The sequence below is a fragment of the Dermacentor andersoni genome, chromosome 6, assembly GCF_023375885.2.
Source record: "Dermacentor andersoni chromosome 6, qqDerAnde1_hic_scaffold, whole genome shotgun sequence".
NCBI lineage: Eukaryota > Metazoa > Arthropoda > Arachnida > Ixodida > Ixodidae > Dermacentor > Dermacentor andersoni.
In genome coordinates this window covers 143,496,366-143,568,454 of record NC_092819.1, presented here as the reverse complement: position 1 = coordinate 143,568,454, position 72,089 = coordinate 143,496,366, and the positions used below count along the sequence as shown (strand labels likewise).

General features: G+C 46.8%; 1 long non-coding RNA gene across 1 annotated transcript; it reads left to right on the top strand.

Annotated features, from left to right (window-relative positions):
• The first annotated feature begins 32,303 nt into the window (after nucleotides 1–32,303).
• Nucleotides 32,304–40,927, top strand: LOC126523603 (uncharacterized). The gene is made up of 3 exons (XR_007597724.3): nucleotides 32,304–32,882; nucleotides 34,015–34,120; nucleotides 40,345–40,927. It is a non-coding gene; the product is annotated as an uncharacterized lncRNA (long non-coding RNA).
• The last annotated feature ends 31,162 nt before the right edge of the window (nucleotides 40,928–72,089 follow it).

Below are 72,089 nucleotides of genomic sequence, written 5' to 3'. Positions count from 1 at the left end.
TGATAGGTAATTTCGATCATTAGGAACATTTGTATAATATAATGCGCTGCATGGAAGCCAGGAAGTTTCGCCCAGGCAACCGCATTTACTCGACGGCGGCCCCAAGACAACCTCGCAGCTGGCCGAACGAACGCTGCACTAGCTTTTCACGAGCGCTGTTATCAAAGCATGCTTGAAAGTAAGAGAGAGGCTTCCCTCGCCCTCTTTATCCTCGGCGCAAGCGAGCAGCGGCGCGTACTGGCGGCGGCCGCGCCGCGATAGCCGAGGGCAGCCGCTCGCCCGTCGTTCACGGCGGGTTCAATTTTTTTACCAAGACTGTACATATATCTTCCTGCGTAACAATATCCACTTGAATAATTTACGCTATCCTTTTTCTTTCAGTTTCAGTATAAAAAGAACGTCGCAGCTCTGTCCAAAAGGCGAAACATCTATTGTGATAGCAAATTAGTGGACAGCATAAGAAGTAGTTTTATCAGCCGTATAAGCGCGGAAGCATTCGCTTACTAATTGACAAGCATGTTGCCACCGCGCAGAAGCAAACTTGAACAAATCACACTCGATGAGCGCGGACTCTTGCTGTCAAAACGCTGGTGTGATCAAGCGCGGAGGCAGTAGCCAGCGACGGGACCATGCGATCTATCGCTTCAACGCAAGCGCGACAAGAAAACAGCGCGCACTAAGAGCCGTCTGCTAATCCCTTTCAAGACACGGCCAGCGTGCGCCGCCGCACTTATTGGTGACGTCGAAGCCGCCCCTCTGCATTTCGCGCTGCCTTCCCGTTTATATATGGCGCGAGAGATTGAGCCGCGATCGTCAGTTGCCCTTGCCCTCTCTACACGGCGCCGACACAGGGCGGGGCGCGCAGCCCCGAGTTGAACGCCCTCCCCCCTTTCCTACTGACGGCGGACATTGTACTCGTCGCAGATGGCTTCCCGCGCCGGCGCACGGGCCAGCCGGAAAAGAGGCGCCCCCCCTCCCCCCCCCCCCTGAGCCTCGCGCGTTGCGGAAGACGGCGCGCTCGCTCTGTTTCGTGCGCGAGACGGCAATCTAATCGCCCTTGGACTTTACATGGAACCTCACGGCGACGGCAGAAAGGCGCTTGGAGTGTCCATATAATTGCTATCGCCATGAAAACATGTTTTGCGAGCTTCCTTGCGTCTCCTTGACTCGTATTTCAAACGCAGAATATTGTGTGGGGACAGTTCTATATCCGCACTATCAGGATCGGAGGCTTTCTATTTCGTTGCAGTCGGCCTTTACAGATATCGCTATGAAAAGCAGATAATACAACGGAACGATATGCGAGTCATTCCTCAGCGAAGGAAAGCAAAGCACGCTGGACAAAATTACTCACCAGGCTGTAATTTCGTACAAACCTCTCGAAGTTGGCCATTTTAGAGTCATCGTCTGGTACTAGCTGGAAGGCTGCATCCTTCAACGTCTTGCCACCCATGCTCAGTATCTCGTAGGCGAACCGTTCTTCAATGGGAGCGCTTAGCTGAAATTGCGGGGAAAAAAAGAAAGCCAGACAAGGTTTTGCCAAAGCACATTTGTTTTCATGCGTTATGAGACACTGAACGACTATTTACGGAACCTGCTCTGTTAGTTTAGTCGCTGCGGCCTTACGCTGCTAAGCACGAAATCGCGGTATCAATCCTCGGCCTCAGCGGCTGCATTTCCATGGGGAGCGAAATGCGACACGCCCGTGTACCGTCCATTTAGTGCACGTTAACGAATCTCCGATGGACAAATTTGATTGTGCGGCCGAAACGTCAGTTCGGTGCACCATTGAATAATTTTGCTGGTTGGCTATATGCATTTCTTAGGCGGTTATACAGGGTTTCCCACGTAACTTTAGCCCAAATTTAAACATAAGCACATGCCAGGTACCTGGACAGAACAAAGGTAATGTTGTTTGCCGTCGCTTGCAGATACTTAAATTATTTTTTATTCCACCTAATTCACCAGTCACCCTCTAGAGTCTGTGAAGGAGTACGTTTACCTAGGCGAATTACTCACAGGGGACCTCTGATCATGAGAAGAAAATTTACGGAAGAAGAAAAATGGGTTGAGGTGCATACGGCGTACATTGTCAGATGCTGACTGGAAGTTTACCAATATCATAGAAAATAAAGGTGTACAATGAATGCATTCCACCGGTGCTAATACATGGGGCATAAATTTAGAGACTTACAAAGAAGTTCGAAAACAAGTTAAAGACCGCTCAAAGAGCTATGGAACGAAGATTGCAAGGCATAAAGTTAAGAGACAGGAAGAGGGCGGTGTGGATGAGAGAGCAAGCGGGGTTAGCCGACATTCTAATTAATATTGCTACGAAACAGTATTTACGATGACGAAGAGGCGAGCAGTGTTAAGACGACGAGGATGATTAGAGGCTAGCGCGGGCTGTTGCCTCCTGGCCAAGTGCGGCGTATTTCTTTGTAAATATACTTGTATGTAGCTTTTCGTCTGCGTCTTCCTACGTAACATATCTGGTGGAGGTGGACGTTCCCTGTACCTCGTCACGGAGCATCACAGAGGACGGTACGTCGAGCCTTCCTTCATGGGTCCCGCCGACGACAACTCGAGTCCGCAGGCTCCGACAGCTGCTGCCACTTCGATGACCGACATCACTCTCCCCGCTCCCTGTGATCCTGGCGTATCCTCGGGCAAAGATGGGGAAGACGTCGAGGACTGGATCAGCCTGTACGAACACGTCAGCCGCAATAAACGATGGGACCCTTCTATCATGCTCGCCAACGTAGTCTTTTACGTCGGTGGCGCACCTAGAGTTTGGTTTCGGACGCACGAAGATGAGCTCACCAGTTGGGATTCGCTTAAGCAAAAGCTCCGAGACTTGTTCGGCAACCCCTACGGTCACCAACTTGCCGCGCAGAAGGTGCTTTCCGGCCGTGTGCAGACGTCAACAGGGCCCTATGTCACGTACATTCAGGACGTCTTGGCTCTGTGCCGCAAAGTTGACGCACACATGACTGAGTCAGAAAAGGTTTCCCACATCCTCAAAGGCATTGCCGATGAAGCCTTCGACTTGCTCGTTTTCAACAACGTGGCGACGGTGGATGCAGTTATAAAAGAGTGCCGCCGCCTGGAACTCGTTAAAAGCCGACGTATCGGCCAGCAGTTTGACCGTCTGAGCAGCACCCCAGCAACATCTTCCTGTGCCGATGCTCCTCGTCCCAACACTGGCGATGTTATCGGGATTGTCCGACGTGAAATCGAGGCTGCCTATCCGGCTGCCTTCAACTCCAACCCCTCCAATGCACCTACAGTCACGGTTTCCCTGATCCAGGAAGTTGTCTGCCAGGAGTTCGAAAACATGGGTCTTCACACCATCTGCTCGTCCCATCGCCCTGATACCCACCCGGCTTCTTCGATTCCGCCCCGTCCCGCATCTTCTTACTCACCACGTTTCCGCAACCCATCTGAATGGCGCGCTGCTGACGACAAGCCCATTTGTTTTCACTGCCATAGAATCTGGCTCACTTCTCGGCACTGTCGCAGTCGCTGGAGTTCCCTGACCCGGCCTACTTATACTGCCTACTTTCGCGCCCCCCCCCCCCCCCCCCAGGTGGCTCTTCTCGTCCCTATGCCGCAGGCTCCGATAATGCCGCCACTGATTCTTCTGCGCCGAACCGCCCCTATTCTCGTTCGCCTTCACCCCAAGGACGACACTTTCGCTCTACCCAGCCCCGTCGCTCCTATTCGCCGACTCCTTTCGCACGCTGCTCCCAGCCGGAAAACTAGACGATGCAGCGCCTCGAGGTGACGATGCATTGCTCCCTACGCCGCCAAATCATCTACTGACGTTGCTCACTCATCTGAACATTCTTGACGGGCAAGTCAGCGGTGTTTCTGTGTCTGCTCTTTAGACACTGGGGCGCATTTGTCGGTAATGAGCGCTGACCTTCGTAACCGGCTGAAGAAAATAATCACGCCCGCCACGACGCCTGTTGCCCGTGTCACCGATGGCGGAACAGCCCCCGTATTTGGTATGTGTGCCGCCGGCATCTCCTTTGCCGATCGCTCCACTATCGTGTTATTCACAGTCATCGCCCACTGTCCCCACGACATCATCCTCGGCTTAGACTTCCTCTCCGCACATTCTCCTCTCACCGATTGTTCCGCCAGTACTCTCCACCTTGACCTGCCTGATCTGGATTCCGCTGAACCACACCCCAGTCGCCTCAGTTCCGTCGACTTCGTTCGCTTGCCACCTTCGGCACTGACTTACGTTGACTTAGTGTAATCCCCACCAGTCCCCGACGGTCACTACATCAAGGCTCCTATGCAAGATGTCCTCCTTACACACGGGATCACAGTACCTGATACAGTTTTATCTATTACGGCGAATTGCGTCTGCCTGCCAGTGGTCAATTTTGGCTTCACGACACAAGTGCTGCCACGCTGGACGTCTCTGGTCCAATTTTGCTCATTCAAGGAACACTCAGTAGGATCTAATGCAGTAGACGACAATTCAGCCGATCCTCCTCTACCATCGCAGTCGGGAACTTGAACCATCGCCGACTTACAGAAAATTATTGTGCCCGACATGCCTCCCGAGCATGCTCGTGAGCTCTACCGCGTTTTGATTTCCTACCACAATATTCTTTTTACTTTAACGATCGTCCTTTGGCCCAAACTACAGCTATTAAACATCGCATTAATAGCGGCGATGCTCCTCCTATTCATCGCCGCCCCTATCGTGTGTCACCGGCTGAGCGTCAAGTTATTCACGCCGAAGTTCGCAAAATGCTTGCCAAGAACATTATTGAGCCGTCATGTAGGCCATGGGCGTCACCTGTAGTAGTGGTAAAAAAGAAGGATGACTCATGGCGCTTTTGCGTGGATTATCGGCACCTTAACAGGGTTACCAAAAAGGACGTGTATCCACTACCTAGGATTGATGACGCCCTTGACTGCCTTGACGCCGCTCGCTATTTCTCCTCTATTCACCTTCGCTCCGGCTACTGGCAGATTGCCCTGGACGATCTCGACCGCGAGAAGGGTGCTTTTGTAACACCCGACGGTCTTTATCTATTCAAAGTGATGCCGTTCGGTCTATGTAACGCTCCTGCCACTTTCGAAGGCATTTTTTTATGGAGTTGTACGTGCCAAACCCACTATCTGATTATGAGGCACGCCGCAGTGGAGGGCTCCGGAAATTTCGACCACCTGGGGTTCTTTAACGTGCACCTAAATCTAAGTACACGGGTGCTTCCGCATTTCGCCCCCATCGAAATGCGGCCGCCGTAGCCGGGATTCGATCCCGCGACCTCGTGCTCAGCAGCCCAACAGAATAGCCACTGAGCAACCACGGCGGGTTTTTGAAGGCATGATGGACTCCCTTCTTCACGGTTTCAAATGGTTCACGTGCCTGTGCTACTTTGGAGGACGTTATAGCATTCTCCCCAACATTCGCTACGCACCTCGAGCGCCTCTCAGCAGTCCTGGTCGTTTTTCGCCGAGCCGGTCTGCAACACAATGCATCGAAGTGCCAATTCGGCCGTCTCCAGATTACCGTCCTTGTAAATCTCGTTGACACGAACGGAGTGCAACCGGACGCAGACAAGATCCACACTGTTACGCACTTCCCTGTTCCGAAGTGTGTCAAGGATGTGCGCAGCTTCATCGGCCTTTGTTCGTACTTCCGCCGTTTCGTGAAAAATTTCGCGGCCATATCACGACCACCAATCGAGCTTTTGAAAAAAGACGCCCCTTTCCAGTGGAGCGATAACGAGGCTTCTGCATTCTCGCATCTAATCGGCCTTCTCACAACGACTCCCGTTCTGGCCCATTTCGATCCTTCTGCGCCTACCGAAGTCCGTACTGATGCCAGCGGTTACGCAATTGGCGCAGTACTGGCACAACGCCAGCGCGGCCACGACCGCGTTACCGCTTACGCCAGCAGGCTCCTCTCACCCGCGGACCGCAGCTATTCCGTCACTGAGCGTGAGTGACTGGCCCTAGTTTCGGCGGTTGCGAAGTTCCGCCCATACTTATATGGCCGACCCTATTCCGTTGTCGCAGACCATCACGCGCTTTGCTGGTTACGCTCACTGAAAGATCCTACGCGAAGACTTGGTCGCTGGGCTTTACGCCTCCTAGAATGTTCGTATTCTGTCACCTACAAATCTGGGAGACTACACAAGGACGCTGACTGCCTGTCTCGCTACCCGGTAGACGAACTTGATGACACCGACAGTAGTACCGCCAACGGCATTTTCTCTGTGTCTGCCTTCGCTAACATCACCGATCAGCAGTACCGAGACCTTTCGCTGCGAGCACTCATCGAGCGTCTGCGCTCTACACCTACCGACGCATCCGTTCGCCGATATGTCCTCCAGGGCGGCTTTCTGTACCGAAGGAACTTCCTCCCTGACGGATCTGATCTTCTTCTTGTCGTGCCAAAACATCTACGACAGACTGTGCTATTTGAAATGCATGACACACCCACTGCAAGACATCTTGGGGTAACCCGCCCGTAAACCGCGTCCGCAGCCGCTTATTTGGCCTGGTCTCGCTCGCTCCGACCGACGCTATGTTGCTGCCTGTGATACCTGCCAGCGTCGGAAAACACCTCAGGTGCTACCTGCCGGTCATCTCCAGCCGATCACCATCCCTGTGGAACCGCTCTTTCGTGTTGGATTTGACCTCCTCGGTCTCTTTCCCACGTCATGGCGCCCCGCGACAGATGCTTACTGACCATGGTCGTAACTTCCGCTCGAAAGTTATCGCCGACATTGTGCGTTCCTGCTCCATTCAACACAAGCTGACTACCTCACACCATCCTCAAACGAATGGCCTGACAGAGCGGTTAAACGGTACTCTTACCGACATGCTGTCCAAGTACGTTTCTAAGGACTACTATGACTGGGGCATTGCCCTTCCTTACGTCACATTTGCGCACAATTTTGTCCGGCATGACACCGCCGGATTTTCTCCATTTTATATACTGTACAGTCGCGAACCCACCTTGCCCCTAGACACGGCACTTCCTGCTGCTGCGCTCTCAACAAGCGTGTATGCGCGCGTCGCCAACACCTTTGCCAACCATGCACGCCAGCTTGCCTCTGCTCCACTGACGGCCTCGCAAACCACTCAGTAGCGTCAGTACAACGCCCGCCGCCGTGACGTACAGTTTTCGCCAGGTGCGCTCGTGCTCCTGTGGTCGCCCTCTCGCCACGTCGGACTTTCGGAGAAGCTCCTTTCGCGATACACAGGGTCCTACCGCGTGCTGCGCCAGATGACGCCTGTGACGTACGAAATTGCTCCTGTAAGTTCAACGTCGTCTTCTACTCTGGCATCTAGTGATGTCGTGCACGTCAGTAGGCTCAAGGCCTACTAAATGCTTCTGGGTCCTGCCTTTAGTCGCTCCGGGACGGCGCTTTTGCCGTCGGGGGTAGTGCTACGAAACAGTATTTGCGATGACGAAGAGGTGAGCAGTGTGAAGACGACGACGACGATTAGAGGCTAGCGCGGACTGTTGCCTCTTGGCCAAGTGCGGCGTATTTCTTTGTAAATATACTTGTCTATAGCTTTTCGTCTGCGTCTTCCTACGTAACAATACTAAGGGCATGAAATGGAGCTGGGCAGGCCACGTAATGCGTAAGTTAGGTAACCGATGGACCATTAGGTTTACAGGATGGCTGCCAAGATAAGGGAAGCACAGTCGAGGACGACAGAAGACTAGATGGGGGGATGAAATTACGGAATTCGCAGGTGCGAGTTGGAATCGGTTGACGCAGGACAGAGGTAATTGAATATCGCAGGAAGAGGCCTTCGTCCTGCAGTGCACATAAAATAGGCTGGTCACAAGACATGAAACGGCCGATAGCAATAAGGTGGAGTGTTGTGGGCACCGGTCCTCTCAACCGTAGCCTTCGCAGTGCAAGGCATTGAAGAAAAAGCGGGATCACCACGAAATGGATCAAAGGCGATCGTTGATTGCCAATAACTCCGCTTCGGCTGAACGCACTGAGGTACTTTCTGCTCCAAAGTTATTCTGAAATAGCTTTGTTTAACGTTGAGTGCATTTCTCGGCGTCGCTAAAACAGGTGGAGGGCACGTTTAACATATAAGGTGCTAAAGTTCTCTAAGTCTGTACATGAAAAAAGACATCATCATCATAATCATCAGCCTAGTTACGCCCACTGCAGGGCAAAGGCCTCTCCCATACTTCTCCAACTACCCCGGTCATGTACTAATTGTGGCCATGTTGTCCCTGCAAACGTCTTAATATCATCCGCCCACCTAACTTTCTGCCGCCCCCTACTACGCTTCCCTTCCCTTGGAATCCAGTCCGTAAGCCTCAATGACCATCGGTTATCTTCCCTCCTCATTACATGTCCGGCCCATGCCCATTTCTTTTTCTTGATTTCAACTAAGATGTCATTTACCCGCGTTTGTTGCCTCACCCGATCTGCTCTTTTCTTATCCCTTAACGTTACACCTATCATTCTTCTTTCCATAGCTCGTTGCGTCGTCCTCAATTTCAGCAGAACCCTTTTCGTAAGCCTCCAGGTTTCTGCGCCGTAGGTGAGTACTAGTAAGACACAGCTGTTATACACTTTCCTCTTGAGGGATAGTGGCAACCTGCTGTTCATGATCTGACAATGCCTGCCAAACGCACCCCAGCCCATTCTTATTCTTCTGGTTATTTCAGTCTCATGATCCGGATCCGTGGTCACTACCTGCCCTAAGTAGATGTATTCCCTTACCACTTCCAGTGCCTCGCTACCTATCGTAAACTGCTGTTCTCTCCCGAGACTGTTAAACATTACTTTAGTTTTTTGTAGATTAATTTTCAGACCCACCCTTCTACTTTGCCTCTCCAGGTCAGTGAGCATGCATTGCAATTGGTCTCCTGAGTTACTAAGCAAGGCAATATCATCAGCGAATCGCAAGTTGCTAAGGTATTCTCCATCAACTTTTATCCCCAATTCTTCCCACTCTAGGTCTCTGAATACCTCCTGTAAACATGCTGTGAATAGCATTGGAGATATCGTATCTCCCTGTCTAACGCCTTTCTTTATTGGGATTTTGTTGCTTTCTTTGTGGAGGATTACGGTGGCTGTGGAACCGCTATAGATAGCTTCCAGTATCTTTACGTATGGCTCATCTACTCCCTGATTCCGTAGTGCCTTCATGACTGCTGAGGTTTCGACTGAATCAAATGCTTTTTCGTAATCAATGAAGGCTATATATAAGGATTGGTTATATTCCGCACATTTCTCTATCACCTGATTGATAGTGTGAATATGGTCTATTGTTGAGTAGCCTTTACGGAATCCTGCCTGGTCCTTTGGTTGACAGAAGCCTAAGGTATTCCTGATTCTATTTGCGATTACCTTAGTAAATACTTTGTAGGCAACGGACAGTAAGCTGATCGGTCTATAATTTTTCAAGTCCTTGGCGTCCCCTTTCTTATGGATTAGGATTATGTTAGCGTTCTTCCAAGATTCCGGTGCGTTCGAGGTCATGAGGCATTGCGTATATAGGGCGGCCAACCTTTCTACGACAGTGTTCCCACCGTCCTTCAACAAATCTGCTGTTACCTGATCCTCCCCAGCTGCCTTCCCCCTTTGCATAGCTCCCAAGGCGTTCCTTACCTCTTCCGGTTTTACTTGTGGAATTTCAAGTTCCTCAAGACTATTCTCTCTCACCTTATCGTCGTGGGTGTTACTGGTACTGTATAAATCTCTATTAAACTCTTCAGCCACTTGAACTATCTCATCCATATTAGTAACGATATTGCCGGCTTTGTCTCTTAACGCACACATCTGATTCTTGCCTATTCCTAGTTTCTTCTTTAGTGCTTTTAGGCTTCCTCCGTTCCTGAGAGCCTGTTCAATTCTATCCATATTATAGTTCCTTATGTCCGCTGTCTTACGCTTGTTGATTAACTTAGAAAGTTCTGCCAGTTCTATTCTAGCTGTAGGGTTAGAGGCTTTCATACATTGGCGTTTCTTGATCAGGTCTTTCGTCTCCTGCGATAGCTTACTGGTTTCCTGTTTAACGGCGTAACCACCGACTTCTATTGCGCACTCCTTAATGATGCCCATAAGATTGTCGTTCATTGCTTCAACACTATGGTCGTCTTCCTGTGTTAAAGCCGAATACCTGTTCTGTAGCTTGATCCGTAATTCCTCTAGTTTCCCTCTTACCGCTAACTCATTGATTGGTTTCTTATGTACCAGTTTCTTCCGTTCCCTCCTCAAGTCAAGGCTAATTCGAGTTCTTACCATCCTATGGTCACTGCAGCGCACCTTGCCGAGCACGTCTACATCTTGTATGATGCCAGGGTTCGCGCAGAGTATAAAGTCGATTTCATTTCTAGTCTCACCATTCGGGCTCCTCCACGTCCACTTACGGCTACCCCGCTTGCGGAAAAAGGTATTCATTATCCGCATATTATTCTGTTCTGCAAACTCTACTAATAACTCTCCTCTGCTATTCCTAGAGCCTATGCCATATTGCCCCACTGCCTTGTCTCCGGCCTGCTTCTTGCCTACCCTGGCATTGAAATCGCCCATCAGTATACTGTATTTTGTTTTGACTTTACCCATCGCCGATTCCACGTCTTTGTAGAAGCTTTCGACTTCCTGGTCATCATGACTAGATGTAGGGGCGTAGACCTGTACAACCTTCATTTTGTACCTCTTATTAAGTTTCACAACAAGACATGGCACCCTCTAGTTAATGCTATAGAATTCCTGTATGTTACCAGCTATGTTCTTATTAATCAGGAATACGACTCCTAGTTCTCGTCTCTCTGCTAAGCCCCGGTAGCACAGGACGTGCCCGCTTTTTAGCACTGTATATGCTTCTTTTGGCCTCCTAACTTCACTGAGCCCTATTATATCCCATTTACTGCCCTCTAATTCCTCCAATAGCACTGCTAGACTCGCCTCACTAGATAACGTTCTAGCGTTAAACGTTGCCAGGTTCATATTCCAATGGCGGCCTGTCCGGAGCCAGGGATTCTTAGCACCCTCTGCAGCGTCGCAGGTCTGACCGCCGCCGTGGTCAGTTGCTTCGCAGCTGCTGGGGACTGAGGGCCGGGGTTTGATTGTTGTGTTCATATAGGAGGTTGTGGCCAAGTACTGCACCAGGGTGGCCAATCCTGCTCTGGTGAGAGAGTGCTTTACCGGTTCTGGTCACCGGGATCAGGCCGCACTCCAGGCCTGTTTGAAGACCTAGCTAGTTAAATAATACGTAGCTAGTTAAAAAAGGCGTAGCTAGTTAAATAATACATTCTAATGAGATGTTTACACTCTTTGGCGATTACATTGCATCAAAATAATCACCATCTGTCGTACTTTCGTTCCTTTTCTTTGAAACACCATCCTGGCTGCTTTCCAGTCAAGGATGGCATATCACGCTGATAACACGCATACCATTCATTATATGGAAGCACCCGGCGCGCAACGTTAGAGAAAGGAAAGGCACGTCAGCTAAATTGCCTTTATAGACTAGACAAGCTCGAAAGGGTTCAAACTCTTCTTAGAGTCTACAAGAAACTAAGTGATAAGTATAACGCTAACGGCAGTGGACAGCAACACATGAGAGGGTGGTAAACAAAGTGATAGACGCAAAGTCTGGATGGGTACGGTGACGCGCAAGCCCGCTACAAACTTTTATGGACCAAGGAAAAATGAGATGAGATAAAAACTATTCACGATAAATAAAACGCCAGTGCTTTATGTACTGCTCGAAGCTGAAACTAGACGCCACAGGAAAGGTATTTTTAGGAGACATTTCTGTTTATGCATAACGCGTGCAAAGAGCAGAAGTCATTCAACATATGCTTCGTTAACATGGCGCAGTTTCTGTCCAAAGGCAATGTTGTTGCTCTTCCGGAAACCCTTGATATGTTAAGAATAGTTGAAGAAATGTAAATGTATCTTGGACGGTGGAAAATAGCAAAATACAGCTGTATTAGTGGCGGCACAAAAATTCCCAACGCGGAATGTCAAAAATATATGTACAACCTGAGAGGAAAACTGAATGTGAGTGGATTGATGGACGGCGAATCTCTCGCATCTACCACGATCCTACCCACTTCACCCAATAGCGTTCCATACGTAACCTTTTAATACTGCCCTAAGGTAGTAATATTCTTTTTATTATGTGTTTCCCACCGTTAATAATAAACCAACCCCCAACCGACTCGCTTGGCCTTTTCACTATTTTTAACGTTCAATACCTCGGAATGCCTAACGACGTCCTCAGTTACGACAGAGCGACACGTTAAGGAAAGCGGTTCCACAGTTTCGCCCCATACTTACATGGAGTAGTAAAGGACATATTTTTTCACCCGTGCGCCTACGTAATCGGCAATGGCAGATTCGGCGATGATTTGTAACTGATAAAAATTGTGTTGATCTCGCGCTATCTCTTTTGTAGCGTAAAGCCATAGAATAAAGTAACAACTTTAGAGAAGGGAACTGTACCTTCCGCAGTGATTCGAAAATAAGCAGCGGCAGCGCATGGAACTTACCTAGGTGGACGCCAGATGACGCTGCTGAAACCGGAAGCGGAAGCTTTTTTTTATAGCAAAATTTAATATTGCCGCTTTTTGCCGGTGGCGTAAGCTGGTACGCGCCGTGCTTGCCCTGCCGGCTATCCGGCATGCCTCAATGCCTTGGCTGCCGCGTAGCTGGTGCGTTCTAATTGCCAGGAGACCAAAGAGCCTCTACTGACGCCCATGCAAACAAGCCATAAGCGAGTGAACAGAACGTGCGACTTTATTGGCAGAAGACAAGCAGTGTACATTCTCGTGCAATAGCAGAAATAAAATTTGCATATCGAGATAACCTGGAATCACTGACGCGAGCTCGTAAACGGCTCACCATCGTCGTCGCACATGGCGGTCTGGTAACGAGCGACAACCAGCGGCGCAAGCAGATTGGACAGAGTGTCCCACCTGTTTGCAGCGGAAGTCGCCGTTAAAGATGAGCAACTCGCATTGCGAGCTATCGGGTGGCGCAGGCATCTGCTGCTGCAGCCAACACAGCGGCATGGACGGCATTTTAGCGTTGAGTCCTTTCCAACCTGCACGTTCCTTTTCTTTCGGGGGTCGCTAATGTGTGGCTCACACTTGGTGTCCCACATTGTCTCAATATGGACATGTCGCTTTCGTGGGCATCACCATCAGTCACTTTTGCGGGCCTTTCCACCCATGTGGCTATCAACTTCATACACGTCGGACCATGTAAGCACGCATGCTGGTCTCCGTTCGTGCTTAATCGCAGCAGAGAAAGGCCACAGGCACAATTTTACCATGGCTGCAGCAGGAAAGGGTGAACGGGGAGCACGAATCACGGCGTGTGTAAATTGGAAGTCTATGTCGCTGTGCAGACTGCAGGAGCAATTGCTTACTTCGAGAGACTGCTTCCCAATGCAACTGACCAGGCCGCCATATTCGAAAAACATAACACGGCAACCGTAACCAAGTAAGATAACCGCGAAATTAAACAGCAATCAATGATCGCATGAGGTTCAGACAATACATTATGCATTGGCGACGAACCATATGACAACAATGAGCATTCAAATACACGGGTCTCTTAGGATACATTCAACCGCCTACTTACATGCATATTGCTTGCCTTCGTCGCATGTGGTGGTCTGGTAACGAGCGACAACCAGCAGTACGAACAGATTGGACAGAGCGTCGCACCTGTTTGAACCGTCAGTTGCCGTTGAAGATGAGCAACTTCCATTGCGAAGCAATCAGGTGACGCAGGCATCTGCTGCCGCAACCAACACAGCGATATGGACTACCCGGCATTTTAGCATTAACTCCTTTCCAACCTGCACGTCTCTTTTCTTTCGAGGACCGCTAATGTGTGGCTCGCACTTGGTGTCCCACTTTGTCTCAATATGGACAAGTCGCTTTCGTGGGCATCACCTTCGGCAGCCATTTTTGCAGCCTTTTACACCCATATGGCTATCAACTTCATCCACTTCGAACCGTGTAAGCACATATGCTGGTCTCCGTTTTGAGCAAATCATGGCCGAGGTAGGCTGCAAGCACAATTTGCCCATGGCTGCAGCAGGAAAGAACAAACGGGAGCACCAGTTACGGTGTTTGTATACTGGGAGTCTGTGTCGCTGTGCAGAATGCAGGAGCAAATGCTTACCTCGAGAGACTGCTTACCAATGCAATTGACCCGGCCCCCACATCCGAGAAACATAACACGGCTACCACAACCAAATGGGGCAGCAAAACCAGATTCTGCAATCAATCACTTCAGTGTAGCTTGCACAAATACTCAGGCTATCGAGGAAGAAGAGCAATCATCAGCGAGACTAGGAATATGGAAAATGCGAAAGCTTGCATTCAAGAAAGAAGCCACTCTGCTCTGCAAACATTGAAGGCTAAAAACATCAAGAAAAGTAAAATGGTGCATAACACACGGTGCGTAGGTTAATACAAGACACATGCCGGTGCTGCATCAGCTATTTCAGGAGAGGAATTGTGCATGACAACATACACTAGAAGGTACTGCTACAGATATGTTATGCAACTAGACAGTGACTGGTATTATCAGCGAAGAATCGGTTGACCTTTATGTTTGGATGAGGATGAATTATCTCGAACGAGAATGGGCAATGAAAAAGCTTGCATTTATAGAAGAAAATAACACTTGGCACAAATGGAATTGACATGGCCAGGAAGCTGACTAAGGGCAAACTCACAGAACTCTTTTGGCCAGCGTCGTCCGTGCTTGATCAGAAGTTGCAGGTGCATCTGGAGACGAAGAAGTTCTAGAAAGTCGTTTTTGAGTTACCTGGATGACTCAGCCAATTTGTCCGTGCTGGTGGAATGGTGGGTGAAGCTATTTTCAGTCTTGACACAGTGCTCTGCAGACTTTATATCTCATCCAAATTCTTCTGCATGCGCTTCTTTGTTTGTGGTCTAAAAGCCTTGCAAATTCGGCTCCAGACCCTTCCTGTTGGTGTAGATAGGAGCTCCTGCGATGACCAAGATTTGCTTGGCATAGACTCTGTTAGGGTAGAACGGTGACACATTAGATACAGCACAGATTAGCCAAACTCATGTGTGTTTTATTTTATGTTCGAACCAATTACACGGAAATATAAATATGAACAAACATTCATATCTGCTGCAAGCAAATGACATGTATCTCAAGATTAGCAAGCCAATACAGCATATATCAAGCATATTTGTTTCTGAACCACGTGTTGTTTACCTTGTAGTAGCAGCCAACGTCCACACAATGGCCTTGTTGTAGCAGGCAGCAGCTTCTGTTTAGTGCGTGGAGTGTGTTGCTCTATACTGGTGCCATCCTGATTACTGCATGTCTGGAACAGAAATATTGACTGAATCAGAAATTGAAAAAGCAAGATTTTTCAATATGAAATGCAAAAAGGTGTGACATAAATATTTGTGACATATAAATATTGTAATGGTTTACGACTACAGAACACATGCAAATGTACACTGTCTGTTCTAGGGTGCTTAAGCAGCATGGTAAATAAATACTGCTATTGTCCATAAAATTGATGTCTGCCTAACTACAATGCATATCAACAGCATAAGTATTATTAAAATCAAATGAGAACAATTGTGCATTAATTTATACACTAGAAAAGATCACACCTGCTGGTTCCACAAGCGAATGCATGGAAGTGATGAAGCTATTAGAACTGATGCATTATTTTTCTGCACGAACGTGATGCACCGCTTCACTACTGCAAAAATAAATGCCCTACGGTAAACCAAACTGAACAGCAAGAACATTTGGAATCAACAAGTACGAAATATGGCTGAATTATGATGCTTGCAACTGTTTAATACATGAAATTCTGTACTTTCGCTTCATTTTACCAAAGGATTATTCGGTTTTGTGGACGAAAAAAGTTGCCGGCGGACTCGCAAAAAAAGTTTTATATGTATATTGATAAGGCTACTCAGCCACCTATGGCCACGACTACAATAAGATGAAAATGAGACGCGCGTTCCGATATCGCTCTTTTTTTCCTGATTGTATGTGTATAACGACAGCCTCGCAAGTAAAAGTTTATTTAGGAAACGGCAACTGAGGATTCTGACTGTCCATATGTAATGCAGGATCTAGTTCGTTAACTTGTCCCCGCCTGTAAGTTAATGAGATGGATATTATATAACGATTCAAGCAGCGGCGTTAAATGACTCACCGTTATTGCCGTTGTCAGCCGCAGCAGAATCCAGCTCCCGTTTCGATGCAGACGTGTCCACGACCGAAACCCAACTTTCGGGCTTACATGTCCGCCTGCAAACACGTCACTTCACCCCAAGTTAAATAACGCGAGACATCGAAGCGCAATAGACTAGCTTTAGCAACAAAGAAGCAACCAGTCTGAGTGCACGAACGAATGCATCCGTGCCGCCGTGCACCTGAAAATACCGGTAAAACATTTAAAACCAGGCCAGAGGTCACGTGAAAGATCGATGATGCTGAACGCTATTTGCGTTTATAATGACAAAGAAACAATAAACTTACTAGCAAAAAGTACAATATCTAATTAACAATGATAATTTTGCCCTCTCTTTTATGCAATAAGAATGCTTCTGTAATTGTAAGAGAAAGTTTGTAAAATAAAATTGCGCTTATTACGGCGCCTCTAGCGGGAAGTGTTGGAACTAACGTAAGCATCCCGAAGTGATTCTACTATGCTGATTTTGTTGGCAGCGGCGCGCGGTCGATTTTTTCGCCCTCTGTGGCCATTTGTTGAACTTGAGAGTGTGCGGGGCCAGGTAAAGCTACACTACGCGGGTTGGAGCCGGGCTTTGCGTGCTTCTGCGCCTGTCATACTGCGCATGCTCGAGAAGCGCGTGATGCCACGAGAGGCGCAGCTGCGTCGCCCTCGCCGCCGCTGACTGCGGTGCATTCCAGAGGTGTGACGTCGCAGTCTCCGCAGACGCGCCGGCGCCGTGTGCGCCCGCTGCTGCATTTAAGGCCTAAACATAGTCTGACGTAGCGTGAACGGGCGCACACGTTGCGTCACGTTGGCGAGAAAAACAGCGCGCATAGTTCGACCCATGGTTCGACGCACTGGCGCCGCCAACGTAACCAGACGCGGCCAACCAAGCCAACGCGCTCCGACGCCCGGCGTCTAACGACGCTCGCCCGCGCGCCGATAACGTCGGACAATGCGCCTTTGCGATTGCGGCGCCCCGCGGCACTGCGCATGCGCGAGGAGGGCGCACCGTGCCTATAAATGCCCAGGAGAGACGGTTGATGCAGCGCGCTCTACATGGAGGTTACGGAGAGTCGAGCCGCTTCCAGTCGGCGCAAAAGACTGGAAAATTTACCAAACATAACCGAACCTTTACGCTACGTATTTCCTAGCTAAGGCACTGCCATTTTTTTTTATTCTTGCTTTGCCTTCTTTCTCAGCCATAGCTGTCGATGGCTACCACTTTAGCGGTCGTAGTACCTAGAAGGAAACCGTGTCCTTGGTTCTCACCTCCAATATGGTCTTAACCTCTTGATTTCCGCTTGTGTTCCCCGTGATGGCAACGGCTCTCACAAGTCCATCTACGCCGTGCACAGACATTAGGCCGGAGAGTAGGGCCGGGTCTGTGTTGCCCGTGTAATCAAATGTTTTTCCGAAGTCAGGAAGCCCGGAATCTTCATCCCCCAAGCTAGTTTTGGATTCTGCGTGGAAAAGATGAGAGGCGTTTGCTCGTCGCTTGTCGACAGGGTCTTCCTCCGTGCAAATGTATTTCAACATGTTTGTTCTGCACATTAGCCCCCTTTGGACAGGAATTATGACGGATTGTCGACAAATGTGTCAAATTTGCGCAATACATGACACTCGACGAGACATTGCACGAAAGGCAACGCGGTAGAAAGGTGCGTTCCGCATTTTTAATCGGTCATCCTAATTAGAGAGTAGTTAAATAAGCCTTTAATGTGCTGTCAGCAATGTGTCGCTCTTGAAAATTGAGCTTGAAGATGTGCTCTATATGAGAAGAGATCAATGATGTGTTCTACGTTACTTCCGCAACACGGCACGTCGAAGGCGACGTCAAACATGGCAGAGCAAGATGTTCGTGGGGAACCATAAGGAGCGACTGAATCGAAGGCATACGGGGGGGGGTCCATTCGCCTGCAGTTTGGTGTCCGCTGCTTTTTCGTGGCCACCACTCCACATGACGGCTAAAAACGAGTTGCTTCCGCAGATATGGAGAGTGCGCCTTAAGGGGCGATAGACAGCAATTATATTGCCTGGAGATATCATTTTTTTAATTATAACGCCAATTTAAGCCAGCATGCATGGCAAATGTATGCCACCAGGTGGCATCCTAAGATACCCAGTTGAAAATTTTTAAAAATGGCGCCAAACATGCATTTTGGTGACACGCCGTGGTGTTTGCTTTACTATTTGTTGCTTTTTATTTTTATTTAGCATTTTCGATAGCTCAGTATGCACCCCCCCCAAGGTATCCTAATAATCTAGATAGTTCCCGCATCAACGCTTCATTTGGTGCAGGGGCCCGAAAACTACGCTTGAGGGTGCATTGAATATCGCCGTTTATGACGGACTCAATTCAGACAGTTATGTTAAGCACGCCAAAAAGATTTTTTTCGGCCTTTAGTGTTACACCATGGGTGGGTCTCGCGATGCTGTATTGAGCAGGACGCACTGCGCTTGTATATGATTAGCAGACTGCAAGACCTCTGCCAAAAGCAAGAAAGGGGAAATTTTGAGCGAAAGAAAGGGTAGTATAAGGCAATCCAAAGAAAATGATCGGTAAAACTACGCAACTGGACTGTTTTAGACAAACTTGTCGGAAATTGAAGTTTTAAATCACATTTTCTGAAGACTCCACTTTTGCTTACAAACGCGACGTTTTCTCTGCAGCTGCTGCACTTTCCAAATAGATCTTTCTTTGTTATTTCTGAACGCTTGTGACGGCTACAGCACCTAATGGATGTTTTTGTCACCAGAACTTTGTTTTTATTAACAGCAGTGTATAAGTAAATGACTTAAACTTTGAGTCTTTGGCATCTAAATTTCCTTTTTTTACTATACAATGGTGAAAGCTAGAAATATTATTTTGGTTCAGAACAAAGCCTAGTGCATATAAAGCTAGAAAAAGTTGGAGCTCTTAGCCTACATAAAAATTTTCAGATACGTTCCTTCGAGGAAAAAAAGGAATTAAGAAATTATATTTTAAAATCTATACTGTGGTTTGTGCCGTTTACCATGCTATTAGGATGCATGTATTACAAACAGTCGTTTTGAAATAGATTGCTTAAACATCTGCAAAGTTCGAGGCAATACCATTCTCAGCCGTTGTAGTGGTTTTCAAGAGCGTCGCTGGACATGCACTTTCGAAGGCTTTTTCTCTTTCTTCTTTTATTTTTTAATTTTTACTACGAGTCCAAGTATAAGCGCTACTGAGCATGACTGTTACTGATTCTGATTCTGAGTGAATCCGGCTAGGCCTCATTTCGATTACTGACTGAATTATACATATTTATGACATCTGCATGCAAGTGGCGATGTTTTCATTCCTAATATATGTTGCAAATTATTAAAAGCTTTTGTTTTTTCATGAGTCCTTAGCATTGCATTCTGGAAAGAGAAGCAATACTGAGACATATCATCCACGTGTAATTCACACGCCGTTGATGAATGACACTGCCGCAGGGGTCACTGAAGTCTGCAGGCTTTTTTTTCTGGGTCAACACAGCACGCAAAACAATTTGAAGCGAGGTGAACATAGAGCGACATATTCATTCTGTAGGCCTAGGCTATCCACATTATTAGGAAATAATTGTTAGTTGGCTAGCTCCTTCTCTTTAAAGAAAATATAAGATTTGCCCTGTGCACACGTATATTTACATATATTGCGTCTGTGCATGGTGTTCACACCGGAAATTAATAAAAAAAAATGTTGAACTGAAAAGATGTGATTGAGGTAGCCGCTGCTGGGGCTTTAATTCGCTTATTATCCTGCTCTCAGGACTTGCAGAATTAAAGCGAAAACATGAATTAACAGCCGTGCACGTCCACGCCAACAATGATGCAGTAATATTTTGGCGCAATAAAAGTTTTAGTGAAAAGGTAGAGACAACTCAAAGGAAAACTCGAATGATGTGGGTAACAGAACACTCTGGTAATGACACTTTAAGGAAGGGGGAGTGGAGGGGGGGGTAAGTTTCCGCATCGCCGGAAGGGCTCTACCCCCACTAGAAAACTCCATAGGGGACTCGGGCCCCAGAGCACAGGGGAGCCGACGCCTATGAGGCGGACAGACAGTCACCTAAAATTGCCTGAAGGACCAAACGAACACTAATCACATTAAGAACCACTGCATAAAAAATTGAAATGCGTTAAGCTTCATGGATGAGGTACTGAGCCCTGCACGAGTGTTTGAGTGATTTGGGCAGCTACGAGGGCAAAAATGTCCGCTAAATACCGTTCTTATTTCGGCTGAAAGTACACATGTTGCTGGGCTAGTCGGTTCATATCTGAGTAGACCATGATCTTCAACTGTCCATAATCTGTCAACCAAAGGACCAGGCAGGATTTGTAAAAGCTACTCAACAATAGACCGTATTTACACTATCAATCAGGTGATAGAGAAATGTGCGCAATATAACCAACCCTTATATATAGCTTTCACTGATTACGAGAAAGCGTTTGATTCAGTCGAACCCTCTGCAGTCATGCAGGCATTACGGAACCAGGGTGTAGACGAGCCGTATGTAAAAATACTGAAATATTTCTATAGTGGCTCCACAGCCACCGTAGTCCTCCATAAAGAAAGCAACAAAATCCCAATAAAGAAAGGCGTCAGGTAGCGAGATACGATCTCTCAAATGCTGTTCACAGCGTGTTTACAGTAGGTGTTTAGAGACCTGGATTGAGAAGAACTGAGAATAAGAGTTAATGGAGAATACCTTAGTAACTTGCGATTCGCTGATGATATTGTCTTGCGTAGTAGCTGAGGGGACCAATTGCAATGCATGCTCATTGACCTGGACAGGCAAATCAGAAGGGTGGGTCTAAAAATTAATCTACAGAAAACTAAATTAATGTTTAACAATCTTGGGGTAGAGAACAGCAGTTTACGATAGGCAGCGAGGCACTGGAAGTGATAACGGAATACATCTACTTAGGGCAGGTAGTGACCGCGGATCCGGATCATGAGACTGACGGCGGACCACACCATGAGACTGGGCAAGGCGGACATGAGAACATGAGACTGGGCACGCCGGACCACACGAAAAACTGGCTCTAAGCATGCCTCCCCTTCTGCTTATCCAGGTTCTGCTGCTTGGCTTCGCCGATGAAAACGACACGTGCTACAGCCACACCTGCTTGCCAGGATCAACTGATACAACTTTCACCGATCCCCCTGTCCATGACACAGCAAGGCTCATCCGTCCCCCTGCCGGCCACTTCGGTTGGTGAGTGACGTCATCCTCTACAACCGGTGTAAGAGCAGATCCCCAGCTCTTCGAATTCACTGGGCACGGCGGACCACACGGCAAACTGGCTCTAAGCATGCCTCCCCTTCTGCTTATTCAGGTTGGTTGCTACTCGTCAGGCAGAAGCGATAACCGTGTGTTGCTGGTCCTGCCGTGCCCACGGCGTTTGATGTGCTTTGCATATGAATGCTTAATTGTGTGCAAACTGCTCTTATTCGGTGATGTAGAAAGCAACCCTGGCCCCCCTGTTCAGGAAATGTTTGATAAAATCATGAAATCCCAAAGCATCATACAGTAGGAAATTTCGGAACTGAAAGCTTTCCAAAGTAAGCTACATATATCTCTCAGCTCCTTAGCAACTAGACTAGATCGCATAGAACATCTGTTTGGCGACTTCAACGCCGGTATTGAAGCACTTGCTCCAATCGAACAGCATATGAATTCGATAAAGCAGTCATTTTCCAAGCAACATCAAAAGCTCACTGACCTGGAGGATCGCAGTCGTCGCTCGAATTTGATTATACATGGCATAATGGAAGATACCTCTGAAACTGAAGAGGAACTGAATAATAAGGTGATTTCTGAAGTCTTTGAAAAACACCTTGGTCATCCATCGCCCGTATACATAGAATAGGAAAAGCAAATAACTCAAACTGACCTGTAATCGCATTCTTCCAAGATTTTAATGAAAAAAAGGCCCTGTATGCAAATGTTATTAACCTAAAGGTTCGGCTTTTTCCATACAAAATAATTATTCTAAGGAGACACCAAGAAAACGAAAATTGCTCTGGGAATCTTGCAAAACCGAAAAGAAGGATGGAAAGAAGGCTTATCTCGTTCATGACAAGCTCAAAATCGGCAACAGCATGTACGCTAGGAACGATTCAACTGAACAACGGATTAGCCTTTCTCCTCTCTCTTCTAGTAACTCTGACTGACAGACCACCTTAGATAACCCAGCTCTTCGTGTCCTTGTTATATTAAACATAAATGCCTAAAACATAGTGAACAAGGCAACTGCCCTTGAGATCGCTCTGTTTACTCACAGCCCTGATATAGTTGTTATAACCGTGACTTGGCTTCACTGTAATATCACTAATGACTGCATCTTTCCTCCACCATTCATTGTATTTAGGCGTGATAGGGGGACACGAGGAGGTGGCGTAGCCATTTTACTAAAACTGAATGTTTCCGCTATAGTTCTAAGTTCACCAGAAAACCATGAAAGCCATGCTCTGAAAATCACGTATCTTGGCTACATTTTCATCTTAGGTGCACTGTATAGGCCCCCTAATTCAGATCTGGACTATCTGCATAAGCTGCAGGATTTCTTGTTCAACTACGGAAATAAAAAATTCATACTTGCACGGGATTTCAATCTGCCAACCATAAACTGGTCTGACGAAAACCTTGGATGTTCTGAAAATGCTGACGCTATCTATGATATAATGTTGTCCCACAACCTTCAGCAAATAGTCACCGAACCAACTAGAATACATGGTTCTACTGAGTCAATCTTAGATTTAGTATTCATAAAACGCTCTTTTTGTGATTACACAGTATCTGTACAAGACGGGATATCTGATCACAAGTTAGTAGTCGTATCTTTACCTGTAGTCCACGGACGTAAAGAAAAAGCAAAGCATAAGAACGTAAAAGATTATTCAAAAGCACTGGATGAATCCACCATTGAATACTTGGAATTGGCTTATGGAAGCTGTGAGGAAACCCGTGTCACACAGTAATGGAACACGTTCAAGGAACACTGTAAATATTGTATCAATAGCTTCATACCCTATAAGAAGAAGCACTTAAAGAAAGCAAATCCCTGGATAAATCGGCACATTATTCACCAATAACGAAGGCTTAAACGGCTGAAAAAAGCTAAGAACGCCAGTTCTAGTCAGCTATTTTAGCAGAAGAGCTTTCTTCTAGCATTAAATCAGAAAAAAAAGCATTACTTTACAGAGAGTCTTCCACAATTTATACGAAATGATCCCCATAAATTTTGGGATCACCTTCGAACTTCCCACAAGCAAATAAATCAAATCACTGTGCATAACAACGTGATTACGTGTCCTCAATCAATTGCTACGCATTTCAATGCCTAGTTTCATTCTGTATTTTCTGAAGAAAGCGCCAATGAACATGTGTTTGACCTTCCACCTGAAGAATCAATCACTGTATCCTACGAAGGCGTTGTTGAATCCCTACTCCGGTTAGATACCAAAAGTTCGCATGGTCAAGATGACATACCAAACGCCTTCTAACGCCGTTATGCTGAATCATTAGCTCATTTCTTAACAAAAAATTTCTGTTTATTCTTATCGTCTTTTTCATTGCCCCCCGACTGGCTAACAGACAGAGTTGTGTCTGTGCATAAAAAATGGGACCGCGCGTGTTCAAGCAATCACTGTCCGATTTCTTTGACGAGTACCTGTTGCAAACTAATCGAACACATTATCGCTAACCACATACTTGAAATATTAAACTCTAAAGGATGCTTGTCTCCATTTCAACACGGCTTCAGAAAAGGTTTTTCAACTATCATGCAGTTGGTTACTGCTATCCATAACTTTAGTTCCGTATTAGACAAATCTGGACAACTGGACATAACTTTTTTAGACTTCAGCAAAGCGTTTGATAAAGTTCCCCATAATAAACTTCTTGAAAAACTGAAATTAATAGGCCTGGCCTGGACCTTAGTAAACTAGATTGCTTCCTACCTACAAAATTGCACACAGTTTTGCATATTGGTGGCATCTCTTCCACGTTACTTCCAGTGACATCTGGCGTGCCCCAAGGAAGTGTACTAGGTCAACTGTTATGTTTGGTTTATATAAACGACATTGTGTGTTCCATTGATAGAAATGATAGAAATGTTAAAATTGGTTTATTTGCCGATGACTGCATGCTGTACACCCCAATAAGTTCTGTGGCTGACCAAATATTACTGAATGATCCTTTCCGCGAAATTGTGGCCTGGTGCGAAAGATCATGGATGGTCTTCAATTCTGGTAAGACTGTGCTTTGGCGCATGACAAGAAAGAAACGTCCTATCCACTTTAGTTACTCTGCTTACGGCACTACAATCTCGGAAGTCGAAAAATACAAATATTTAGGCGTTTTAATAAGTTCACAGCTTAACTGGAGAGACCATGTTGATTGCATCTGTTCATGTGCGTTAAAAAAAATTGGATTTTTGAAACACAAGCTCAAAGGAGCACCCAGTCACGTTAAGCTATTAGCCTATAACTCTCTTATTCGGCCCAAACTTGAGTATGTGGCTATAGTGTGGGACCCGTACACCAAAAAAGATATAGCAAAAATAGAAAACGTGCAAGGACGGGCTGTGCGCTTCATTTACAATAAATTCAAGAGAACTGATTCCCCATCTGCTTTAATGGCCCCCAACGAAATTAAACATCTTCATAAAAGACGGAAAATTGCTCGATTGACGTTTCTTCATTCACTCATCCAGGGAAAGTTTGGAATTTCTTCACCTTATGTTACACCTTCAAGTACACGAAAAACCCGTCACCAACATACGCATGCCCTAACGCCATATTTTGCGAAAACAAACTTGTTTAAATACTCATACTTTCCGCGCACAATAAACGATTGGAATGCACTGCCTGAATAGATTGTCTCAAGTGACAGTTTTGAAAGAAATCTTAGCAATGAATTTTGATGTGCAGATTGATGTGCAATCTATTTCCTTTGACTTGTTTCGCTCATTTTTGTCATCTGTCAAACCTTTTGTCTATGTAATAACTTTATGGCGTTTGTAAATATACTTTGTTATCTGCCCTCCCTGCTTGGACCACATGAGGTCTGCAGTATTATGTAAATAAAAAAAATAATCAAATGAATAAGAATGGGCTGAGGTGCGTTTGACAGGCGTTCTCAGATCATAAATACCAGGTTGTCATTAACCCTCAAGGGAAAAGTGTATAACAGCTGTGTCTTACCAGTACTCACCTACCGGGCAGAAACCTGGAGGCTTACGAAAGGGCTCTACTTAAATTGAGGAAGACGCAACGAGCTATGGAAAGAAGAATGATGGGTGTAACGTTAAGGGGGTAAGAAGATAGCAGATTGGGTGAGGGAGCAAACGCGAGTTAATGACATCTTAGTTGAAATCAAGAAAAAGAAATGGGCATGGATAGGACATGTAATGAGGAGGGAAGATAACCGATGGTCATTGAGAGTTACGGATTGGATTCCAATAGAAGGGAAGCGTAGCAGGGGGCGGCAGATAGTTAATTGATTGGATGAGATTAAGAAGTTTACATGACCACAATTAGCACATGGCCGGGGTAGTTGGAGAAGTATGGGAGAGGCCTTTGCCCTGCAGTGGGCATAGCCAGGCTGCTGCTGCTTATGATGATGATGATGAAATATGATCGCTTGGCGCAAACAAGGACGGAAGCGAACAAGGGGTGCACCCCCCTTGTTCCCTTCAGTCCTTGTTTGCACGAAGCCATCATACTTATATATGGTCTACTCAGCGGTATTTCGGCCGGCCTTCAACCAGTATAGTTCTTACGTACTACTTACGAGATTATCAGAATAACGAAGTAAAAAAATCAAGGATAGCTGTTGCTCCACAGCTGAGAATATTTCAAAAGCTGCTGGTATGAGTTCAAGCTCTTGAGAGTATATTTTCAATTTTGAGTGTCGAAATAGGCATGAGACGCGTAACCACGATGTTTGTTTCCCGCCTACTTCACCAAGGAAAAAAAAAAAAACAAAGCAAACTTGTTTGATTTTGCGCCATGATATGAAAAATGAGATCGAAAGTCACTCGAAGGCGATTGGCCGGCTTTTTCCACGCACCCTATTTATCGTACCAAGCCCTGTCCGACTATTCTCTTTTGTTTATTTTCAAAAGAATAAAAATACATTTAAAAATAGATTAGAATAGCATAGCTGAAAATGACTTCGGAATGAAGTCAGAGGAGCCCCGGCGTGCGTTGCTTCGACCACTAGGAGAAAAAGTTCAAGTATATTGACACCGTTGGAAAATAGTTTGAAGGGAACGAAGTCCATATGCTCCTGAGTTTTTTTTTTTTTCTCTTTGAAGATAGTCCAAGTTCTTTCTCTAGGGGGAGGGGTCTGCCATATACGCTCCCAACGTGTATTTGAGACTGCGGAGTGACTGCCTATGCATTGTACTCCCATGTAAGCACGCCTAACAAGTGTCATAGGTTATCAGCTCTTTTCTGTGCGCATTTGAACTTGGGCTTATTATCCAAGACGTCACTCTGACATGCCGACTGCCAAGCTTTGTAGCGATGTTCGAACAATTTTTTTTTCTTTGCCTTCATGTATTCCTCTAATAATCAACCTCTTACTGCAAAAGTGAACAAAATAGGTTCTTGAAAGAATACCTAAGCAATCTAAATTCCTTTAGTCGTTTGAATTAGTGTCCTTTTAAAGAAACATTTCCACTGACAGAACGCCTTTTGGTTGCCATCTTTTAAATTATTTCAACTGTTCTCAACGCTACTGCATGTATTCGTTCCGAAGCGCATACTCACCTATGCAAGAGGTCACGAACTGCTTCGCAAAATTGGCCGTTCCCAAGCCCGGAGTGTCTGGACTGACTGCACGAGAGTATAAGTGAGAAAAAAAAAACAAATTATGCAGCTTCAAGGCACATGTTGAAATATTCGTGAAGTTTTCGTGAAGCGCTTAATCAAATGCCAAGAAAGAAAATGCAACGCGTGCTAGTATGTTTATACGTAGTCCGTTGGCGTGCAGCGTTCAATATATCACGCTACGTTCTTGTTTGCGCCGAGCACAGGTCACAACTGTGGAATGTCGTGCACCGCTCACGCACAAAACTGCGCCGTTTCACAAGCCAGGGCGAAACGCCGACAGCTGTTCACGAGACTGTGCACACTCCGAGACGTCGACGCACTCACGAGGTTTCACGCCTGTCGAAGGAACGACGTGAGGCACGAAAGACAGCGGCGCGACTGTTCTCAATCAGCCCGTTTCGTCCTTGCGCGTTCCAAGAAATGTAAACCGCCGAGCGAGCGCGACGTTCCACGAGACGGACGCGCCGATCCCGTTAAAACATGTTAATGAGCGCTGGACGGCGACACGCGAGAAGCCTGAGTTGGCCTAACGGTCGAGGCGTCAGGCTGTTGTCGCGAGCGATTCGGCAGGACAGAAGCAGCACCCGGAAGCAAATTCCCATAAAATCCGCTAAGACGGCTCCGCTCATAGGTATAATATTAATGATCGATGAAGAGAAATTGCGGCCGAAGGGCGATGCATTTGCAGCAATAGTAAGGCTTACGTCGCGCTCGCGGTCCTCTGACAGCGCCCAAGCGGGCGCGGTGGCGAGGCGTGGCCGAAATGCGGCTTTTACCCTATACCGCTGTATGCCGTATTGCTGGTTTAAAGCAGTGGTAGCGGCCCAATCGGAGACGCACAGTGCTTTCACACACATACGCACACGCACGCGCACGCGCACACACGCACACACGCACACACACACACACACACACACACACACACACACACTGTTATGATTGGGGGTTCAATCCCATCGCTCGTGATCCGTTGTCTAGATTGGAGTTGGGCAAGAATTAGAAGGTAGCTGGCCCATGCCGTCGTCCAACTTATCCACGCTGAGGACGTTGATGAAGGGAAGGACAGCTTCTCATCGAAAACGAGGAATATGGGTTTATTTACAGTATTTATATCAGTCTAACATGACTGTATGAGAAAGTACATCAGTCTAACCTGACTGTTTGAGAAAGTACATCAGTCTAACATGACTGCTTGAGAGAGAGTGTCCTGAGCAGCCGCACAACATCGGTTTTAAACACTCGGTCCTCCCCCGATACCCAGGTGACGGAAGCGGCCGTCCAAGCACCGTAGGCGAGTTGACCAGGCACCGTAGGGGAGACGAAGCACCGTAGGGGCATTTATTCCCCGAACTGCAGCGCGCCCGCCGGCCGTCCATTGTCTGGCGTCTTGGTCGGCGCGTGGGAAGGGGTGTCAGTAGACATTCCCGCGGCTCAGTAACAATAGTTGGTCCGCCGAGCCCGTTTAGTTACAATGGCGACTTCGTCAAACTCGGCTCCAGCGACGGAGAGTCAAGGACGCACGTATTGTTGTTCACACACAGTCGACGACGCTCCCGGAATGTTGCCGCCACAGTCGCAACTGGGCGGCAAAACTTGCACTGCAGCTGGCCGTTCTTAACACACACACACACACACGCACACACACAAACACGCATGCACGCACACACGCAGGATTGAAATGCATTGTAGCAGCACACAAGCGCTGCAAGAGGTCGCCACGACCCCCGACTGCGGTCACTCAGTTAACCCGTAAACGGCAAGACGTTTGCGAACAAGCTGGAACATCTCTTGGGAAATGCAAATCCTCTCTGGTTACAGGTCACGTACTTTCGACCCCTTCGATGTCCTTGGCCATCTTGCTGAGTGCTTCGAAGGCGTAGTTGGCCTTGGCCTTGCATACGTGAGCGCTGAAACTCTTGCAGGCGTCCTTCGCGTCGCCCATCTTTGAGATCGTGTCGGCTGAAACGAGAAAGCCGTCTGTCAGTCGGGGTGACCCCGCGAATGCGGATGCTGCACTGTTCGAAAAAATATAGTAACGACACTTTTCTTCGCAGTTCAACCGACTTGGATCGAGATGCACGAGTCCCAAGAAATGCCACTATGCACGCGTGCGCGCAGGTCGCCAGAATGCTCAGTCGCGTTGTGTTCGTAGACGTGCTTCAAATACAAGTGTCCTTAACTTTCTCTTGTATGCATACTTGCTCCTCCGTTTTGTTTTCTTCTAATTTCGCACTTCGAGTCGTTGAGTGATTCGCCAACAGGCGATCTCGCTTTTCTAAAACGATAGCTTCCCGACTGTAGTATACCCTTGTTGCTGCAGCAGCAAAAAGAAAAAAGAAAAAAAAAGGTATTCATCGCTTTAAGTTACACAGAATTTCTAAAGAAAGTAAATGAAACACACGTATTTCACCAGAACACTGGTCCTTTTTGAAGTATCAAGGAGGAGCCTAACTAAACATATAATTTCTGTAAATTTCCCCATTCTTCTTAACTATGACCGCGATAGGCAGGTGCTGTACTCTTTCCTTTTGCTTTTCTTGCTTTGTACTTTTGCTTCGTCACTTATTTACTATCACCCGCCGTGGTAGCTGGGGCGCTGTGGTGTTTAGTTCGAGGTCGCAAGCTCGGTATACCAGGCGCGCGATTCAGCTCCGACTTTGTGCGTTATCGCGCGAGGCCTAGTAGACCATTATTTCACTGCGTGCCGTTTTACCTCCAGAGCAATGCCTTCTGAACCTCATCGTTCGAAAGTAGGCGACTCGAGTAGACAAGCGCGTGTGTCTATTGCTGATCATCGCAAGTTGCACATCTCAATAAGACAAGTCTTATTGGTCTTCTCTGGTTGTTCCTAGCTCTCTAGCTGAAATTTATGAACGGTTTTGATTGCAAATGCATAGTCCTCAGTAATATTATGCAATAATTATTGTCTACACTGTAAACAAAAGTTAGCCGACATTGGGGTTTTTGCGGCTCATGAGCTTTGAAGACTACCTTGCACCAGAAAATTACTCTGGCATGAGGCAGTAAAATGCGTTACATTACATCGTTTTACTACCATCTCTGAGAAACGTAGTAAAAGGATGTCATGAGCCGGCTTTACGACGTACGGAGTTTTAGATCACGTGACCAAAAACCATCTATTGAGAGTTTAAAACCACGTGATCTGGAACCAACCTGAAGATCACGTGATTAAATACTACCACTTTACTCCCTAAGGTCTCGATCATTGCAAGCTCCGCCCAATCCAGTTAAGCCTATGCTCGGCGACAGGCACGGCCGCGGCAGAAATAGCAAAGATCGATGCCGTGGCGGTGCATCCACCAGCGGAACGGCAGAACGTTGGAAACTTGGAACGTATGTACGTCGCGTAAGAGGTGCCTCAAGTGGACGCGGCTTCCTGCCGGCGCGCCGCCCGTTGCACGACCGACGAGCCAATCGACTGCATTGCGTCAGTGCGAACTCATCGAAAAATAATGTTCCGATTCCGCTCTGCACGGCGAACCGGCGTGGCCATGCTCGCATTCAGCGACAAAAATCGCCTCAAGAATCGTTCCTCGACCGATCCTCTCTACGGCAGGTAAATATCTTGCCGTTCGCGAGGGATACCGCCATCGGCCGGCAGCCTACAAACGGCGAGTTGTCGCGTCTGCTGCTCCGGCCGGAAGCAAGCGTGTCGGTCAAAGTTCATTGCCAAGCACAAGCCCACTTTTTCATGCTTCTACGAGCTAGAAAACGACTGTCTCTTGTCCACTTTGAAGCTGTGAACGGAATCGTCACGACCCACTGTAGCACAAAATAAACAAAACGTTGGTAAGTTGTAGTGACAGTCAATGGAAAGCCTCACGCACTAGAAATAGATGCGATCATGTCGAGCGGTCTCACCAATTCAAGATGAGGGCATATAATCTCGTAAACACGACAGCTAACGCTGTAGGAAGCGTGTATACGAGCGGTGATCATGAATTTGTGCTCAGTAGGCGTCAAAGAAGCCCGTAGGCCATCCACTATTGCAAGCAGACGGAGCTGCACGGACGGCGCGCTGATGGGCTCGTGTTCGCCAGCTAAAGCGGGAGACACACGGCCCGATTCGGTGTCCGATCCGGCGTCCGACGCGCCTGAACGGCAGCCGGAATCGAGGTGTTTTGCCGTGCCGAACCGCCGGATCGGACGTCCGGCGTGCGACAAACCGGGCAAATTTTCATCGTCTGATGTGTCCGACAACCGCACTGACCGCACCGTCGTTTGGCCGCAGCTAAATGTGACGTTCTCTGACGTTCCCTCCACGGAGGCGGCGCTGGCAGGCCGGTTTCTCGCCGTCTTTTTTTTTCCTTGCCTGCTGCAGTTTGTTGCCGACACGAAATAGTTACCAGTTCAATAAAGTTATCTCGAATGTGTGCTTATTATGCAAAACAGCGCCTAGTACACTAGCACTAAGCTACCGTCGAAATCGGGAGCCGCGACGCGAGGGCCTTTCCGTGGGCAAACAGCACACACCGACCGTCTGAGCGAGGCTGCTCGCTTCGCTTGCACGTTTGCCCTTCGCAACGACTGCGTCGAGTAAACCAATTGTATTTAATTACGGGCTACCTAAGTGCACAGCGTTAATTGTTTTGGCAAAAATAAGCCCTCTTCATCGAGCTCGGGCTGAATCAAGCGCCGTCGGCCGCAGCGTCCGCCTAGCTATGCCTGCCGGCCGTATCGCTGGCTGTCACCGGAGCCGTCAGTGGACAACGCGCCGTCGTGAAGTGTTCTGTCATTTGCAGGGGCATAATTTTATTGACAGTGTTCACGTAAAGCGAAGCAGTGTTGTGCAGAGTTGTTTATATTGCGTTTCTCGCCGTGAATATGTACTCAAGCGGGGGGGGGGGGGGGGGAGGGGGCTGGACCTGGGCGGAGCTTACGCGCCGCTCGACCGTTCGGATACACGCACGTTGGATCGGACGCCAAATCGTACCGTGTGTCCCCTGCTTAAAGCTCGCTCATGGTTCGGCGTAAGTCCCTGTATATTCTTTATAAATAAGGAAGCCTACCTAGGCACTGTAAACCCAACAATTGGGGCCTAAATGCCTGCCCTCCTCCCAGCTGCGGCTTCGTTTGAGCGACAAAGTCCGATTTCGAAGGCCGTGCTTTTGTAAACTGCATGCCACTGAAGCGGTTGCGAATCTTGAAGGCGACATCCGCTTCATTTTTTTTTAAATATATACAGTACATTTTCTTAAACTTCGTATAAAAAAGTGCATATTTATACAAAGTTAACACTTTTTGACCCAAGAAATTTGTTAAAGTGTCCCTACCGATTGTTGTTAGGAAAAAACACGTAATTTTCTCATTTACGATACATTTTTCTAAAAACCGTAGAGTGGCGCCACTGCAGTATTTGTTTGGTCGATATACCACGTTGGTTGTAGTGAATGCACCTTGCAGTAAGGCGGTATTTGAGTTATATTTTAGAAGTGCCTAGACAAAATCTGCTCCTTGTCGTGTGCAGTAACCATCGCAAACCCTCCGGACTTGTGTAACGCCGTTAGTTCGCCGTGTGTTTCGTGCGATCTACCAGTGTCGACAGTGTCTTACTACAGCGCCCGTCCGAGCTGCCTTTGTTCTGCCGAGCTGCCTGCCCGCGCTCTCGTGAAAAGTCTGGTACTGGAGCTTCGAATCGTAGTGTATGGAAGACTGTTGAAGGTTGTGCTTTTGTGGAGCTGAAGTTCATCGGAAGTTCTACAGTGCTTGCGCCAGAAAAACGTCGGTGCCTCGGTACCTTTGAGACGAAGGAGCGTTGGCCAAGTCTTTTTGAAAGGTAAGCAAGTTTGGCCCTTGCGCGCATTCTTGAACTTATGATTTACGTAATGAACGTTGTGTAACTAGCTAGAGCAACGCGCTTTCTGATCGTAGGTTGGCCGTCTTGCTGTGCACATTTAGCAAACAATTTCACGAAGCCTTCCTCTGATGTTACAGCGTACTTGCATTCTGCTGTAAAATATATGCTACCCGCCTTGATTGCTATGCCTGAATGGGCACACAATTATGAAAACACTGAAAGTTGCTGTTCGTTCGGTAGTTTTCTGGCAAGAAGTTATTCGTTATATATTCATTCCCGCAAGTACAGTACATGTGTAATGTATCCGTCGATGTATCATGGGCTTCGCGCGTTGGCACACGATTCCTATGTTTGACGCTTAAGCAGATAGAAGCTTGTATGAAGATTTTTCTATGTATACAGTTTGGTTTGGATGACCACGTCGCGAGAACCTGTGTATTGTTTATGTTCTTGAGTGTCTTCGCGTATTTGTCTTCTATGTTGCAGACCCGACATAGGCCGATATTACAGTAACGAAGTTTATTTTTAATCGAGACATTTCAGAGACCGGCCTTTAAGAAAGACATAGACCAACCAATTCTTACGAACGGGATGCCAGCTCTTGCAATCGTAGGTTATACGGCAGTGCGTAATAAAGTAAGGACTGCGATTTTGTAGCGATACTTACCCCTCGATTCTATACCACTCTTGTCGCCCACCGCAAACGGCCGGCTGTTCCAGTACGTAGCACGGGCCGGGGCGACGGTCAAACCACTAACGAATAACGAAAAGGAATAGCATCGCTACAAAATCGCGATCTAGCTTTCAGAATGCTTTTCATGTGCTTAATATATTTGTTTAATCCAATGCGCCACGTTTTACTGCATATTTGAGTTTTGTTTTTGATTGTCCTGGTAGCCTGTTGTTGCTGATTTCGTTCCTTCCTGAAACTTCGCTTGCTACAAAATATCAGTGTAACCTCCTTAGATATAACAAAGAGACATTTGTGCAACCAGACGCAAATTCATGCAGCTGGCTGTGTGAGGCTCTCTTTGCAATTCCACATGACACTGGTAAATCACAAATTCCCAGGTTCACAACACAATAAATTAAACATTTCTTACTTTTGAAGGCTATGCGGATTCTGGAGGCATCCCTACATCAAGCAGGAACCTGCTGCACTGCTGGAAGCTGGACAGCACGACAATAAAGCACGTGATCTGTGTGCTTTCTCAAAGGTGCGTACAAAACTGGCGCTGCCTTTCGAGTTGTAGGACACATTTGTGTAATATGCAATCATTTTACTGTATTGCCATTTTCAGGATTTCTAGTGGCTGATCATGAATTTTATGTTTTGGTGGAGTGCCCTCAGTTTAATGAATTTACCTAAAGTAGCCTCATCTGAGTTAAATATAATTGGACGCTTGAGTAATTATGCCTTATATACTCCATATAGACTATATTAATCTAGCCAAAATGCCTTTTTAAGAACCATGAATTGAGGTTTCGTGTCTCGAAAAATGCGTTGTACCGCCTAAAGACATGGTTTAGGCAAAAGTGCCTTAAGCAATGCTTTCGCACAAAAGTTGTATCATCAAGAGTTTCATAGAAGCCTGTGTGGTCGGTATGAAACATGACAAAAAAAGACATAGACCAACCAAATACAACATTAAAAGCAATACATTTTGGCTTCCATATGGAAGCTTTGTTCACAATAAGGCTAAAAAAAAGTGGAAGTGCATATTTAATTAAGTAAGTTTTAGCATAAGATGGGCGTGGGCTCCTTGGTTTCAGATAAACGTGTGTCCTGTTGATTGCATCTCCAGGGAATCCGGGTACAGGCATGGCTTCCAATTTCTTTCCTGGCCGATTATGCTAGACACTATCCAGTCACTATTGTGTTTAGTCATTGCTGCATGCTCTGCCAAAGCATTTGATGCCACTCTTTTCTCATCCACGTAGTTCTGATGTTGGCGTAGCCATTGTTTAAAGTTGCCCATTGCCCTAATGTAGATAGTATTCATATACACATGTTATGTTTCAAAGGTCAGAATTCATGTCAGTAAAATTTTTGATACGGGTTGTTACTGGGATGGCTACCTCGTTGGTTTAGCATGGCTTGTCACTGGGATTGCTCTCTTGTTTGTTTAGCTTCTTGTCGGGTTCTTATGGATTTGATTTTGTGCACAATGAGATGTTACACACCTTGCATATACATGAAAAAAAGGTTTACAGCAGAGATAACATATATGCATGGGCATATATATGTGTCAATAAAATACCCAAGCCTCATTTCTGCCTACAGAAAAAAGTTATTTCTCCTCGAGGGCATGACTGCTTCCAATAATGAACCTCCAAGGGAAGATTTTCTCTAATCCCCATTTTTGATATCTACATGCTTATGTGGCATGTACAAACTGGACGAGTGGTCTAAATTTTAAATTTGAGTAATAATTGCAATAAATAACTCATTTCACCTGTCTTCTAATGACTCTAAAATTCTATGCTTCTACCTTGCCAAACCTTTTATGAAATTAGTTTGATGAGGCCCAATATACAGGGCTTTCTAAATTGAAGGTATCAGTACCTATTAAAGACTGTGCTAACTATGAAAATGCTGCTTGTGTATGTGGTTTATTCATTTCTCAGACAAAAGCTTTACACCCAAGTGCAGTCAGTAAATCGAAAACAATTGCGTCTTGTTCAATAGTTCTCGAGCACTTGTGCGTCACTATAGTCGGATACAACTTTAGAAAAAAGGGGAGGCCCCGCCCAGATGACTGAAGCGCGACGTCCGATTGCTTCCGCGACTAAAATAATCCCGCTCAAAAAATCGTGCTTCGGAAACGCGCAATTCTCAGTATAAATAAAGACTTTGATGACTGGATTAGTAGAGCTCTCATGTGCTACAGCACATGCCAGATCGCGACAGAAAAATAACCCCGTGCCTTCCACAACGCTGCCCGTCGTCTGCTCTTTAGCTTCATTGCAAGTGGCAAAAGTAGAAAGAGCAACTCTGCATGGCATTTGTGCTTGTTTACATGTACACGGCAAATTTACTACTCCTGTTCCGAGCTTCAAATGAATCAGTTGCTACTGAACAAGTACTTATATAAAACAATGCATTTATCGCAACCATTACAAACCCAAGATGCTCAGTGTCAGCGAAAGCACCGGGTTAAAGGTGAGGAGGGAGGTCAAAGCTTCGCATATTTCGGGTGGCAAACTGTCGACACCCTCGTGAAAACGCCCACAAAATGTGGAGAAAAGAAGAAGCGGCACGAAGTAGGACACATGTGCGCTGAGGTCGTGTGCACGATTTCTTTCACCACAACGAGATACCGACGATCGAGAAGATCACTAACGAGTTCTCGAAGCGTATGTGGTGTTATGTTTGTGCCCTGGGATTTGCCTGACGGAAGGCCAGTGCTATGGTTTGTCGACCGTGGAGGCAGCATTCATCCCTGCATGGTGCCTGCCTGCTTCGGACACGACTACGTGCACGGCTCGGGTTTTCTCGCGGCTGCACGGCGTCCACGACGGAAGCAGCCACCGGATCACGGACTGCTTTTCGGCCCCTCCCCGTCCCGGCAGCAATGCAACCCCCCCTCCCCCTCGTTTGTCCGGCGGCGCCCGCACCACAAACGACTCCCGCTGTGTTGGGGACAGTTTCCAAAGGAGGGCTGTGTTTCGACCCAGTGCCTTGCAGTTGGTTCCCTTTGTCCTATGCGGGCCATAAAACTTGACCGGCGCACCATTCTGACCGACCGCCAAATCGTCCCGACGCCGCAGCGCGGTTCAAGGAAGCGCCGGCCACCGAGAGCGGCATTAGGACACCGGAGGCTGCCCGGACCCTCTCTCTCTCGACCTTGTTTCGTCCTTGGGGACTGTCTGGGGGATCTTTGGACTGAGGGGTGTTATTTAAGCAGCTTGCAGCTGCTCTGTTGGTCTCTGTCCTGATAACGACGACAACATGTAAACATTGTATAAAGAATTATTCGCAGAGAAAACTCTCCTCGTCTCTGACTCTGCGTGAAGCGAGGTCCAGACCTCCTGCCAGCCACACATACCTCGGCAAACGCAACAATGGATCTCCCATCACTGAAGCGGTGTACTGTGTGTCAAGCACAGCAGCCAAGCATTCTCCTGTGGCCTCTCAAATAAATAAGCAGTTCATTTGATGATATATTCCTTTTAATGGCAGCCCAATTCTGAAAAAGCAACGTCCTGCACAGATCATGCTCAATATAAGCGTTGGCATGGAAACGTGCTGAAATGCCGGAAAATCTGAATGCAAATGCAGTTATTAATCCTGAATAACTATGTGGGGTCCGAAATGCTCATTCGGGCATCCACTGTCCAGCTTCACACGAAAAAGCAGTAGTCAACGTGAATGAAATTGACAGCCACTCTTAGCAGCCTGCACGCCAAAGCACATTGTGCTTTGCGTGCAGTTGTGCTGCCCCTACTGTTTTTTCCAGACCGTTGAGATGAATAATGCCAATGTCAGAAGGCCCAATACTCTATTGGGCAGCCACCTATGAGCATGACGGGCCCTGTGATGAAATAACAGTCATCGGGGCACGCTTCAAAGGCACCTTTAGCAGTCTGCACGTCAAAGCCCAGTCAAGCCGTCACCACTGTTGGTGAAACGGCAGCAATCAATGCGAGAATGACAGCCACTGTTGGCAGCTTGCATGCAAACACACATTCATGTGGTGGCATTGTTTATTTTGGTTACCTGGCCTAGGCAAGTAATGCGAATATGACAACAATTATCAAACATCATTAGCTTAGTTAGGCCCAATATACTCAGTCGGGTAGCTATTAATAGCAGTAGTCAAGGGCACGCTTGAAAGGCACCATTAGCAGTCTGCACGTCAAAGCGCAGTCAATCCGTCGCCACTTTTGGTGAAATGGCAGCAATCAATGGAGAATGACAGCCACTGTTGGCAGCTTGCATGCAAACACACATTCATGTGGTGGCATTGTTTATTTTGGTTACCTGGCCCAGGCAAGTAATGCGAATAAGAGAACAATTATCAAACATTAGCTTAGTTAGGCCCAATATACCCAGGCGGGTAGCTATTAATAGCAGTAGTCAAGGGCACGCTCAAAAGGCACCATTAGCAGTCTGCATGTCAAAGCGCAGTCAATCCGTCGCCACTTTTGGTGAAATGGCAGCAATCAATGGAGAATGACAGCCACTGTTGGCAGCTTGTATGCAAACACACATTCATGTGGTGGCATTGTTTATTTTGGTTACCTGGCCCAGGCAAGTAATGCGAATAAGAGAACACTTATCAAACATCATTAGCTTAGTTAGGCCCAATATACCCAGGCGGGTAGCTATTAATAGCAGTAGTCAAGGGCACGCTCAAAAGGCACCATTAGCAGTCTGCATGTCAAATCACAGTCATACCGCAGCCATTGTTGTATTTGTTTATCTGACCGGGCAAGTAACACCAATGTAAGCACAATTATTCACCCTGAATAGCTCTGCTAGCATTGTGCTAAAAAATGCTGAGTGAAGTTGAATGTGTTTTATTGAGGCAATTATTTAATTCACAAGCCATCGGCATGTCGATCAACGGCCAGGTTCAGACAATGTCATTTGTGAAGTAATAAAGGGTGAACGTTGCAAAAGCTCTTAGTGCACTGCTTTGCTGGGCTCCATTCACTGAATAATGTCTTTGCAACGGCGAAAGCGTCAGACAGAAATCACACCCCACTGCACATTGTTATTCATGCTGAAAATTTTCACCATCATATGTGATAGGCAGTGAAACCGTTTGTTTACTAAGACTGCATGCATGAAAAATTCAACAGCATAGCAAGGTGTTTCACAATATGCAGCCTTTCATGTGCACTTCTGGCTAGCTGCCACATGCACTGACGCATAAACATGAACAGAGGTAAGAGGCAAAGTTACTGTGCAACCCACATGACGCTTTTAAGAAAATGTATCTCTAAACCTTTCTGTTTTGATAGGCGATCAAAATTTGTTTTGAGCAAGTTGGTTAGTCACATTGCAGCAACAGCACAAGAAACAAGGACAGAAAACGCAGCGAGTAGGCAGATTGAGAAGACGAGGTACACCAGCGAGAAAGGTTTTAATGAGATGGAAGAGGCCAGTTGTGCAGTGTACAGGAGTTAGTGCTTTGAATGAGATTGGCTAATGAAAATGTGTAAAGACTTTGCTGAAAGAAAACTAGCAAAAACAAATGCTAATATAAAATAAAAGGACAAATATGAGTAAGTGCAAACACGCATGGAAGCAGGAACGCTGGCAACACAACTTATGCGTGACTGTGCCACAGCACGCATTCTACAGCTTGCGTGCGCGGTGAGCACTGGTGGAAAGAAATCAATCGACGGTGCTATACACAACGCTCGAACACCGCTGTTAGACGCTCGGCTATCTCACTGTTGACAACAATCATTCACACTAAGTTGACGGCGACAAATCTTTGCATTGGAGGCTTCTTTTGCAAATATTTTCTGTTGAGACGCTCGTAGGTTTGTTTCACGCACGCACGCTTTTCTAATTTCTCCTCAGAATGGTTTTGCTCCATCACTTTACCCCGTCCGACGGAAAATGCAGCGACACGGTACACGAACTCACCCGCAGCTGACAGCAGGCACCAGACTTTGGCAAACTTTTCTTGTCCTAACTTCACTCGGGAGCGAAATAAAAAACATGGAACAAACAGGCAGGATGTGTGTATGCAGCAGTCACCGAGACATCCTGTTTTCAGGCAAAGCATAGCGCAGCATCAAATGCTCGCTGCAATGTTTCTTCGCCGGATCACGGCTTAGAATACACGCACGCAGCACAGATGCCGCATCGTAAGCTCGCAGTAATATTTCCGGCATGATAGACAATGACAAACTGTTTGGGAATTCACTGTGACGAGGCATTGACGCACACAGCTGACGCGACTTGGCCTAGTTCGAAGCCCGGGCGGCCATCTTCTCCGACGGCGGGCCACCGGCCGTCCGGCGCGTGACATCAGTTCAGAGTGCGCAACCATTAGTGGATGCTCGTGTGCATCCGCCTCGGAGGAGTAAACGCCTCTGTTTTTCTAAAGTTGTATCCGACTATAATCGAGCACAGCTTGACCCTTGGCCTAATACTAAATCAGGCTTGAAGCTTTCAATGTCTGCTAATCGCTAGAACAGCACCAGATCTCATTCTGTGCCAAGGGGTGGAACGCATTCGCTTAGAGCTAGGCAGATGAATGTCTTTCTTTCGCATTGAAGTTCCCAATACTTTCTAGTCTTAGGTGAAAGTACACAGCTCAGCACAACGCACGTATGGTATACGTAAGGGTACTTTGTTCTTTAAACCATATCAACAAGAAGCAGCTACTTCCGTTTTTGCACACCTTACCCTATTTCCTAACCTTTCCTTGATCAAAAGTGTAGAAAATTAATCTGTGCTTGTTCTATTGTTTCACAGGTAGACATCGGCGACGGTGTATATGTTGAAAAGTGCCTGCTGAAGAGGCTGCGCCTGGATGCTAACAACTCAGGCTTTCAGTTCGCGGGGGGCCTCCTTAAGGCTCCTTTTACAAAAGAAGAGGTTGAAGGGAGGCGCTACACATGGATGCGCAGCGATTGTTTGTGACATCGTCACTGCTGGCAGGCCTGGCCTGCCTTTTCGCTTCGTTCTGGGTCTTCCACGTTATCTACTCGAAAACGCCCACAGGGTTTTGACATTTATTGAGCACTGCTTTCTGGATTTGAGCTACACAAAGCTGCAGGTGAAAGCATTGGATTTAGTCAATATTTACTAGAACTATTGCTAGGCAAAAAAATTTTCAGATGCATATCCTCAAGAAAGTTTCTGTAAAAATTATTTTGCCTAACAAAAGCACTCGTGGGTTCTGTGGCTGGCAGCTTGCCCAAGCCATGTAGCACAGTGCTTGCTTTAAAGGGACACGAAAGGGAAAATTTATTTGAGCGTTATTAAATCATTTTTCTACAACACCGAAAAAACAACTCCCTCTAAGAGAATTGGCTTGATAAGCCAGATAACTTGCAAAAACTAAAACTGGTGTCGCCACCACCACCTTATAATTCCTGCACCAGCTCGCTGTGATATGGAATTTGACGGTGTCTGTTCGGGTCTAGCTAATGTTCTACTGGCCAATATTGATGAATTCTGTTGTAAAGGTGTCAAAGAATATACTTAGTTGAAGTATGACTCCACACTGATGTGCGGGCACTGCATAAAACTTGAAAGTTAAATCTTCATTTTCTCATCTATTAATCCGCTTATTGCCACAATGTTCATGAATACAGTTCTGAAAGATTGTTTTATCAGTCTAAAATCATTTATTGTTTCTCTTTAGTATCTCTGTAATGGACCTTTAGCAACAAAATGTGTGTTAGTTTGCGACAGGTATTCTCAGCGGGGGCAAGAGCACCAGCAGCATGCTCAGTGATTCTGTACCAACTGATAATTTGAAGGATGTCCTGTGCCACTAGGGTTAGGCCAACATGGCTCTGTGTTAATCACCACAAGTGTATTATGCAAAACTTAATGGCCCAGAAATTGGTAATTCAGGGGGGAGTTGAATTAGCTGTTTATTTTTTTTTCTTTATCATGGACTTCTCACATTACACTTTGTCACAACGCATTCACTTTAAAGTAACTGGAGAATAAGGTGGTTTGGTATTCAGACATGCCTTCTGTGTGTAAACAGTGTTAGATGAGCAATACAAAGATACACCATAGATGCTGACTGGCAACATGAAGGGGTTTGAGGGCAGCTACGAATATACATCCTTGTAGTCGTACCTATAGCACTATGTTCAATTTGTCACACAAGCATATGGCATCCATCACAACTGCATGCCTAGAAAAAGACAAGGGCAACACACTCAATTACCTTTTATTCTATCTAAGAAGCACTACAATATTTAGGCAACGAAATTGACATCTGGCTTGTACCCATAAGTACTGCAATACAGTTGTATAACATGTTCCTCTTGTGTGGAAAAAGGGCTGCATACGTTTTCTTTGAGCACAAGGGGGAGTGGTATCAGTTAAAGCCCCTCCATCCACGCGCCACTGCCACTTTCTTAAGTAGCGACAACCTTTGTTGTACGCTGCCTTTTCCCCTGACATCAAATCCGGTTCCAGCATTTCCAGTTTCAAAGTTTCCGGTTCCGGCGTTATCGCTTCCTGGAGTTGTGCTGCGGGAATTTCCGCTTTGACTGCCGATGGTGAGATGCCCACGCGTGCTTAGCAGAGCTGTGGTAGTCGCCATGAGAAGAATGCAAAGGCGACAAGCTGTTGTATTCCGCTGAAGTAGTAATTCTCGGTCGCTGTTTTCTAAATGCACGAAAAATGGCAGTGGTCTCCAAGCGCCCAGGCACTACATTCCACTGTACGTTGTCTCGTGGCACAACCCGTCGCAGGTTGACGCGAAACAGCGAACACGATCAGATCGCTGGTTACAATAGGCGGTGGTACTTGGATGGAATCGCATTCACAGTTTAAACCGCAGCTGGTGCAATTAAAGCCTCTCCATCGACGCGAAAGTAAACAACGTTAAGAAAAACATAGCGTTACTTCCACTCGGAACAGGAAGCTGCAGCTACGGAAGTTCCGCTTGACGCCGGAAGCTAAGGGGGCGAGTGGCAGAGGAACGTGGAGGAAGAGGGTAGGTTGGCGGTACTTAACCTGGTCGGCGGAAACGTGTATGGAGGGGCTTTAGTATCAGTTAATGGCTGTTTTCACATATATGTTTTGTCGTGTGTATTAGCAATCACCACTTTCCTTATCTGAGTGAGGTCATTTTTTAAAAAGTTTGAAAGTTTATAGAACATGTTGCTCATGGTTGTTGCAGTTTTCTTCCTAACTATCCATTCATTGCACTGTGCACCCATGTCTTGGGCAACTAGCTGTTTGAAGGTCAGCATGCTATCGATGGGTCTAATGATAATCTCTAGTGCCCTCTCATTTGCTTGTTGCAATACTTAAGAGTTAGATTTTGTATATTGTGTCACTGGTTTATTTTCACTGTACTTTAGTTTCACTACATCTTGAATGTGTTGTGATAGTTTTTCTTTTGCAATGAAAGATATGGTGGGCAGTTGCCGACACTAATGTTTCGCTGGGCAGTAATGGTCATTAAGTTTTACTTTTTTGTGTGTTTTTTTTTGTTATACTTGCTCATAGTTATCATGATTAATGTTTCGCGTTTATTAGTGTAGAAATCCTATTTTTCCATTTATTATTGTATTTCACCGTGCTAATCCTCTGTTGCATTTGTTGCTGCCTGTAAAACGGGGCCATGGACCACGTCAAGCCTTGCTGGCTTTTTGTCCACGGTCCTCAGCATCAGTTGTATGTTGAAATAAACTTGATTGATTGATTGATTGATTGATTAGCAGCAGATGCTAGCTGCCCTTAAGTGCAATGTTTTTATGTTGCATAGTATTGTTCATGATCCATTGAATGCACTGCACGCACATGTTGTGGACAACTGCCTGTTTGAAGAAATTATCTGCATATTCAGTGGGTCTAATGTGAACATCTCTACTACTGACTTAGCTTCACTACATATTGAATGTGTTGTGATAGTTTTTATTTCGCCGTGACAGATGTGGTGGGCAGTTGCCGGCACTAATGTGATAGTACGAATGCTTGCTGTATGTACCACATGGTTGTTTCATTTCGTCTGAGGCAGTAGTGGCCGTTAGCAGCAGATGTCATTTGGCCTTAAGTGCAATATTTTTATGTTGCATAGTTTTGTCCATAATCATCCATTGAATGCACTGCAGACCCATGTTCTGGACAACTGCCTGTTTGAAGGAATGATCTGCATATTCAGTGTGTCTAATGTGAACATCTCTAGTACTGCCTGTGTATTTGTGAGTTAGATTTTGTATTGTGTGTCATTTTGTTTTCGCTGTGCTTTAGTTTCACTACATCGTGAATGGGTTGATAGTTTTCCTTTTGCAGTGAGAGATATGATGGGCAGTGGCCGGCACTAATGTGATAGTACGAATGCTTGCTGTATTTACCACATGGTTGTTTCATTTTGTCTGGCGCAGTAATAGCCGTTAGCAGCAGATGCCATTTGGCCTTAAGTGCAATATTTTTATGTTGCATAGTTATGTTCATACTAATCCATTGGATGCACAGCACACCCATGTTCTGGACAACTGCCTGTTTGAAGGAATGACCTGCATATTCAGTGGGTTTAATGTGAACGTCTCTAGTACTGACTGTATATTTATCAGTTAGGTTTTATATTGTATGTTGCTTGTTTTCACTGTAGGCTGCTGAGCACGAGGTCGCGGGATCGAATCCCGGCCATGGCGGCCGCATTTCGATGGAGGCGAAATACGAAAACACCCGTGTACTTAGATTTAGGTGCACGTTAAAGATCCCCAGGTGGTCGAAATTTCCGGAGTCCTCCACTACGGCGTGCCTCATAATCAGAAAGTGGTTTTGGCACGTAAAACCCTATAATTTAATTTTTTTTTTCACTGTACTTTAGTGGGATTGCACATTGAATGTGTTGTGATGTATTTTATTTTGCTATGAGAGATCTAATGGGCAGTTACCAGCCCCCGGTCTTTGTATTAGTACAAATATTTATTATGCTTATCACAGCATTTTGTAAGGCTATAGTTTTGTGATGATTAACTCATGCCTGACTTTTTTATGAGAAACATGTCACAACTAATAAACAATCACTCATGCTTGGGATCCATGAAATCATCCTTGTAATCTTTCAATTGTCTTCGAACTACTTCCACATCAGGCCCAAGAAACTCCAGAACGCGCTTGAAGAATTACTCTCGGAAAGAACCGAGAAAACCTGATGAATGAGGTAAAAAAATACTCCGAGATCAGCTCCAAGAAACCACAGAATGGGCTTGAAAATTTCTCTCAGGTAGAGCTACGAAACCTTGATAACGAGGTAAGAAAATACCCCGACATCAGTACCAACAAACTCGAGAATAGGCCTGAAAATAACTCCCAGGAATAGCCTAGAAAACTGGATGAATGATGTAAAAAAGTAATCCCACATCACCTCCAAAAAACTCCAGAATGGGCTTGAAAAATTACTATCAGATAAAGCTGAGAAAAGTTAATGAAGGAGGTAAAAAAATACTCTCACATCAGACCCAAGAAACTCGCGAATGGGCTTGAAAAATAACTCTCAGGAATAGCCGCTAGAACTTCGTGATGGGAGTAAAAATATAGTCGCACTATCGTCCCTAAAAACCTTCCCACAGATTAAAAAATTACTCTCGTTTCTACATGCAAAAAACTTGGTCAGCATGGTAGTAAATTTTTACCTCGACTGGTACGTAGTAAAAAAAACCCAGAAACGGGAATGCGATACAGGACGAGCGGTTTACTCCCGTTTCGCGTTATTTTTGTTTAGTGTGTAGAGAGAAGGAAATATGAGAGCTCGTAATCGCCGGAAATGCTTAAAGCTATCGCCGGCCGAGATTTACAAAAAAGACGCTTTAAACGCGCTGCACGTAATGCTGAAGTTCGCTTTAGCTACAGAGTCGTAAGGAATAAAGTCGTCGTCGTTATCCTATGAGGAAAACGACGCTGCTGCCAACAGCTGTTTTAGTTATCTTCAAAGACACAGCTAGAAGTTAAATGCGGCGACTCATAGCTGGCCGACGCGTTTACTGAAAACTCCGGACAATATCTTAATATTTTCCACACGTTTCCGGAGGGGTATTACCGTTCCCAAACGGTGACTTAAAAAAAATAAAGCTGCACCAGCTTCCGCATCTTTTCCGACATAACGATTGACGAATTTACTACAATAGACGCTGGGCTCGGAAGACATAAGCCAGCAGGTATTTGTGTGATTTCTGTATCCTAGCTGCAGAAAAATTCTGACACACTATCCGAAATTATTTTTGTCAGGCTTAATGTATTTTCAGACACTGCTACACTACTACAAGATTTGAAGACTGCGATTGTAAAGCCACTATATAAGGGGGAGCGAAAAAATTACGTGTGGCTCTGCTATCGCAAACACCAGGGACCAGTGGAGCTGGGGGAAGCTAAGGCTTCAGAAAAATCCATGCCGCCTGTCTCTGCGGGATGGTTACCCGCCGTAGTTACCCAGTGGCTATGGTGTTGGGCTGCTGTGCACGAGGTCGCGAGATCAAATCCCGCCCACGGCGGACGCATTTCGATGGGGGCGAAATGCGAAAACACCCGTGTACTTACATTTAGGTGCACGTTAAAGAACCCCAGGTGGTCGAAATTTCCGGAGCCCTCCACTACGGCGTGCCTCATAATCAGAAAGTGGTTTTGGCACGTAAAACCCCAGATTTTTTTTTCTCTGTTGGAAGCTTTCGGTTCGGACGGTGCGCCGCAATTCGAGGCGCCCGCCGCAAAAGAAGCGACTCTGTTGAGACGCCATCACGCTGCTAGAAATGGCGCGATTTTCAGTCAGCGACACAAATAATTCCGTCGCTCAGCGACCGCCGCGACGTCGTGGGCTCTCCGCGACTGGATTCCAACAAGTTGGTCGTGCCGTTGCAGAGTCGCAGCGATCGGGCGCGATGTGGGAGGGGCAATGTGTGACGAAACAAAGCGCCGTCGAAATAGGCGCTTTCTTGTTTTACCACGCGTTGGTAGGTCTGTCGAGCAATGTCGCCCGCCAGCTTCTTTAGTTATGAGTTAATAGGGCGTACCCACCACGCCTGCGGCTTAGGAGCTTCATAAACATTTTTTTTCTTCCGCTTACACAATTTCTATAAAAGGACAAGCTGCACGTTATCCAGGTCGGGAGAAGGACGCCGCTTCAACATAACCACGTACCCACTTGATCGCCACCGTCGTGAATCTCTTCATCGCTACAAACTGGGCCAGCTGCTTATACATGCACACTTAACAGTAGCTTGTTCTTCTGCAAAAGCAAATACTCATCCAGGAAAAAAGTTGTGGGTTCCATAGTAACAACGAGACTAGAGTGTACTAAACGTAACCACCCAACCGACGCCGCACAAGCCGCACGCTCATACTTGCGGTGTTCTGCGGCGTCTCACTCACCGCATCTGGAAGCTGTCGTAAAGTCTCCAGGCTTTTAAACGTTAAAAAATGGCGTTCTTATTCTATTATCGAATAATAATAGGTAAATTGAAATATTTGACTAGTTTCCATGTTTTTATCTAACGATGCAGGCATGGATACTTCGTGAGCAGGGGGCAAACCTAAGCATCTCTGCGACGGCAATGGCGCTGCCGCAAGCGCATGTGAAAGCTGTCCGCGAAAATCACTCTGGGACGTGCGCGCCGGAACGATTTTTTTCCCACCAATCGCGTCATGTGAGACAGACTATATGCGTCGTTAATGTGTCGCTGCAGCCACGCGACGCGGCAGCAACCGCGCGCCTTAGCTCTGATGTGTGCTCCAACGTCGTGTACCTGGTAGCTTCTTGAAATCCGCCGAAGCGAGCGCGCGGAGATCAACAACGTCACACCATCTGTGTGCTCGCCGCGCCGATCCTTCTCCCCCGCTAGGCTTCACTCACCCTCGCCGTTGCTGTCTCTATACCCTGATTCCACTCTCTCTCGGGGAAGCTGCGAACGTCAAGAGAAACCCAGCGAGGTTCTAATAGCTCCACTGTAAAATATAACTGATAGTTATCGACCTATTTCAGTTTTGCCTGTCGTGTCTCCAAATCGTTTTCTCTCTTCGTGTATCGGCCTCTTCTGCTCGTTGCACGCGTTGTCGCTCGGCTTCCGCTCGCAGTTCCCATCGTAGTTTGGCTTCTCGCTTTCGCAGTTCCGGATCCCCTGTCTTCGGCATCGTGCTCGTGCAGACGCACAGATGATGATATTTGACGTTTTATGGCGCAAGGGCCAGTATGGCCAAAGAGCGTCATGTCCGTGGTAATGAGTTCGCAGAGTAATTATGAGTTCTATGGAGTTGGTGTGACGTGGCTGTAGAGGGGCCTTAAAAATGGTGGCGCTAAAGTGCGTAAAATCTGTATAATAAGATTATGGCGATGACTTATTAAGTGTACTATGAACATTAGGACGCATTTAAAAAGAATGATATGATGTCTAAAAATATATCAGGTCATATAATATATGCTAGAGCACTACTGCCTCCTTAGAGCCCTTGAAACACAAGGGCCTGGAGGCATGTGCTCTTCAAAACAATTATCGCAGCGGCATCCTCTGGAGCGAGGATGCTCTACGAATTTAATGGGCTTATAACGTGTAGAACTACATCCTTTAAGAAGTCAAGGACTGCCTTGGTGTTAAAAAGTGGTTCCTTACCGAGAAACATAGCCGGGTGTAGAGGTATGCAATAACGATATGCAAGAGGAAAATGCTTCTTTCAGGTTCGGCTTTGCGACACTCCAAGAGAACGTGGAGGACGGTCAGCCTCTCACCACATCGACCACAGGTTGGCGGTTCATTTCCAGTAAGCAGAAAATTGTGGGTGCCAAATGTGTGCCCTATTCTGAGGCGACAGAATAATACGTCTGTTCGCCGAGATTTTGTTGAAGAGGGCCAAAAACCTAACTGTGGCTTTATAACGTGCAGTTTATTATTTGTTTCTGCGTTCCACATGCGCTGCCAGTGTTATCGAAGTTTCCTTCTTAACATAGGCCTCAGATCTGTGACAGGGACAGCAGCCGTAGGAAAAGTGGTTAGTGATGTGAGTGATGTGGCAATTTTGTCAGCTAACACATTACCCTCGATGCCCCTATGGCCAGGCACCAAGCATATTACTACGTGTCTATGTGATAGATAAATATTGCATAAGAGCGAGTAGAGTTCAATGAAAACAGGATTTGTATGCTTTTGTAAAGAGTTCAGCACTTTTACAAGGCTTAACGAGTCTGTATATACTATTGCTCGGTCGAGTTTTAACTTATTTATATGTTTTACTGCAGACAGTGCGGCATAGGTTTCTGCAGTGAAGATGCTCGTTAAGGGGTTCAATACATCAGATTTAGAAAAAGAGGGACCAACAGCAGCATAAGGTACACCAGAATGTGATTTTGATGCATCTGTGTAGAATTTGGAACAGCAGTATTTCGTTTGAAGCTCACGGAAATGCATAGCGATTTCGAGGTCAGGAGCATGCTTTGTGACCTCCACAAAGGATACATCACATTCTATCACCTGCCACTACCAGGGCGGTACTAGCTTAGCTGGAGGCATTAAGTAATGTTCGAGAACTGGAACATCCATTTCCTTGCTAAGTTGTCTTGCACGCAGTGAGAAAGGAGGTCTCATAGAGGGTCTATTATGAAAAAATGTTTCACACGTCAAGTCGTTAACGGTTGTGAAACGCGGATGTTCCTTATTAGAGCGAACCTTGAGAAAATACGTTAAGCTGATGTTGGTTCTCTGAAGATGGAGTGGCCACTCATCCGACTCTACATATAGACTTTCAACAGGGCTTGTCCTAAATGCGCCAGTGGCCAGACGGATACCCACATGGTGAACGGGGTCTAGCATCTTAAGCGCGCTCGGTCCGGCAGAGTGGTATACTACGGCACCATAATCTAACCGTGATCGAACTAGGTTCCTGTAAATATTCAATAAACACTGTCTGTCGCTACCCCACGTTGTGTGGGATAGGATTTTAAGTAAGTTCATTGTTCTAAGACATCTTTCTTTAAGATGTTTTATGTGAGGAATGAAAGTAAGCCTGGAGTCTAGTATAACACCAAGAAATTTGTGATCTTTGTTTACAGGAATTTGTTGTCCGCCCAGTTCTACGCAAGGATCTGGGACCAGGCCTCTCTTTCTTGTGAAGAGAACACAAGAACTTTTGGGGGGGGGGGGTTGGCTTTAAATCCATTTTGGTCTGCCCATTTGGACACCTTGTTTAAGCCCTGCTGTACCTGTCTTTCGCATACTGTGAGGTTGCAGGATTTGAAGCCTATTTGTATATCGTCTACGTATACGGAATAAAAAATGGCAGGTGGTAGTAAAGCACGTAGTGTGTTCATCTTAATGATAAAGAGAGTGCAGCTGAGCACGCCTCCCTGGGGTACACCAGTTTCCTGCGTAAAGGGACGTGACAGTGCATTGCCGACTTTTACACGGAAGGTACGATTGGACAAATAGCTTTCAATTATTTTCAACATATTTCCACAGATGCCCATTCCCGACAAGTCTCGCAAGATCCAGTAGCGCCATGTTGTATCATATGCCGTCTCCATATCGAGGAATATCGAGAGCAAATACTGTTTGTGTACAAAGGCATCGCGAATATATCCTTCAATGCGCACAAGGTGATCGGTTGTTGACCGCCCTTGTCTGAAGCCACACTGATAGGGATCGAGTATATTGTTGAGTTCAAGGAAATGTACGAGTCTGCGATTAATCATTTTTTTCAAAGAGCTTACACAGACAATTTGTCAGAGCTATCGGACGGTAACTTGCTGCCAAGGAGGGGTCTTTTCCCTGCTTCAGGACAGGAACCACAATCGCCTCTTTCCATGTAGATGGGAGGTATCCCGCAGCCCACAGAGTGTTGAAAAGTGTAGGTAGTGTAACTTGCGTGTCAGTATGTAAGTTTCTGATCATGTCATACATGACTCTGTCAGGTCCCGATGCAGTGCTTTTGCATGTGTTCAAGGCAGCTCTCAACTCGGCAATACTGAAAGGCCGGTTATAGGGTTCATTCTGTCTGGATTTTCTAATTATTGGCTTACATTCTTCTGTTTGTTTATATTTGAGGAAGGACTCAGAATAATGGGTTGAGCTCGAGACGCTCTCAAAGTGCTCCCCAAGTGAGTCTGCCTGATCTTGCAGGGTATCGCCTTGTGTGTTTACCAGAGGGAGTGATTGTGCTTGTCGCCCTATTCTCCTAGTAACCCTATTCCAGACTTTGGCCTCATCTGTATGCGAGTTGATGCCCGATAAAAACCTCTGCCAGCTTTCTCTTCTGGCCTGTCGGCTGGTTCGCCTGCCTTCGGACTTTACCTTTTTAAAGTTTATAAGATTTTCTGCAGTGGGAGAAGCGCGCAGCAAACCCCACGCTTTGTTCTGTTTTTTACGTGCGATCCTACAATCGTCGGTCCACCACGGGACACGCCGTTTGCACGACAGGCCATTTAATTGTGATATGCATTTAGATACGGCATCTATTATAAAGGCTGTAAAATACTCCACAGCAGCATCAATCCTAGCGAGGACATGTCATCCCATGAAGTACTAGAAACAGTTTGGAATTTCTCCCAGTCGGCTGTGTCAATATTCCACCTAGGAGCCTGTGGTGGATATTCCTTTTCTTTAGGTGTTCTTAGCAGTATGGGGAAGTGGTCGCTTCCGTAAGGATTGTTGTTAACTTCCCATTCGAGTTCAGACAGTATTGACGGGGAAACTAGGCTAAGATCAAATGAAGAAAAGGTTATGTTTGCGAGACAGTAATAAGTGGGTTCCTTCTTATTCAGCAGACACGCACCGGACGAAAAAAGGAATTGTTCAACGAGACGACCTCGCGCATCGATACGAGAGTCTCCCCACAAGCTGCTGTGTGCATTGAAATCACCCAGAACAACATAAGGTTCTGGCAATTGATCTATAAAGGATTGAAATTCATGTTTAGTTAATTTGTAATGTGGGGGTATGTAAAGAGAGCTAATAGTGATGAGTTTGCTTAGGAGAACAGCTCGAACCGCCACTGCTTCAAGAGGCGTTTGTAGCTGTAAATGTTGACACGCAATGCTTTTATGGATGACAATGGCAACACCGCCCGATGATGCGACACCATCATCGCGATCTTTACGAAAGGTTATATACTGTCGGATAAAGTTTGTGTGTTTTGATTTTAGGTGTGTTTCCTGTAAACACAGCACTTTTGGATTGTGTTGGTGGATGAGTTCTTGTGCATCATCAAGGTTTCTGAGAAGACCTCTGACATTCCATTGCATGATTTGTGTATCCATATTTAATGTAAATTGGTGCTATGTATACGGGAACAGAAATGATGAATTAGATTACAGAGCTCTTGCGAGGCCCTGTAACCGGGGTTTTGCCTTTTTTGGAGCGTTCGAGGGAGCCTCGCCGCTCCTTCGGCGCTTGGTGCGCCGTGGGGATAGGTGTTGTGTCCATTGCCTCTTGTGAGGCGCTGGACACGCGCTCTTGAGAGCAAGAAGTTTTTCGAGAGAGTCTCACCTCGGAAGGCGAGACCCCTGCGCCCACCAGCCCGGAGGTCGATGGGGCTCCCTGTGGAATTTGGCTGCGCCGGCTCTTGCCAGCGCTGGGAGGGGACGGGGAGGTCGAGGAAGCCTCGGCTGCGCCTACCTTCGTGGCCGCTATCGGTCCAGCGGGATCGCTGCGTGTAGCGCAGGTTGCCGCAGATAACTCTTCTGGGGCCGGCAACCCAAGGGTAGCCTGGCCTGGTTGCTGGTTGGATGGAGTAGGCTTACCTACTTCCACCCTGGGGGCAGGAGCCAAACGTACCTGCTCGCTGCACGCGGGCTGGGTACTTGGCATTGGCCGCTGTGACGCTGCCCCCCGACGCGCCGCATCAGCATAAGTTGTGTTGTGGGAAGGTGAGCACCGTTTACGGGCTTCCTTAAACGAAATATTTTCCTTGACTTTAAATGTGATTATCTCTTTTTCTTTTTTCCAGTTCGGACAGGAGCGTGAGTAGGCTGGAAGGTCACCACTGCAGTTCACACAGTGAGGCGTGCCGCTGCAGTTGTCGGAGGGGTGGCCCTGGACTCCACACTTTGCACAAGTTGTTTGACCACGGCAGCTCTCCGAGCCATGGCCGAACCTCTGACATTGGAAACACCGTCTAGGGTTGGGGATATAAGGTCGGACATTTAACCTGATATATCCTGTTTCGACGGTTTCTGGCAGAACGCTGGATGCAAATGTTAAGACAAGATGCTTGGTGGGTATTTCTTTGTCTCGTCTAAGTGTAATTCGTTTTACATTGGTGACATTTTGTTCTTTCCACCCTTCCAGGAGTTCCGCTTCTGTCAAATCTTGGAGGTCTGCTTCTGTGACGACTCTGCGAGAGCTATTCATTGATCTGTGTGGTGTAACAGAGACTGCTATATTGCCAAATGTCACAAGCCTGCCTAGTTTCTCATACTGATTTTTCTGAGGGATCTCAAGAAGAAGGTCTCCACTTGCCATTTTAGTCACTTTATAACCTGACCCTAAGGCTTCGGTCAAAGATTTTTCTACTGTGAATGGTGAAATGAATCTGGCTTGTTTTTCAGGGTTCTCACTGTGTACTACGTGGTATTTTGGGTAGGTCTCTTTAGTGCAGGTGAAACATGTGCTCAGGTCTTCGGTGCGCCCCCTCTTCTGAGGGTGATGATCAAGTAGGCGTGGAACTACGGGTGTTCCCATAGTATTTAACACTCTTTTCGGCAGCAATGGCGGCCACCCACCACGGAGCCCAACATGGGGACGCTGCAGGACTTAACGCGTAAGGCTGCAGGCGCCAACCGTGCATTGCCACTATAACCTAATATATTATACCCAAGGGAGGGCACATACACAAGGTTAACCCTAGCCGCCTAGGAAAATTAGAAAGTGACGGAAGAGAAGAGATGAAAGGACAGTAAAAGAAAGAAGATAGGAAAGAAAAAGGTTGAAGAGGTGGATAGGAAAAGGCGACTGCCGATTTCCCCCTGGTGGGTCAGTCCGGGGGCGCCGTCTACGTGAAGCAGAGGCCAAAGAGGTGTGTTGCCTCCGCCGGGGGGCCTTAAAAGTCCGAACACCCAGCATCGGCTCAACCCCCAGGATCCCCCTTTCCCCGGACACGGCTAAGCCACGCACGGCTACACGCGGGAGGGTCCAACCCTCGTGTGCTCGGGTACGTGGTGTCGCAACACACCAAACGCCTGCTGACGCAGACGCCCCTGCGGGGGTGCAGACGCACAGGCGCGTGCTTTTCCCGCAATTGCGTTCTTGCGTGGCCGTCCTCGCGAGCCGGAAGAGCGTGCGCGCTCCTCCACCAGGTCGCCTCATCGCCGCCGCCGCCGCTCCAACTGTGACGTAATGGCTCAAAGAGTGCGCGCCCGCTTTTCTGCGCAACAACTGATTCTCTGCGACGTAGCGCCGACAGGGGAGGAATCAGCTGCGCACGAATGTTTTATTGCGATAGCAATTAAATGGACACTCCAGGCGCGTTTTGACGTCGCGTCGCCGTGATGTCCAGTTGCTTTTCTACGCAACAACACTTGATTCTCTGCGACGTAGCGCCAACAGGGGAGGAATCAGCTGCGCGCGCATATGTTTTATTGCGATAGCAATTAAATGGACACTCCAGGCGCGTTTTGCCGTCGCCGTGATGACCCGTTGCTTTTCTACGCAACAACAGTTGATTCTCTGCGACATAGCGCCAACAGGGGAGGAATCAGCTGCGGGCGCATACGTTTTATTGCGATAGCAATTAAATGGACACTCCAGGCGCGTTTTGCCGTCGCCGTGATGACCCGTTGCTTTTCTACGCAACAACACTTGATTCTCTGCGATGTAGCGCCAACAGGGGAGGAATCAGCTGCGCGCGCATACGTTTTATTGCGATAGCAATTAAATGGACACTCCAGGCGCGTTTGGCGTCGCCGTGATGACCCGTTGCTTTTCTACGCAACACTTGATTCTCTGCGACGTAGCGCCAACAGGGGAGGAATCAGCTGCGCGCGCATATGTTTTATTGCCAATTAAATGGACACTCCAGGCGCGTTTGGCGTCGCCGTGATGACCCGTTGCTTTTCTACGCAACAACACTTGATTCTCTGCGACGTAGCGCCAACAGGGGAGGAATCAGCTGCGCGCGCATATGTTTTATTGCGATAGCAATTAAATGGACACTCCAGGCGCGTTTTGCTGTCGCCGTGATGACCCGTTGCTTTTCTACGCAACAACAGTTGATTCTCTGCGACGTAGCGCCAACAGGGGAGGAATCAGCTGCGCGCGCATACGTTTTATTGCGATAGCAATTAAATGGACACTCCAGGCGCGTTTTGCAGTCGCCGTGATGACCCGTTGCTTTTCTACGCAACAACACTTGATTCTCTGCGACGTAGCGCCAACAGGGGAGGAATCAGCTGCGCGCGCATACGTTTTATTGCGATAGCAATTAAATGGACACTCCAGGCGCGTTTTGCCGTCGCCGTGATGACCCGTTGCTTTTCTACGCAACAACACTTGATTCTCTGCGACGTAGCGCCAACAGGGGAGGAATCAGCTGCGCGCGCATATGTTTTATTGCGATAGCAATTAAATGGACACTCCAGGCGCGTTTTGCCGTCGCCGTGATGACCCGTTGCTTTTCTACGCAACAACAGTTGATTCTCTGCGACGTAGCGCCAACAGGGGAGGAATCAGCTGCGCGCGCATACGTTTTATTGCGATAGCAATTAAATGGACACTCCAGGCGCGTTTTGCCGTCGCCGTGATGACCCGTTGCTTTTCTACGCAACAACACTTGATTCTCTGCGACGTAGCGCCAACAGGGGAGGAATCAGCTGCGCGCGCATACGTTTTATTGCGATAACAATTAAATGGACACTCCAGGCGCGTTTTGCCGTCGCATCGCCGTGATGTCCAGTTGCTTTTCTGCGCAACAACACCTGATTCTCTGCGACGTAGCGCCGACAGAGGAGGAATCAACTGGGCGCGCATACGTTTTATTGCGATAGCAATTAAACGGGCACTCCAGGTGCGTTTTGTCGTCGCCGTCGTCGTGATGTCCCGAATTAATTCCAAAGGCGATAACACCGTCGCCTCGCGTCGTATGTATGTGCGAGGAAAAGCACGCGAGGGAAGCCGACAACCGCGGTTCACTCTGGCACGCGCGAATGAAGAATACGGAGCGCAAGCGCGCCGTCTTCCGTCGCGCGAAAGGCCATCGCAATGGACGCGATGGAAAGAGTGAGAGATGGAGCGCTGGTGTTGAGCTTCGGCGATTCTAGTACGCTCTACGCATTATGCGAATGGGCGCAAAGGGAACTGACGATCGCGCCTCAATCTCGCGCGCCGTACACGGCTGAAAGCAGGGGGGCAGCACGGAAGAGAGGGGGGCGGCTTCGACTCCGCCAACAGGTGCGTACTTTGGACTGCGCGCACGCGCTCGTGCGCGCCACATCTTGAAAGTATCTGCAGACGGCGCTGTGCTCTTGCCGCTCTTGCGTTGAAGCGACAGACCGCGCGAATTCGCTCGCTGCTGCTGACGCGCTTGCTCACAGCAGCATTTTGACAGCGGGTATCCGCGCTTACCGAGTGTGATATGTTCATGGTTGCTTGTTCGCGCTGACACCATGCTCGTTAATTCAGTTAGTAAGCGAATGTTTCCAACTTTACACGGCCGATGAAACTAGTACGCTTGCTTCGCATAGCTCTGTACTAATTTGCTATAGCAACCGATGCGTCGGCTTTCGGCCGACACTGCGACTTTCTTTTTTTTCGCTCGTTCGCAACTGTTACTACGCGGAGGAGCACCGAGGGGATTTTTCGGAACGGTGCGGTTTCAGCAATGCCACCGCCAAGGGCACCGGCAACACAAACGCATAAGGTTTCCACCTTAATCATAGAAAAAATTATTTAGAAAGCATGACATCATTTTTAGGAAAAGTTCTAACCGGGAGGTGAGCTTGCCCGACGGGGTTGACCGACATGAAGGTATCCACACTTAACGAAATGACCGTTTATTACCGCGAATCGAGGCGAATATATCCATCCCCGCACGAGACACTGACAACAATACAGGCCACTAACCTCAGGAGAGTACAGACTAGGTCTGTACTTAGTCCAAAAGGGGCACTAAAGGTTAATAATTAGTCAAAGTGGACTGTTGAAATACCATCCCAGAAACCTCGAAACGCTTGTTTCATGCGAAGAAGAGACTTATTTTAAGAGAAACTGCGTTCTGAAGCGTCCGCGTACCTCTAGCGCAGTTCAAATCGCCCGCTCTCCGATTGAGGAGTGGTCACGTCACGGTCTCGTAGTGACGTTGCACGGGCGGTGAGTAAAACAGCGCCCGCAGATGGCGCTAGGGCTTTTCTGCGCAAAACGCGAACGCGTGGTCAGAAACAGAGCCAAGACAGAACCGACAGCAGCGCGAAAGCGGAACTATGGTGGCTAGCGGAAGGGAAAGCGCGCGACGATAATCTGGTTCTTTATTTTATGACGCTAACTTTCACGCTCGTTGCAATGGACGAACCTGACAACGACACATTGGCTCGCGATGCTGGGCTTGACTTCAGCGATTTAAGCACTGATGAACGTGACCTGCTGCTGGGGGCTCGCGCTGCCAGCGTCATTGCGTACTACAACAACGGCAACTGTATGTCATGGCTGTACATATTCGGACATTTCTAGCTTTTCCTTCATGAAAACCAAATGCCGCATTCACCGCCCCGTCTTCGACCTGCAGTTGTTCTTGCGCTTCGGAAAATGCAGGCAAGACCGACGGAACAGCGCTACGGGAAAGGGTTGCTTTGAAAGGCACTCCACGCGACTTCAGTAAGTCGGCATTGAACTCGTAATCCTCTGGATGAAAGGGCAGCGAGCACACTATGCGATTTTTCGGCTCTTTGCCAAGCGCTGTGGCAGAGGTGCGGCAGTTAACCACTTCGAACGGAGAGGTTCACTCGTTGGCACACAGTGATAAGTAACGTTCGATTCGCCGCTGCAACTGCCCTTGGCCAAGTTCCGCAGGCCGTTCGCGCATCCAACAACATCACATGGACGTGGCATTCTCGCTGCTTGTTCCAAATGCAAGTTTCGCGAGCCAGCAGAACCAGCGCAGCACGACGTGATAAAGAAACAACTGAAACTCCAAAGCGCGTGCAGCGCAGAGTCGAGCGCGCTGAGTCGAGCGAAAACGAAACCTTTCGACCATCCATACTACTGAAGGGTAACGTCAAAATGTTATTTTTTTCTTAGAATCAGATAGAAGTAGACAAGTAGCATTTTCTTCCGTCCTATAATCTAATGAAATGATCATTTAAATACAAGTAGTTGAGTACTAGTGACGTAAATTATGATGAGGAGTGCCTTCGTCATCGGGCTAGTACCACAATGTCGCTGGGGGGTCTCAAATCGTGTCATGCATTTACCTCAATTTCTCGGTTACTAAAGCTCATTTCGTGGTCATATTGACGCCTTCGACGTTCTGGAGCATTGCTTTATCACTTTAACTTGACTTCACAGTAACCTTTAGTGTCCCTTTAGTCCAAAAAGACTAGCTGCAATGACCGGTGGTGAGTATCCACCAAACTGCAAACATTGTAACTGCCTCCTGGCGGACCAAGATCACATCTTGTGGGGATGCCAAAGGAACCCTCCCCAGAGAGAACCCTTTAGGCGAGCTCCTTCACACGAAGAGTTGGAGATGAAGACGAAAACTTGCAACCCCGAAGAACAGATACCGTTGGCGGAATGGGCTAATAGCGTCCCGGCAAAGCAGACGCCACGCTAGCCCACACCACTGGGAAAGAAAACTCCACTCAACCTTGACAATAAAAGTATTTTTTTCTCTCTCTCTCTCCGTTATTTCAAGCCGTCTGTAGAACTTTGCGGTAGACGGCGCACTCAAGCCATTCTAGAATTCTTGAACCAACTGAATGCAGCTTTAGATCACAAAACGTCCGCTTGTGCTGTTTCTAGATAGCTCAAAAGCATGAGACACAGTGGACCATGAAATTTTAACTAAAAAACTTTACCTCCTTAGTATTAAAGGACCATTTAACGAGCTCCTTCGGAATTATCTGACCGGTGGCTCGCAGGTAGTCGCTTTAGACGACCCGTTGCCTTCCAGCAACAAGTTACATTTGAGAGCTGCAGGACAACGGGGCTCTAGTTTGTCGCCTTGCCTCTTCCTTTTAATATATTCATAAATGATTTTTTATCAGCTGTACCATACTGTAATACAAGGCACATTTCAGTAGGCAGGCGACACTGTCTATTTAAAGAAACTCATTTCCTCGTCTAAAGCGTTATACTTACTACAAGATAGTGCATACGATGCTATAGTATACGACTCGATTTACTGGTAAGCGCTTGTCAATAAAAAAAAAAGTCTTCTTCAAAAGTTCGTTGAAAACAACAGTTAAATCCCTCCCCGTATTCACCGTCGGGATTGCACCTCTCAACGTGTTCCCGTGGACTATGTAAACCCAATAAAATGCTTTGGCTTGTTCTTTCGATACCAGCCTCTCCTGGAATGATCTTGCATACATGTGTGACCGAATGCGAAGGGTCTTATGGTTACATTACTGTACCAAACCTATATCTCCAGTTCTGTAAAAGCCACTATCATGCATGCTTTTGCGCACAGTTACCGGCGATATGGCATCACAGTATTCCCCTCTTGCTTTTTGCGATGACAGTGTCGTATTTATAGTATATTAAAAAGTACGTTGAAATTTATTATCTGCAATTCTTCAAGTGGCACTGTAATGTTGTTCTTTACTTGGTTTGCCGTATTTTATATAATTGCTCACTCAAACTGTTGTATTGCGGCTCTTCTGGAACCCTCAGTTCAGACGCGAACACACTGCTTCCAAAACTTCACGAAGAAGTCCTTGCTTTGGTGAACCTTACTGCACAACGAGATTTGGTACAGGTCTATGTTCAATGAATTTTCAAGGCAATGGTTTTTCTGCTAACAGAAAACGTGGCTAAAGAAAAATGTTGCATGGAATATGAATCTGTATTATCCATATTACCATTGTTTAGATTACGTGTTTTGGTTTCTCACTGGTTAAGTGAGTCGGATCTCTTTCCTTTTGAGCTCTCGTATTGAACTGATCAGTTCACATTTACAGTGGTAACGTTGTTGCTGTTGTCGTCGATGTCGTTGTTGTCGTCGTCGTCGTTGTCGTCGTCGTTGTCATCGTTGTCGTTGTCGTCGTTGTAAAAGAAGATCAATTGACGAACCTTGTTTCAAGCAGTATGCACACTTACATTCCCTGGTACAGTCCTCAATCCTCTAAATATCCCCACTGGTACTCAGTTTATAACTGCTCTAAAGTATAAAGATCGCGCGCACCGTAAATTCAGACGTCTTGTGCCACATGCCTGGAAAGAACTCTGTTTTCTTTTTTTTCTCGAACTCTTTGCAAGTGCCTCTGTAAGCGGGATCGCAACTCATATGTTAGATTCTTGGAAAATTGCTCCTCCGACCGGGCGGTGGAATTTTGAAAGTATTACGAAACATCTTGCGTGTTGGCCCCAACTTGACTCTAGACGAGTAGAAGTCCAGTCAGTCGGGGATTGCTTCGCTGCCCATTTCTCATCCTCATATAAAGCTTCGAGTTACAATGCTCGTGTGTCATTCAACAGCACACGACGGTTCTTACATCTAGTGCTGTGTTTGATGGAAAGCTCACCAGCCACTGTCTTAAGCGCCTGAAACCTTCCCTATGCGGCGGCCCTGAAGGCACCTCCTCTGCAATTCTAAAAGCTTACGCCAGTATATTCTTCCCAGTATTCATATCCATATTCAATACCTCTTTGAATATTTGCACTTTCCCTCACATGCAGAGAATTGCTCGTATTTTTCCTGCATTTCTGTCTGGCTGTAAAAACGATGTCTCGAATTATCGCCTCATTTCTCTTCTCTGTGCCCCGTCTAAGATTTTGATGCGAAAGCATCAAATGGCCCGTTGAGCGATAAACGCGGTGCCTAGCAGCGAAACGGCACTTAATTTCCCATTGGCTGCCACGCTACGTCACGTGCGTGTCTCGACAGAGCCGAGCGGGAGAAAGGGAACCACTGCTGGCGCGCCAGGTGTTGCGTGAGGGAGAGGAGGCACCGCCGCAACGCCACGTCACCCTCACCTCTCGGAAGCCTGTGCTATCCGGGCGTTCCTTTTCCGCGCAAGATCTCTCCTGCGTACTAATTTCGCCTCTGTAATCACTATAAATTAATGTATAAGAAAGAGCATAAATTCGGAAGGAAAAACGTTGGCGCTAGTAAGTTTCGAACCTGCGACCCAACACTCCGAAGCCCACTGGGTGAAACCAGCGCCTCCTGAATAGCAAGCATGAGCACGCTGCTTTATGACATCATGCTACTTGAAGCAAGATTACAAGTCGGCCTAGTTGGAACAGAATCATGCTACTTGGACCGAAATGTTCATTTCTAAGCCCGGCGTGAGGAAAGCGGTGACGTCAAAATCACCGCGTCTTAGTCGGGGACGTTCCCATTAGATTCTACGGCAGCCGGGGAAGGCAGCATGACGTCACTGATCGAAGTCCGGCGGCCTTGTGCTATCTAGGAGGCGTTGGCCAAGCGTCTCAACGCTCGTTTTTCGCAAGATATTGTCTTTTATTGTGAAGAACTCATTGATTCCGAATCAGCGTGTATTCCTCACTGGTCGCTCCACCATCACAAATTTGAATGGTGCCATATGCACATACTCGCTGTAAACTTATCGAAAAACAGAATTTCGTCATATTCGTGTAAAACCATAGTGTCGTCTTTCCTTATTCTCTGTTGATCATGTAGTGTTGACGAGAGTTGTGTAAGTAAGCGACCTCGGTGTGCTTTTTGATAGTGCGTTAATCGTCTCTGCCCACTCTAAGCGCATAGCATTTCGAGGCATCTCGTTTCCATCTGCACACTCACAAGAGATTTCCAAGCCCCACTTCCCTTCCTGAAATTGTCGACATCGATTTGCCTCTGTGGCGTGGAATAGCGCAAGCAACTCAAATATCGGTTTAACTGAACAAGCGCCGAAACCGTTCACGAGAATATATAAGCACCGTTTTCCTTCCTCATGGACCAACAACATTTAAGTCTGAATAACCATCCTACACTTCTATCCTTTAGCTGCCGATGTAGCCCTATTTGCGTGCTGTTTGAAGTCCTCTTGACGAAAATGGCGGTGTTGGCTCGGACACTGATGATGCCTTTGCAGAACATTTTTCTTTGCGATTTGGTGTAAAGATGCTTCTACCTCTAGTAACCCTCCTTCTCATCCTGGTACGGTGTGTATGCCATCACTCAATGAAGACCTTGTTTTCAACTGTATGAAGCGTCTCTCGAGCCTTCCCTTTCTTGCAGCGCTGATCGCACCCCTCCTGCACTGCTTAAGACCTACCGAAGCGTATACTTGTTTCAGTTCTCACGAGCGCCTTCAACACTTCCCTGCAGTCTAGTACGTTTCCTAGCGCTTGGAATGTGGCAAGGGAAGTGCCCGTACATCATTTGGGTGCTCGAACTGCACTTACTAGCTACCGGCCTATCTCTATTCTCTGCGCTGCGCCAGAAGTGTTAGTTTGCATTGAATTCCCTGCTTTCTGTTAGTCTTAACAACATTTTAATAGATGAACCGCATCGGTTTGTACCAGGCCGCTCTACAACAACAAACTTCGTCATATTTATGACCCATGCTGTCAGCCTAGTACATAATACGGGTCAATTGTACGTTCTTTACGTTGACCTAAGTAAAGCATTGTATGTAGCTTGCCATAAGCTCCTCATTACAAAGTCACGCAAAGGAACGTGCCTTCTTCCGCCACTGCTCCGGTATCTAATTACTTAAGCAATAGATCGTATTTCGCTGGCGTTAATGGACACGAATCGTTTAGCTATGAGGCCACTAGAGGAGTTTCTTAAGGATCCGTTCTTGGCCCTCTTCTCTTCCTACTGTTCATAAACGACATTTCGTCAGAAATTCAACACTCTTCCTTCTATATGGTGGCGACTTCAAGCTATTTAAGACTGACAACGGCGCTCATGACTGCATTGACCACCAAAAATAACCTTTTTCACTCTCAAACTGGTGCAGAAACAATAAAGTGCTCTTAAATGCTTCCAGAACTATGTTATCATTCTATACGCGGTAAACACATCATGTGCAATTTCTATACACCCTTCAGGATGCTCCACGGCCCATGGTGGATGACATGAAAGATCTTGGTGTGTACTTTGACAAAACGTTAAACTTCTCTTCACACGCTAAATATGCAAAAAAAAAACGTGCCCTTCGCGCTTTTGGTATGGCTTGTATATCTCATGAATTTCACTCCCCTGTTGCCTTTCCGAAATCGCGCTCTACTGTGCGCCTTCCATTAATATGGTATGCCTCTGCACTTTGTGGCAGAACGTGCAAACATAATTCTGACCTTACTGAATGCGTCCAGAATAAATTGATATCTATCTTCAAGAACCACTTTTTTCCATTCTTGCCACCATAGTTCAGCCTTCTTAACTATACCTCAACTTACACCTCTAAAATCAAGAAGTAATAAATCAGGCCTTATGTTCCTCTCTAAGGTTCTCCATGACATTATACATATTCCAAATCTTGTTGATCATGCGCAACATTTGGTGCCGGAAAAGTATCCCATTAATCATTCCGCGTTTTCTGCGCGGCCTTGTTGCATTAGAGACTGTCCTACAGCACGACTCCAAAAAACATGCAATAAGTATTCTGCCTACACCGAAATTCATTTTTAAGAGTTCATTCGCTACGTTTTTTTCTATGTGAAGATAAGCATGTTGTATTATTAACTCTTTTTTCCGCCACCTCTTCGTTTTGTGTTTCCCTCTTTGTTTCTATATGTAACTTTTTTTTATCTGCCACACTTCTTTTCTCTGTACATTTTCTCTCACGTATTACCTGTCAAATGAACCAGTACGAAGGCTCCGTAGCTGTTCTTGGGCACTATGACACTTGATTGATTGATTGAAACTTCCTTAGTAACCCCTAATATTGGGCTAGTTGGTTTCGCATGATTAACGTGGCTACCCGCGTCCTTGCAGAACTCTGTTTTGGTTTTGTTTGATGTTAGGGATTGATTTTAAGGGTACTGGCGGTGTAAACATGTACGAACTGGAGTTTTTTTTTTGGACGGAATACGGAGCTCAGACAAGGGTAAGTTATGCACGGGTGTTATTCTCAGTGCTCGTTCAGATGGTTTTTTTTTTTTACTAATCGCGCCATTATCAAGTGTATGAAGCTATGGAGTGCGGAGGCTGTGTGCTGTATGTCGGGCTAAAGACTAACACGCGTTATTTTTGTATGGTTGAGATTGCGTAGCTTTGTCGGTCCATGTTTTTGTTGGGCGCTGCAGATATATTTTGCAAGGACAAGCTGTTCATTAGGAAGTGTAAATGTTTTTCGCTATTGTGACTAGGCTTTTTGCCCTTCGCCGTCTCGGCAGAATAAAGTGGTGCAGGAGTTTGTTGGCTCATATTGATTTCCAAACTGTGCAAAGAAAAGGGGGAAGGTGCTCATCGATACAGACCATTTCTCTGTTTAACTCTCGTCCTTGCATAAGCTCTGTTTACAAGTGAAACACAGGTTCCACTGTGAATTTTGCGCTTGAGAGCCAGCCACTCTCAATTTGCCACACAACGATAATCGTCATTTGTCTTGCCCGCATTTCCTTTCTTGAAAGCGCTACGCTCGTTACTTTCCTGTTGAGAACGCTCTGTCATGCTGATAACGCGCATGCCGTTCGTGACTCGGAAGTAACGGGCTCGCAGCATTAAAGAAAGGAAATGCGGAAAAGACAGATGACGATTACTTAAATTATGGGGTTTTACGTGCCAAAACCACTTTCTGATTATGAGGCACGCCGTAGTGGAGGACTCCGGAAATTTCGACCACGTGGGGTTCTTTAACGTGCACCTAAATCTAAGTACACGGGTGTTTTCGCATTTCACCCCCATCGGATGACGATTACTGTTGTGCGGCAAATATACACCTCAAAGGGTGCAAATATATTTAGAGTGAGTGGTAAGCTTCCACTCAGGATTTGGTAATGCCTGCTGTATGCACTCCAACCAATTTTTATTCTTCCGTATGTTGCCTTCTCAAGATCAGGGTCCCAAGCGAGTAATTGACCCTGCGAGCATTGCGAGTAATGCGAGCAGGCATAAATGCAGAGGCCGAGTGCAACGCACGCGAGGTCGTGCTCAGCGCGACGGTCAGGGGCCCTTTCAAGGTAGAACGGCTTCCGAGAAACGTCCACCCACAATTCAACGAGGGGCGCCGAAAGGCGAGGGCCCAAGCACTGCTGAAATCGGTCGCCAACTGCCCGGGACTGGCGGCATTTGTAGACGCGTCCCAGTAAGGGCGCAGCGACCGGTATGCGTGCGTCTCGATACGCTGGGATGGGACTATCATTAACGCGGCATCGGTCAAGGGGGTAACGTCCGAAGTGGCCGAACAGGTGGCAATAGTCATGGCAATGAGGGACCCCGTCCTTACGTGTACACAGCTTCGTGATCGGCGGCCAGAGCATTCGCCTCGGGCTACATATCGCAGGAAGCGGCGGCCGTCCTCGGCAACGAGGGAGCCGCGGGTCATCACATCGTCAAATGGTTTCCAGCCCACATGGGGGCCGACGTGCACCCCGAATTTCCCAATGCCAACGAGCTGGCGCACGGCCGCGCGCGAGGATTCACGCACCGCGGCGATCGTGACGAGGAAGTGGCGGGTAGGGAGGGGAGCACCGAGACCTGCCGCTCATCTTCAACGAAATGACAACGCACTATCAACTGTCGAGGAGGACCTTCCCAGTCCCCCACGCTAAATTCAATAGACCACAGTCATCGATATTCAGAATGCTTCCGACAGAGTCGTTACCATCGGGAGGCAGACTGAGGCTTTATTCACCAGAGGTAGCACCGCAATGTCCGGATTGTGGCGAGTCGTACTGCTCGCTAGCGCACATGCTCTGGCAATGCTCCGTGTTAAGCGGCACCGTGTTTAGCAAAGAAGAAGATTGGGTGGAAGCCCTGCGAAATGACGGCCACCAGACCCGGCTCCGGGCCGTCCAGAGAACTGGCGAAAGGGCGGAGGCTCACGGGCTTCCCGTCCAAACGTGGGTACGGCCCGTGACCCCTGCCGAACCCTAAACCAAGAGTGGGTGGGAAGGGGTTCCTCAGGACTCAATAAAGTTATTTCCTTCTCCTCCTGACCTAAATAAACGTACTCCTGTACAGACTCTAGAGCATACGTTGCATACGCTGGGATTATCTTGCAGCAAAGAGCAAAAATGGATATAACGCCGTAATTTCGGCTTCCCAGTCCACTTTGTTATAGCGCAGAATTAATACGTTACAGGGAGCATGGTTTTCTTAGCACTCTGATACATATTTCCAATATCCCAAATCTACCGATAACATTGTCTTTCTAACATATCTGTGTAATGTATTCAACGTTCCACGTTCCTGAAGACACTTTGCCGAAATTTTGACGAATAAGAATGAAATTTAAGAATTCTGGTGATAACTCTGCTTAGGGGGAATTGGGGGACAGGAAAAGGAGGCAAGAACATAACGCAACGGCCTCAGTACGCCTCGAGATATACGCCTCTACAATAAAGCAACTGGAAACGCGTCGTTTACGCGTTTTACACTTACCCAGGTCCTTGCAGGACTTGGTGCCGCAGTACTCGGCGTTCACATACTCTAAAAAAAAGTAACGTGAGGGTTAGTCGACAGCAACACTAAATGGGGTTCCCAACGTTTTGTAAAACTCCTTAAAGCTTGGCATCTCGTGCATGCGTACTGGACACGAGAACACTTTTTGGATCCCTTAATGTTTCTCTACAGCCCTCCAATGCCTCCGCACCTCGCGCATGAGCGGTAGATAAGAGGGTGAGCAATCGTTTTGAATATCTTTCTAAAGACTTCGCACATGCGTGGTTGACTTGAGGCTATCTTTCTGGATCCAAAAGCATTTTTGTAAAGCAATTCCATGCCTTGAATCTCGCATACTTCATTTATCTGGGTCCCCCAACGATTTTCTAAAGCGTGCCTAATAATGTTTCATTTCGCGGATGCGTGGTGCACTGAAGGCTACCTCACTGAGGCCACAAAAAGCCTGGGCCCTCAGAGAAATAGCCTCTTATTCAGCGCGCATGCGCGAGTATCTAAGTTATTATAGAGCTTTAGAAAAACGTTTTGGAACCTAACAAGCTAGCCTCATGTCTCCCATGCATGAGTTTGATAGGGTGTTACTGAGGATATGATGAAGTGCGTAAGCACGACTGAACGAGATCCTAGAAAGAAACAGATACACAAAGACAGCGCGGAGAAACAGTGTATTCAAGCGGCTCATAGCGCACGCAAAAAAAAAAACACGGCTTTGTTTGGGCCATTTTGCATGTTTTTTACGTACTTTGGTGTATATCTGGCAGATCTCCCTAATTTTTTCTGGCACAGGGTGCCAGTTCAAGCCTACCGCAAATGTTTCGCCTCAGCAAAGATGATGGCCGCGCCCATGAAAAGCGACCATTCGTAACCGCGCATCAAGTCCGAACCGGGCTCGCATTTTGTAACGGTCAATTCAGGTTTCTTCCGTTCTTCAGTTGTCATCGGTTGCGAAGCTGCCAATCTAAGTGATAAAGTTGACCTCGCAACGCCGGAGCATTTCAACAATTGCGAAAAAATTATAGAAAACTAAATTGATCCTTGCGTACACGTGGCAACGTATTTCTGGGCAAATTGAAATGACCCTAAAGCTGAATTGACATGAAGAACGAAACGCTCAGCAACTCCACAGGCGGGTGTGACATGGCCGTGCTGCTCCGGAGAATCTCTGGGAGGGCAGCTCATCGGCGGACCCTTATTGAACCGCGCGATTCGCCGGCACTGGATGAACCACGTCCCAACGGTCTGAAAATAATAAGCTATGCGATCCTTCAGTTGATCATCCATTTTCGAGGCACACTAAATAAAAACATTTGAACAGTTCGTACTGACAAATAATTTATTAAAAACTATTTTCTCTTTCGCATAATAAGCTCGACTATTTGAAGACAAAATCGGGGTTGAAATTTCATTCTGCGCGCAAGTGTGCGTCCGTGTGACGTCACATATGTTAAAGCATTTGCTTTTCTTGTGTGGGCCATAGTGGCGCAGTATATTTTCTTGAAAGTTGCTCGATTCACTGTTTCGCTCCTTCACAATAGAATATAGCCCACCTTGACCAATGAATTCACTACGCCAGAGCAGACAGTGCCGATTTTATGACTTTACAGCGAGCTGGTGTGGGAGCATTAGGGTGGTGTCGCCACTTGTCGTTCGCTAAGCCTTTCCTCGTGGTTCATGAGCGGCCTTCTTGGCAATACATAAGGGTAACTTAGTAATACAGCTCAAAGTATTCTTGCCTTCGGTGTCTCGTTGGGCAGCGAACGCTCCGAATGTTCGGAAGAAGCAAAGAGAGGGAACGACGAATTGGGCGTGGCCTCAGATATGAACTCAGCGCTTTGTATGCTGACGACTTTACTTCACCGCTTGCAATGACGGCATGCAACTCAATGTCGGCAGGAACTTTTTTCTTTGTTGACCTGCGGTCCTCTAGGATGTTTCTTTTCGTAAATGTGGTAATCTCTATCAAGATTTGGTACAGATCAAAAATGCCCAACATGATATCTTTGTATAATCAAGGTGGGTCTCTTGATTACCGAGTTTCACAACCTCTACTAAGATTAGTTTCACAACCTCTACTAAAATAAGATTCATATCTTACGCCACACTACGAACATTAAGAATGGATTCCGTGGGCTGTACGTTACCATGCAAGTTGCTAATTAGACCCTAAGCAATGAACATCGTGTTTTTGATATCATAAAGGATATTTATCATAATTAAAAAATGCATTTTTGAAATCTCCTGGTAAAAACGCATTAATTGCATAAATTCCATTCAAATTATTGAAGAAATTAAAAAATTAACGTGTCTCGTCCCCCTTTAATTTGTTCCAGCAGTCGTCTCATGAGAGCATTTCAGTTTTATACACATATTTGAATCGGCACGTAGAAATTCGACCCGAGCTAAAGCTTCCTCATAAGCCACAGGCCGATACAGCAGCCGCTGCTATACGGCCGCTGAAAAAAGGGCTATTTCGGTTGCTCTCTCTTAGAGGAGGCTGAAGAGTACGAAACGGAAACAGAATAAGCCATCGCTTACCTGAAAACTTTTTAACATAAAGGATGGTCGGGATGGCCACCAGCAGGAACAGTATCAACGGAATCGATCCAATTAGACACCAATAATTGGCCAGTTTTTTTGTGATCATTTCCGCCGGTGCCCCGGCTCTGCATCGCCAAAGAAAAAGTGAAGCTGTAGCACATTGCGAGTGGCTGTCATCGTGAAAAAAAGAACATGCGAGCGAATTTATGCTGCCGCGTCATTTCAGCTGAAATTTTGGGTGTTGCAGTCATAACCCTCGTGAGATTTCAAGTGTAGCTACATCCAGTCTTTTTATTTTCAGTTTTCAGTTTTTATTGCGAGTGGCTCTCATCGTGAAAAAGAACATGCGAGCGAATTTATGCTGCCACGTCATTTCAGCGGAAATTTTGGGTGTTGCAGTGATAACCCTCGTGAAATTTCAAGTGTACCCACATACAGTACTTTTATTTTCAGTTTAAAAACTATGTTTCGTATCACTGTTTCGCTTTTTCAGGTGTACTTGTGGAATAGGCAGATCCTACTTGCGCCACAAATAGCAATGTCCTGGTAGCTAATTAAAAGCTTTCGCTACTTGTTATTTTGTTATTCACCGAAGACCGTCTGTCGCAATTACGAAAGCAAACACGAGCATGCACATTGAAGTCACGTTCATTTAGCTAAAAACACACGCCTAGCACGGCTCTCCAGATATGCGTCCTTAACCCTCTGTTGTGTCATATATTGAGAACATTACTTATTGCTGGTTCGTACCACTTACTAAATCAAATGTAAATCATTGTACAAGAGTGAATTCATTCATTTCAGAAACGAGCGTGACATCGGTATGCTACTGTTAGGTAACATCGCACCATAATGTAGTGCAAATCTGCGCTTGTTACTGTCAGTAGGTATGCACTGAAAGCGTACCGATGACCGTTTGTGGCAAACTCCAGCATTAAACTATAAAAACTTATGACCACCAAATTCCAGTTGCTATCTGAGAATGCGTTTAGCATGCTTTCACGGGTATTTATTTGGGGCCACTTTGCTACACTATGTGTTCTCGGTGATTTTATAGGTTCTATAGGTGGAGCATGATGGGTAGATTATTTGTTCATTTAGTGTCCAAACCCTGCATGGGGTTCATAAACCGACCTTGACGAAGTGGTGGTCGATGTATCGAACTAGTACCGTTTGCCCGCTGCGTACGGGTCGGGTTAGACGCCTTTGTTATGCGGTGATACCTTCGGGGTCGGCCTACGAGAATAGTTAGACAGGCGAAATCTGGGTAAACTCCCAGAGAATGCTGAACGCATACAAAAAGCTGGACTGCATTGATCCAGAGAGGAGCGAACCAAACTGGGAGATTGGAGAAAAAAAGTCCGAACGTTAGAACCACTAACTCACCATGTTACCAAGCGGTCGCAAACAGAAATGTGAGTGCGTAGTTTTTGCGGTACAAGCGACGCTTTCAAACAGTTCGTGCCAGTATTTATGGTTGCTGCCATCTCATACAGCATTACATAATTCGTGTAGCTATCCCCATATGTGCGTGCTTTCGTCAACGGGCTATTCGCGCCTTCACCATGAAGCGAGTTGGCGTCCTTGGAATGTTCGAGGTAGCCCTGGCCAAGAAGATGTGCCGCTGGCGCGAAGGAAACCCTATATAACGCATAAGCTTTGCAGCACGACCCGACCTGGGCGCATGACGAAATAACCGTACTCAACGAACGTCCGCTGTACCCCCAATCTTACCTACCACTGACCGATCAACCTTGGCACCGGAGGGGCGCATGCATCAAGTATGCGCACTTGTCGCAATTGCCCAAGTCCATCTTCCCGCTGATCTTTCTTGACAATGGCTTACGAAGCCCAGGACACCCTTGCTCCATGATGCGCAGAACGTCATGCGACCTATCTGCAAACGCTATCAGTGCGCCATGAGCGCGTGGCAGGCTGCTGCTGACTGACCACTTTCGTTGGCATCTCGACGAATCCTGACGACCATTACATGTCGTTCTTTGGTGTGTTGTGGTTCTCGTGGCGATTCTGACACTCCACCCTCTGGATGGTGTATACGAAGGTTGTTCTGATTGTCCAGGGTGTTAGAACTTGCCTGCTACTAAAGAAACTCTCTCGAGCAGCTCATACAGTCAGCCCGACAGTCGCTTTTTTTTTTTTTGCTTTATGCATACTCGCAGTGTTGTGAATCGGTCCTTCTGAAATTGTGCAGCTTTTTTTTTTTAATTCTAAGCTTTCTTTGTCTAACACTCCTTGGTTCTGTCGGTGTCGGTCGGCCGTTTGTCGGGTTCTTGCCCAGTAGATTGACATTCACTTGAAAAAAAGAAATAAGCAAGTCCGGCTGCGAAATTGCAACTTCAGCCCCACAGGGCAGCAGCCCAAAGCCCTAACTATCAGGTCATAACCTCACGTACTCTTCTTTCGTGTAAACGCCAACCAGCTCTTTGAGATGATCACGGCGGTTAATGAATACGATTCCCATACTATGGCGCGTACCCTTAGTGGGGGATCAGACAAGAAGCGTGTGCGCACGTTGAATATGATGACGATTGTTTCCATGTATTAGCACATGGCCACATAGGGGAAGAGTTTGGAATACAAGCCTGTATAAGCGAATATAGCACATGCGAGCGCTAGATTTGTTAAAGACGCGATATTTAAAAGGTAGTAGCATTTCATTAAGCGATTGATGAAAGCTTCGCTTCAGATAGATTCCAACATGGGCGTTGAATTTGTATATCTTTTTTTTTTACAGCGAAGCTGTTTATGGCTAAGATCGCGGGATTTATTTGTGGCGTAACGTCGACAGAAAACTGTCATAATCCACGGTTTATACCCCCAAATACAATGGCCCCTATACCCCCGTAAGGCAGAGTAACAAGCATTCAGCAAAGCGAAGCGAACAGGGAGTGCATTCTTGGGAATCACGCATACAACAATTAACAGCGCACGCTTAGATTAAGAACAAGCTCAAAGCAGGCATCCGAACCAAATAATTTATGATAAGATGCTCCAGCGCCTGCATGCAATGCTAAGCACGTAGCGCGGCCCGCATACCTTTCCCGGTAAAGATTACTGTTGCGCAAGCTTCCGCGGCGACGGCAGCTTGACTATAGCATACGGAGCAGGCGGTGACATAACTACACATTCGTACGCAAAAAGAAGAACCCGCCAAGCAAATTATTTGTGCTGTGACGGTGCTACAGGAAGGCCACGTGTAGAGAGGGCTCCTGAAGAGCAGCGTGGCATGTAGCGCGAATTTGTTGATCTCGCCTTTCTCCTCGCACAACAGTCAATGCGCAACGTCACTGCGTATA